Source organism: Rhyacophila brunnea, unplaced genomic scaffold (assembly GCF_057557595.1).
Source record: "Rhyacophila brunnea isolate RB1 unplaced genomic scaffold, BYU_Rbru_1.0 scaffold_79, whole genome shotgun sequence".
Taxonomy (NCBI): Eukaryota; Metazoa; Arthropoda; class Insecta; order Trichoptera; family Rhyacophilidae; genus Rhyacophila; species Rhyacophila brunnea.
The window spans coordinates 962,569-1,034,657 of NW_028233349.1; positions in this window are offsets into that span (position 1 = coordinate 962,569).

Sequence of the window (72,089 nt, forward strand, 5' to 3'; positions counted from 1 at the left end):
TTGTTATCTTTATATCACAAATTACCCGGTAAAAATTTGCGCTTTTCGATTTTCAAACAGAAAGAATTAATGGTATAGTAACGTTTGGATAGATATATATTCGGATATGCAATACAGTGATGCAGTTGGTTTAGAAACGCTTATATAACAAACATGTGATCTAACTGCAAAGAATTGTGGATTCATATAAATTTACTCAAAACGGGAAATAGCCGCAAGAATCCGGTCTGTCAAAACTAGAAAGTATATCCAGGAAAAGACAGATAACCGATAAATAAATTGAAGATTTCTGTAAGACGCCAGAAAATAGCGATTATATTAGATAAAAACTACATTTTTCAGCAAGAACATGGATAAGTGGTGGTGGTATCGTAATCAAACTGTGACGGAAAGTAGATAGAATACCGTTCCCTTTCAAAATAAAATACCATAGTAAATAGATCTAATATTTGGAAAATTAAAATTGTAACAGATAATATGAAAACTACATGTGGAGGGGAATTGGTAATCAAAAATTTCTAAAAGTCATAAATGAAATTCCTAAAAAGAAGATATGCACGAGTAAATAATAAATAAAGTTAATTCGTCAGGAATTCAAAATATAGGATTTTGGAATAATTCTAAGCATTGGATTACGCACAAACATCAAGATCTATGAAGACATTTGAAATAATAAATATTGAGATAGAAGATGAATTGAAAAAGAAGGTGAAGATGACGTTATATAATTAAGTATCAGCCAAGTCTATTCCAATGAGCATTCTAAAGTTTTGTCCGAACAGCATTAAAAAGCAAAATTAAATTAACCTATAAATAACAATTTGTTTTATATCATCCATATCTGAAATATTTCGGGATTTTTCTCTGATTCACAAATAAAATACACATAGCGACATGTCAAAAGATTTCAGTCGGGTGTCTTTGATTATTATCACCTATAAACATATCAATTTGTGCTTCTTAATATCCCCATTTTTTTTTTCATTGATATATAAACAGTAAACAGCTTGAATTCTGAAACGCAAAAAGTTTTTGTATTATGAATCTATATGTTCATTCTTTCCCAATTTATAGATCAATTAAAAATCCAAATTTCTTTTATCTGGATTTAGAATAATATTCTGATCACATATATTCTAAAAAATTATAGTTTTATTAATCTTGAGTGCACCATAGATTATACTTTTTGTCTATATCAATAATAGACTAGCATGGTTTTTTTTACTACTTAAGACAATTATATTTCATTACAGAATTTATTATTTTCACAGCACTTAAAAAATTACCCTAGTAAAACCTAAAAAAGCTGATTAAATCGTTTCTTTCTGTGCTGCCTATTTGCAATCAATTCTTTATGCATATATTTAAAGTAAAGCGAAGCGATTCTATCCTTTAACAAGAATATTTATGCATAATTACCATCAGATATCACATATTTTTTTTTTAAAATAATTTTATTTATCGGAAAACCTAATTCTAAAAACTTAAAGTGACACACTTAAGAGAAATGTTTTCTTGATGCAAAACACATAATCCAATTTCTTTTTTTTTTATATTGACGCAAATAGAAAACCTTTATTTTTCACATATTATCGGTAATTATAGTTTTATATATTAATTAGACACTCTGTACAGGAAATAATGGAAAAAGAATTCGCAGAGATCAAAGTAGATACAAGAATTAAAACAGATATCAAGCTATCGAATGACAGACCTGATATTTTTGTATATGACAAAAAGAAGAACTGCATCACTCTGATAGAAATTGGCGTGACAAGTATTGACAACATAAACATAGTTGAAAACGAAAAATTGAGAAAATATGACCTGCTAGCATCTGAACTATCATTAATATACAAATGCAAGACAAAAATTATTCCATATGTTATAACATGGGACGGCGTGGTGACACGATATCATAGAAGGTACCTGAAGGAACTAGATGTCACCAACCAGGTTGAGGCATATATTCAAACATTGGGATTGAGAAAAACCCTTGAATTAATAGGTCTCGAAAGAAGGAGGGGTATTGAAGAAGACTTTGGAGAGGAGAAGATAGCCGAAAGTATAAATACGCTGTGTGTACAGAGAATCACGCAAGCTGTGCCTGAGAACAAAAACTAAAATTACGACTATAAATATAGCCCTTAAATAAAAATCAATATATATTAATTTATGTTTTAAAGGAAATAATTAACTTAAGTCGGATTATAATAAATAAAATCGTCAAATAGTTTTAGAAACTCAAAATAAGCAAAATATAACAGAAAAAAAACTAAAAAATGTTTAAATTTTCTATGGCTGTGCAGATCAATATAAATCAAAAAACAGCATAAAACTTTATCTAGTGAACTTAAAACCATCAAATAATATTTATAAATAATAAAGAACCATCCTATAGAAAACATGTATCTAAGCATTTAACTAAAACGCTTTTAGCATCATGTGTGGTAATATTTTTTTGGTGCATTATTCAAAATCAAAATTATTGTATTTTCTTAATGTTTTCACCTATAGAATATATATTCAAGTTGCAAACCATTTCTATAGCATTACAAGAAAGAATGTATAAAGAAGAATGTAGTTTGTGACAATTGATTATATTTTACACCAGTTGATTAAAATATTATAACTTGCTTATGGTTTTCCCATAATGGCATATTTTTATATTTGTTAAAAGAAAAAAATGAATTAGATTAGATAGCCTTTGATGTATTCTGTATTTTATAACACTCTTTATAAATTTAGATTAGTAATTGCATGCGCAATAAAATATTTGATAATTCTGAAAGATTATGTAGACAGAGAACACTTATTTTATATGATATGGTATGAAGCTATTTTCGAAATATCATATCAATGAATACATTTTCGTACACAAATAGCAGTAAACATTTTTTCCTACACATTCAGACAATTTACTTAATGTTTTTTTTATACATTTGATTATATGCAGACTCTATTTTTTAAAACATTTAACTAAATAATAAATTTTATTAACATTCAATATTAAAGCTATTTAATATAGCAAAAGGCGCCAAAAAACACAAAATTATTCGCATACTATGCGTTTTTTATAATATATGTGCCTCGTTATATTTAAAATTTGCTTTTTTACATAAAAATCATTAACAGCAACATTAAACAGCAAAAATGACATGTCTAAAATTAAGATAATAGAACAGAATAACATAATTGAATTTTGTATTTTTAACATATACGTGTCTAATTATTGTTAATTCAAGGTTTTAATTGCAGCAAATCGCTTCTTTCGGAATTTACCACAGAATATTACTGACTTTCTAAGCATAAAGTTATATATAGTTGAAAATACTACAAATTTCATAAATTTTCTTTAACTTATATTCTAATTTTAGACACACAAAGAATTCAAATATTGCCAAAATCAAATTTACACTAGAATTTGTATAGAAGAACTTTTTATCGAATGTAAACTATTTATTTTTAAAATTAAGAAAATAAATTATTAAGAATTTTCATATATTTATGTGAATAAATTTATTCTCAAAACAGATGCTGGAGTACATAGATATTGTTTAATAACCAAAAATATGATACATAATGAAATTTAAATAGATCTGGTTTTAAATATCATAAATTCGAATTAAAACATGAAACTATAATCCAATCATTTTTAAAAAAAAATTTACTGCTATGGTAAATTCGTTATTATAAATATTGGATATTTTACAAAGAAATATTTACTTTAAAACCAAAATAAAATCCCTTAACTGGTCTCTAAAAAATGCAATGTATATATCTTCTAATATAAGTTTTTGATCTTAAAGACATACTTTATATTTTTCTATATGTTAGGCGCATTTTCATAATAAAAATATAAATGTGTATATTTTTTGATTTAAATGTTTACCTGGATTACAAGACTATTATATGCAATCATAGTAGCAGTATGAAACTTTTAATAATGGGATAAAACTAGCCTTTTCTTTGTGTTTATAAACTCAACATAAATGTACGCAAGATGGGAAAGGAATCAAATATCAATGATCCAACTATAAATATATAATATAAAATAAAAAAGAGTCAATGGGTATAATTATATCGAAAATTACATATAACATCAAATTTTATATTTCAAATAATAAATTAAGCTGTATAATTACAAAAACCAAATAAATAATGTCATTAAAATACTAACTAAGTCTTTATGTATTTGTGAAGTCCCTGAAAAAGGTTTGTTTTATATTTATTTAAAAAAAAACCAACATGATTAAAAAAGTTTGTTCAAGTCATTTTTGTTGCCGATAAGACAAAATTTAAAAAAAATACGCTGAGTTATGTCGAAAATAATAATTTATAAGATTCTCAAAAAACTAAATAATTTAATTTATGTTTTTAATATAAAAAATTACCTATAAATTTATTTTAAAGGCTAATTTAGCTTAAGTTATTACATAAAAAAATACAAAGAATTAAACCAATGTTGTTACCATTTTTTTGTTTCTTTATGTATTTTTACAAAATGAGAATTTTAGATCTATGTCAAGTTATGGTTAAAAGAAGATTCTTCTGATGAATTGAATTATTTATTACTAATTTATACGCTACAAAATTTTATATATCATAATAATTCACATATATTTAATAAAAGAAAACCAATAATTTATAATGTTTATATAATGCTACAATCACTTTAATGTATAAGTGTCTGATTGTTCCAATTAAGAACACACCATGATTAAGATAAATAATTTCCTAAATATATCACTCAAGGAATTGATAAAAAGTGAATTTTATAATATTTCTATGCATGAATATGCATTTAAAATATAATATAAACAATAAAATAAAGTTAACGAAGGATCGGATCGATACTATTCTATTTACAATCATAATAATTTATGTGATTTTGTGCAATAATTAAAATCTTAGCAAATCTTGGTATTTTTTAATGTAATTCAATCTTATCATTAAGTAAAAAATCCAGATTTTTTTTAATTGCATAAATATACATCTGCTAAACAGCTACTCTTTTTCCTACATGATTAATGGATAATCAAGTTTTATGTGCATAATTCAGCGAATTCAGGATGCTTAAATATGTTTCTAATGGTAGCGTATTTTCATATTCGGAAATGAAAATTAGTATGAAAATTATATTTTATTTCTATCACATAAAATTTTATACTATCTTTAGTGCAGTCTCATATTACCAAGATCACACGAATCATGATTAGAAACCCCAAAGCATACAGAGACACTAAGCTTTTTGAAATTTAATGTTCTTATCTACACTTTTTACATATAAAGGTTCGCACGTTAGAGAATCAAAATTTTTGGAGGAAATCAAAGATCATTTTTTGTCATTTTAAAGATAGAAGATATTAAAAAAAATATTTTAACAAAATTTCTATAAGTATTTTGTACAAACATTTCATAAAATAGGTAAAAAAAGCATATTTAATTCGAAAAAAAAATTTATGCCGCGGAAACAATTCATAAACCTATAAAATATACCATGCACCTGTGCTTAAATACACCCTTTATTGCAAAAAAATTTAAAGTAATTGTATTTATATGTAAAAATAATCAGAGTGTAGTATAATATTACAAATTTGATGAATTTTGATTTTTTAAAACCAATTGGCATGACACAGGCATATAAGCATACAGTTAAAATATATAAAAAAATATATTGTTTCCTAGTATAAGTATTCTTTTAATATAAAAAACTTGTATGGATAAGTTCTAATATTAAATTTAATAACAAATTTTCAATCTCAAAAGTTGATTTTGCATTTTAAATATATCAATTGATATTTAAAGGTATTATCTATATTTAAATAGAATAACAAGTTGCAATTCTAGGAAATGCTTAAAAGATTATGCTATGTATTTTAATATATTTTTAAATCGTAAATTTTTTTTTGCACAATTTTGACACCATAGTAACATTTTATATGCTTTGTGTGCATGCTAGTTATATAAATAGCAAGAAATATATCTCATATTATATTTTAGAGATAGAGTTTATGCAAAAATTTTTATTTAAATATTGAAACCTTTTCATCTTAATTACTTCTGTTTTTTTTTGCAGCTAGGTGGTATCATCACTGGTTAAAAAATATTTTAAATAAAAAAATGCAAAAAAACAAAGCATTTGCTTACAGCTTTCTTGCAAAACGTTTATTTCTCACAGGACAGTTCTAGTATTGCAATTTATAGATAGAATATTTAATATCTATTTTTTTTATTGTTTATAACAGTTTATTAACCTATTTTGTTGTTTAGACGATGGTATAAATATGATTCGCATTTTTATTATAAATTCCAATCCCAGATTTTATAGACCGATTATTGTTTTGGAACAGAATTTTATAAGATGTCTAGATATTAATTACAAAATTTTATTTTAAATCATATAATCTATTTTTTATGTGTTTTATTCTATTTTTGGCATTACATAATAATCATAGAAGCAACAAAAAAGATCAAAAACCTTTACCTTATACGGTTTTAAAATATCATCTTTACTCTGTATTAGCTTAGAAAAGAAATTACTCATTACAAAAATGCATTCTATATATTAGACTTAATAAAATTTAATTCCTTCTATCAATTTATGATTCAAAATATTATATCATTTATATACGTAAATTCGCTAAGATCGTATTATAACTGAATTAAAAAAATAGTCGGAATCGAACTGAATGTTTCTGATTTCGATTTTCTGTTATCTTAAAGCAAATTAAAAATAATAGTCAAAGATTAACCGACTAAAATATAATTATTTCAACTTGATAGTAAAAGCTCTATAAAAATAGATGATTTTGATGTACTATTGGAACAAAAAAATATCATTAGTGCTTAGAATATATTATTTGAAAACCCAGAAAACTTACAAATGATTCTCATTAAATTTTTCCGAACTCTATTTCATGCAATCTAAATTTAAATGCTAGTATTTTGACATCCTATGAGATCTATATAGAAAAATATACAGATTGAGCTATAATAAAACATTCCAGTTATAATTTTATAAGACAGGAAATGTAATGAGAATCATGAAATAATTATTTGTGGCGTTTTAATGCAAAAAAAAATATATTTCTACGCTCTCCGGTTATTTTTCATCAAGTATTTTATTTACTACTTGGATTGTATAAATATGTTTGTTTAGAATATAAATTAAAACATGATTATTAGCATACAAAAGTGAAAAAGCTATTTCAGCTTTTTATGGTGAAGTCGAACATGTAATAATTTTTTTTAATAAAAAATGTATTGAAACATTTTAGCTGTTTTATTTTTGCACATGACAAAATATTAGTGATGTTCCCATCAAAATACATAAATACGTTTCTATTTAAAACATACTTGTGACACAAAATGAGTGCAAGAGATATGATACATTTATATCTAATATCATTCTATAAAAACCTGAATATGTGCACATTCAAAAAATTAAATACTAATATGGGCGGATTTGATGCTTATCTCCATATGTGTTTCTAAGCATTTGTTGCGCAAATTATTAACAATAGATCATTTTTATTCAATATTTAGGGCCACAATATACATTAAATATATTATTTTGAAATAACAGAAAACAAACTAAATATATATATATTAACCCATAAACATTTTTGAAAATAGAAAATAAACTATTAAATGTGAAAGCTGCCACTTATAACAAATGAATGGTATTGGAGTCACTATAAAATATGTCTGATTTTTTTTAATTTGTAAGCGTTGCAGATAAAAGGGCTTAAAAAAATTTTATTTGGTATACTATATTAACTAAAAATAATTTTACTCTGTAGAATGTATGAAATCTAGGCGATTAAAGCCTATGCCATCTTAATTGTCTGCAAAAAAAGGTATTTTTAATATATCGAAGCTAAAGTTTTGCGGGAATGTTATTTTTTTTTATATAGAAAACCATATAATTATAAGAATAAACGTTTTTTGCGTTTTTAAGATCATATATACTTTTTTCTATAAATGTTTTATTTAAATATTTCTTTATCCATCCTGATTATCTTTTTTTTTAAATACACTTAGATCAGTTTCTAAGAGTATCAGAAGCCTTGAAAATGAAAACTTTTTATAATTTCGGATTTTTTTGTCCCTATAATTAAGTGATTTCCCGATGCTTACATTGCTGAAAAAATAGAACGATTGAAGTAAAACCAGAGCATATAAATCTTTTCAAATTTTTTTAAAATGTGAAATTTTAACGCTGTCTAATATAAAGCGTGATTGAACAATAATCTATATTTGAGGTCAAATTCTTTGACTATAGAATTTCGACTATATAATTATTCGTAAAAACGATCTGTTTAAAGAGGAATAATTTATTATTGATATTACAGCGTTGAATATTTACTAAAAACAATGATTAAAATAGATATGAATCGGAAGTATCTATTGCTCTTTTTAGATTAAACAATTCGTAAAAAAATTCAAATATAATAAAAAACTTACGGGCATTACTTGCATTTTAACGGAAAAAATACAAATTTAAAACCTCGAATTACGTCTTTGAAGACTGAAAAAATTTGAATAATATTTATAATCTAACAATGTAGGAACCTCCTGGTTTATTTAAAAAGAGAAAAACTTATATTTGCCTGATGATTATTAAGAAATAGAATTTTTCTCAACCAAAAATACATATATAAATGAATTAAAATCTTATTACAATAATATCATATTTTTGTATTTAGATAAACAATAGAATTTCTTAGCATAATAAATAAAGTATTCTAATTAAAACCGAGCCACAGTTTATTTTGCGCTAAATAAATATATAGAAAAACTATAAATATGTTTATTTATTGAACTATTTATATTTATTGTCGAAAATAAGTACATATATAGGATAGAAATAATAATCAAACTATATGATAATATGTCATTAAAACGAATGCTTTTTGATATTAAAAAAATAAAAACATTGCAGGTTTTACAAATTTATCGATTTATAAATTTTTCTTGTAAATTATTCAATTTAATTAAAAATATTTGGCGCAGGAATTTTTAATTCAACTATAATGATTGAATTGATATAAATACAGAAAAAAATTTCAAAATTTGTTTTTTTTTTAATGAATTATCATTTGACTTAAGCATAGCCTAGGAAAAATCTGTACTTAAGATATGATATTTAAAGATTGATTATCGTCAGATATCTTTGTAGTAACGGATGATTGTTTTATAAAAAAAACAATAATATGAAATACACAAGCATAAAATTACATGGTTAACAAGAACAGGTGTGATTCTTAAAATGGATCATATAAATACTTTTAGATAATTTTTCATTTTATATTTGTTTCTGTGGATGTGTAAGATTGAAACTATATAAGATTTCTGTATTATATAACTAACAAATAAAACAATTACGTACTTTATTCAACGATAAATGCATAACATACTATTCTAGAGTTGTCTGTGAGATATCCTTCAAAATTTCTTTTTATAGGGCTGCAAATGAATCTAAAGCTCTAAGCTGATCAAATTTTCCATCACTTTTTTGCACTGCAAAACTAATATTAAATTTTATTAGATTTAGCTATAAAATATAAATTTATGATAAAAATTTCATTTTTAAGTAAATTAATGTTCTATTAGCCAAAATGATAAAATTCATAGTTTCAAACTTATATTAATATGGTGGATCAAAATTATTGCTTTATTTACCCTTTAGTCATATAAAGACGCCTAATCTTATTTTAAGATCTAATTTATACACTAAGGGATCATCACTTTTATCAGACACATCATATTTGTGTCTTAATCTATCTATATGTTCAATCAAGATATTTACATTTTTTTCTTAATCCTATTGTTTCTAGTTCGGCATTAGCATAGCATGGATTTTTAGTATTGCTGCTTTTAATTTATAATGATAATAAAATAAACATTCAACATATCACCATATAATGTTCTTGATTGTCTATGCTCGTTTAATTAATGCTATAATCAAACTTTCATACAGTTTAAAGCATTAAATTCGTATATAAAACTTATAAATCTTATATATTTTATTTATTATGCGCAACCTGCACACGTAAATTTAAATCGCAAAAAGCTTATTGTTTGCCCTATCATAACAATATTTTTTACTATACTCAAATTTTCGTATTTTTCTAATTCATAGGTGTAGTGTGAATTATTAGAAAATAAATGTTTGAGATTGAACAATTAATTATAATTGCCGATCATATTTTAATTTTGTGGATTTGTATGAATATCTTAAATCAATAGTTTTCAATAAAAAATTTTATTTAGTTGATAAATGTTGTCATATTTTTCCATCTTAAAAAACTTTAACATATGCATGATAAAGTGTTGAAACGTATTTTCTTAATTGATTATTAATTTGGTTGTGGATACTTTTAAATAACCATTATTATAGTTATGGTATAATATTTAAATTCCTTCTTGACCCCATTGATTGTGTATAGTAACATATTTTAAATATCAAAAGCTGGAGATTGGTTCTAATCTTATATTATAAATTTTTATGGCATTTTTAGTGTCGAAGTAGACAAAATCCTATTCAATAATTCTGGGCTAAATATAGTATTTGCAAATGCCAGCACATGTTCTGTCAATTAAATCTTAGATTTTCTCTTTTCCTATGCCCTATTGCCATAGATATTTTATATATTAAATATTAGATAACCGATACGTTTGATTTTCACGAAGATATTTTCAGCTAGATACCACTCGATAGTCACATAATGTCTTTAATAAACATTTCAAGATTCATTTGTAAACTTTTTATAATTAATATGATCAAATCAGTGTTCAAGCAATATTTTGTAAAAAAATAATTCTATTGTTCAAAATGGTCAAAATCTTATTCGGATGTTTTCATTTTTTATATAATAATTAAAATTAAATAAATACATTTTTGGCGATTTATTTTATTTAATAAAATAATGTTTTAATAAACAAAAATACATATTCGATTCAAATATCTCTTCAATTAAATATTAAAGCCTGATAAACCCGCAAAAAAATAATTGCATAATATGATCCTAAGTATATTTAACCATGATATATACCAAAATACAGTGATATATATTATCTGATAAATTTTTGTTATGTTTAATAATAAAAACTTAACTATATTAAGATATACTGATAGTATAGAATTTAGAAACATAAAGCATATTTGTTTTATAATAAAAATTTGTTCATTGTCTCTTTTTCAGTGTTAGAATAGAAAAAAATATTTAAGAGTGTAGGCATCTAGATTGTTTTTAAAAATTTTATTACGGATAGGGAACAACATGATTTTTTATGAAGTTCTATAGTTATAAATGTGGTTTTTACGTTAAGATTAAAGTTTACATGCATAAATATTTGACTGATTGATATTAGATTGTATGAATTTTTTTTAATAAAATAATAATAAAAAAATAAACATTTAAACTAGTTAAATTAATATCTGAAAACTTGATAAATTAATATTCAGTTTTCTTGTATCATCCATATATTATGCACGGAAATATAACATGTTTTAAACAAAAAATAGATATAAATAATTCTTCTAGATTGTAATATTAATTTTATAAACTTTCTATATATTTAGATTTAAAAAAATTCAATTCTGCAAAATCTATTCTTATTACAGCCAAGACATATATTTTTCTGTCATAAAATAAAATTTTTATTGGATGAATATCATTCGTTGTCAAGAATACATTTTATGTTTAGCAATCATTCTTTTAAATAATCAAATTAAAATCGAATCTTTGTTTTACCCGTCGAATATACGTGAATTCCCTTGAATATTATATTTTTACAAAATATGAGATGATAATTTTGGTAAAAATATTTTTTTCTATATATTATTAGTTTTATATACAGTTCGAGTTCTGAATTATCCATAGATATAAAATAAAGATTCTTTCGCATTATTAATGGCCTTTGATATCTAAAAAAAGTGATATACAATGATGCATTAAACACAAATAAAATTTGTAATAATCACAGAAATATGGCAGTATCTAAATCGATATTTGTATTTTTCATGTCGATTTTTCTGTTCTTTTACTGTAAATTCTATACTTTTACAATAATAATGTTAAGCAATAAGTGAGCAGAATCGCTGCACAGAAGTACTTATTCGCAATAATAATGCTTTGTAACTAAAAAGTGAAGAAAATACCGTTGCCTAATATAAAGTTTTGCTTTAACAGGATCGCATCAAGATTTATCTGCCAATCACAGTGTTTATAGTCTGAATGTAGTATCGCAAGATTTATACTACAAAAGTAAATTTTTATATGCTCATATTTATGATTTATGGATATGTAAATCGTTTAAAACATTATATCAACATGAAATGATATTGATTTATATAAAAACAAATCTTTGGGTATACCATATATTGATATGCGACTAAATTCTAGATAGTAAAACAAAGAATTAAGACATTTTTGCATATTATGCAGTCCATTTCGATCTTTATATCTTATTACACGATATTAAGATTTATTATATTATAATAGTGCTCCATTTTGTAAAATATTATAGCCCATCTTTGAATTTAAAATTGCATGATTTTTATATATTTTCGGTCACCATATAATGCATCGCCGTATGAATTTTATACAAAAATTGTTTTTAATATAGTGGAAGTAATTTTAGGATACAATTAAAAAAAAGTAAGTTTTTTAATCAATAAAATTACAAATTCTATCTACATTATCAAAAAGTAAGGGTTTGAAAACAAGAATAAACTATTTACATCAAAAAATCTACATTTCCAAAGTAAAGTTTTATTAGTTGATTTCTTATGAATTAATGGATGTAAAATCAATTTTTTTATCATTTCACTGCTAATTTATATTTGAATATAATTTTATTACATAAAAAATTTGTATTTATTTTATGAAAAAGAGAAGATAAAAATTCATATTATTTTTATAACGGAAAAAATATACATATTCTAAATGTTTTTTTTTCGAATCATATGAAAATTTTACGATTTTAAAAGAAGTATATTTGTGTTGAATTACTGTAATATAATATCCTATCTTATGTTTATATTGCAAAAACTGGAAAATCAAGAATACGATAAATTACTCGGATTTAATATAAAAAACTTAAAATATACTTTATATATTATACAGCTGTTATTTCTTCTATCTTAAAAATTAAAATTTTTTAGGTGACTAGATAGAAAGATTTCGTTTGTTTTCGGCATATGTGTATTTCATGTTGTATAAGAAATATATTTTTCGGGGTATAGATGGCAAATAAAAAATGAACTATTGCATCAATATATGCAAAAAGATTTTATAACTTATTAAATGTTTTTATATCCTGTCTATTGCAGTTTAACCAGTTTTACTTTTTGTATCAAATGTATTTTTTTTTCAGCTACAATAAGTTTACACACCTGATGAAGACGAAATTTCATCTTAATATATAGAGTCTAATTATACCAAAGCATACTATTTAGCTTTGAAAAGACTTACGGAATTAATATACTAAAAAACGTAGAATTCTACGATTACAGAAGCTTTATAGAAAAATTAATATTTTTCTGGATATAAGATTTTTATTAAAAAGTTGATTTTTATGCAAGTCTGCTATTTAAAATCAAATTACAGACTTTATGTTCATAAATGACATAAATATACATATAAAAAGAAGGCAAAGGCTTCAAAAAAAATCAATAATAAGCGTTGCTCAAAAAAAACAGATTTTTAAAATTTTTATATAAAGATATAGATGATATATAAATATGTTTTTTTGCCATACAAGTATGTCATCAACTAAAATAATATATTTTGTAAAAGTAATCACTATTAACATACCTTTTGTGCATTAAATTTACATTCCAGAAGCTCAATGTTTCTATGCATAGTATCGTTTTAAAATCCATGGTTTAATTTTAACCTAAAAAAATTTATATAATAATTAAATCAAAAAGTATTCCAAAACGGAAGATTGATAAGTATATCAATCTCAAAACACTATTTATAGATAAATCGGCTTTTTTATGATTTATAAAAAATATTTCTCGCGTAAGTTCATTATATTTAGACAATTTTTTATGCTTTTTTAAAATTTTTATGCAAATTCAGCCCAAAAAATAAGCAGAAATATGATTTACACGGTTCAGAACTTTGAATATACTTATATGTAAGATCTGGTGCGAAATTTTATATTTTTTGAATATTTCTTATCGATTTTATTTGAAATGTTTATATTTGTGATAAATGTAGCATTATGATTCTAAGAATTCGATGACAGAAAAAGGTATTGACCCTGCAAATTTATATTATATGAAACTACTAATTTTATAATTTCTAAAAATTATGTTATTAGAAATAAATAAAGCCACTTATCCTGAATATAAATAGTAAATATGATTGAAAGGTTCACAAGATCTCCAACTAAACATAATAAATATATTAAAATTTTCTAAACGCACATAAATTTACAGTCCAGTTTTAAAAATTTTTATTTGATTTATATTCTAAAAAACTTTACGAATTAAAAATTATTTATTCTCAAAAATTTGACATTCCTTGCATTGAATCATAAAAAAGTAAATTATAATGACAAAAAGATTTAATATGGTAAAGTAATCCATATTTTGTGTTTAAAGGAATTTATGAACAGTATTTTACATGTAGTTATATATATAGCTTAAGTATCTATCTTTTTGTGATCTTTTTCTATTTAATGTACTATCAATTTTGAATTTATATATTGTTTATAAAGGAACCTCGTTTTAAAAAATTTATATTTTTTTATGTATAAAGTAAATGTATAGACATGATAACCTTGCATTCTAAAATTATAAAAATAAAATATGATATCATCAAATTTACATATATTCTTGTATAAATTTAGGAATGGCGATATTAGTTATTTCAAATGATTCGTGCGTATGGTTAAATATAGTTTTTATTGGATAATTAATTCATCATATTAACTTTATAAATTCAATTAAAGATTTTTTTGACTCTTTTTTGTATTTTTGTGTGATTTATCTGCTTAAACTAGCTTAGAAAACCCTATAATATATATATAAACACAAAATTTATATAAATTTGCAGGGACTTCTGTCTCTTTTTTATTGCTGTTTATATATTTTATTTGTTGCATTATTGAATTTATATAATCCTATGACTTTTTAATTTTAACAGCATTTCTAAAAAATTTGTATATTTTGTTGTTATGACATGCTTTGATTATATTACTAATATTCAAACATCACAAATATTATTTTATTGCATTTCAATTTCTATAAACCCAAAAATGCGATTTTATTAGTTGATATAGCTTTTTAATAAAATAAAACTACGCCACAGGTTTAAACCTTTTTTTATTACAGCTTCTCATAAAAATACACACCTTCTTTTATAAACATTTACTAAACAATCAACGTGCTTCGCGCGTCGTCATATAATTCTTTAGCATAGTTTGAATATAACTACATTATTCTAAAATATCTAAAATTTATAAAATATATAGTCAAAGATTATATTATTTATCTTTTTGACTATACTGCTATATGTTACATTCTTAGGCCCATAGTTGTTATAGGCCAAACTTGTAATGCAATATAACTAACAACAGACGATAACATGGTATTTAATTACATGGAGTATTGGTTTTTGTTTAGTGTTAAGAAAAATCTCACACTTTATTGAGTCAAAATTTAACCAATTTTGCATTTGTAATTTTTATTTATACATGTGAATCACAAAATTATTGTTTAAAAATGTACATTCTACAAAGTCTATATGTGTACTTTTCGTAAAAAAACATGTTTTATATTTATTTAGATTCTTTTAAATATAAAAAATCGGATTATATCAATTTCTTGTTCTATTTGCATTATATTTAGCCAATATATCAACTTCAAAAAACCAAGAAATACATTAAAAGAAGAATATAAAGTGTTTAATTAGGAGAAAAGGTGTAGTATTTATGCTTAAAATTAGAATAAAAGCTGAATTTTACTTAATTTATGAACAGTATAGAAAAAAATAAACTTAGACTCACGTGTTTTTACAAAATACAAGTAAAAACCGGTTTTCTGGCGATTCTGTCATTTCATAATATAATATTGTTAAAAACATGCATACCGTTTACATAAATCAAAAAAATTTGTTTTTTGCAAATTAACTAACTGTATAAAAATCCACATGCTATTTTTATTTCCTATAAAATGCCGTAAAAATTAAACCTAAGACATATCCAGGTCAACCAATGAATACGTTGTGAATTATTTATGATGTATAGAATGTATTTAAAAGGCAAAAAATAATAAGTTCGCGAGAAAAATAAGCAAACTAACATAATTTTGATAAATAAATTACTAAAATATTTTTTATAGGTAAACCTGTAAATCGATAACACCAAAAATATAAAATTGCATAGCTAAAACTATAAAACAGATTTTTATGTATTTGAAATAATTTATTTTGTAGAAAATCGAAATTTAGTAAATTATTGGATAATTTTTTGTTTTGCATATTTAGCAAAAAATTTAGTATCATCAATATTAATTTTCAAAAAACCTTAAAAAACAATATTTTTGCTTAAAATCTCTTAACAAATTCTCATAAGAAAAGTAATTATTTAAGTGTGATTCGAGAAATACAAATATCTTTTATAATTTATCAAATAATATACAAAAAAAGATATTTAAAACCGTAATCCTTTTTTCAAGATCAATAACACAAAATATTGTATCTGTGTGTGAGAAAGAACTCTATTTGATCCATTCTAATTGCAATTTGACATGTGATTGTTTTATCGATTTTTATACGAGAAAAATATATTGCTTGATTCTAATTCATTCGATAAAGAAAGATATGATGCTAATATCACGTTATATGTTCTCTTGAATTGATATTTTACATAATAATTTAAAAGCTTTTCTGTGAAATGTTATAAGGTAATCATGTAATAATTTACGGTGATTCACTTAGATCGATAGAGTTACTAATATCTATATTTGATGTTCTGACATAAATTATATCTGAAAGCATCAGGATATAATTGGTAAAGATTCCTTGATTTTTAAGAATTAAATGTATAAGATATTTTATTACAGAATACCATTGTATAATTTAATATTGTTGTTTGATTCTTAATTGCTATATATTTTATTAGATAGAAACGTTGAACCAAAAAGCATGCATACTCGTGAAATTTTGCACATAAAAAAAGAAAGTATTACAAAAAAAATTTAACAGAACATTATGATCCATATAATTTTTTATTTGTGGTTTTTAAAAGTCTAGATAACATACATAAACGAAAAATATAGATATAAGATATAGAATTACGAGAAAAAATTGAAATCTTATTAGATTGTCGGTTAGTTTAAAATATTCAACCTAGTATTATCAATGTCTTAAGTTCAAGTCTGAAATAAACATATGAATGAATATTTATCTTACAAACACACAAATATTAATGATAGATGATTGAACAATATTGCCATTCTATATCAATCTAGAGTTAGCATGATTCACGTATTTTTTTCCAAAAAATAAATCATGATATTTGATAAGATAAAAAATAAAAAAATAATATAAGATGTCATTTATGTATAAATTTTATTAACTATATATTTTTTTTATTAGTAATTCACCAGTTTGATCATATATAAAAAAGCATTAACAGTCGCCAAATACATTAATATAAGCGATATGATGCTACGAAATTGATGTAAACGTATGTGGCAAAATATAAATTTTCGCAAAATAAAAATATATGAATCACTGAAAAACTTTGAAATAAAATAGTAAAATAAATTTATCCGAAAATTGGGAAATAAATATCTAGATGAAATATAAAATAAAAAGTAACTAATTAGCATTTTTCTATAATAATATTGCTTTATTATGTATCAATTGAACATAAGACTTCTTGGTAAAAGAAAATTTCGAATTCGAACCCCATCATATGTATTAATTAAGTTTGATATATTTTATATGATAATTTTTTTCAATGTAGATAATAGAATCTCTTAGAGACTATAAACACTGAGATATATTTCGTTTGCCTTATTCAACAAAAAAGGCTTTTACAAGGAATAAAAAAAAATAAATTTAAGGCAAAAACGTTCGATTTGGTCTTTTACGCAAAAGTCAATATTTAAATCGCGTTAGATCCCTGTCCAACTGATTTTTTATATTTAAAATAATTTTCAATGAACCTATTTTATAAATTTTGAAAATATTATCAATGAACTAATTATTAATATTGTTATCTTACTGCTAAGAGATAAATAAAAAAACCCAAAATTTAAGATTTTTAGATAACATTATAATTTTGTATAATTATTTTTTCCAAACTATAAAAAATATGTATAATGTATTTTTTACGTTTAATTATATACTCTAGTGGTAAAAATTATTAAATCTCAATATTTATCTTCAATATGTAAGTAAATTAACAAACAAATTAAAAGTAATCCTATTATAAGTCTTTAATCAAAATTAATATCAATATAAGAATAATCTTTTGAAGTTTGTATTTTGTGCATTAGCTCAAAAGATAATTTAACTAATGGAATCAAAAGGTCTAGCTGAAAATTTTAAAAAAATAACTTTTTATGTCATTATTATATAATAGAGAAAATAATACCTATAACACGCATAAAAAATTCAATACAAACACGCATCGAAAGAATTGCATTATAAATTAAAAAGTAAAAAGTAAAATAAATATTCATCGCCAAGCTTTATAAATATAGTATATCGAAATATATAACATTTCGCATAAAATTTTGAAAATTCTCTACGAACTTGATGACTTTTTTTTGTTTTTTATTGTTCGTATTGGTGCATGAATGATTATATAGCATAGGAGCTAAAAATATGAAGAATTTTTGCTTATTTTTTGATAGATTAATGCCTCTAAAAAAATATAATTTTCAAATACAAGTTGAAACGAAAAGCAAAAACCTAAAACATTAGATATATTGTTACTTTCTATAACAAAACAATTGTTTTTAGCTGATTGAAATATTTACGTTTTGACAAAATTTCTGTAGATTTATAGTTTGCATAAATGGGGTATGTAACTTCTATATATAAATTCCACCTGCGGAGACATAGAAAGCCCACAAGAATATTGCACAGCTCTAAAATGCCTCCCTGGCCTTCCCCTCTTATCTTTCTTGACCGATTCTCTTCTTCTAGCAGTGGATATTTATTAAAGTGCCTTAAAAAGTATGAATTTTTATAGATATGATAGATTAAAGTTAAATATATAACATTTAGAAAGAATTTGTTTGTAATTTACATGACGCATTGTATATCAAGATAAAGAAGTTACCCGAATAAATTATCATGACCATTTCATTATATGAATAACTAAATAAAAGGGTTATTGTGCCTTTTTGTTATATTATAAGCGTAAAAATATATATTTTATAGCCTTTTTATCTTAACATAATATCTTTTACTTATATTCTTCTGTACTATAATGTATTTTAAATTAATACGAAGCTTCATATTATTACTATAATAAATTTTTTTTTGGTTTATTTAAAATGTGTATTTTTTGTCTTAAATTGGTGTGAATTATAAATGTTAGTTGTTTTAAGATATAAAAAAGTTTAAATGTTACGCACCAATTATTACAATATTTTCGTGTATAAAAGTTTGTTTTAAATAACACTTATGTGTTTAAATATATATTGGCTTATAATATAATGAAAATATTGATGGGTTATTATATATAATACGGTTTATATTTTTATCTTAATATATATCTTGAAGATATTTATCGTTATATTTTTGATTCGTTTATTTTTAATGCTTTTAACTTTTAAAAAATTTTAAATACAATATTTATGTTTGATTTGCTACAAAACTACCAGAATTAGAATTCCATGCTTATTTTAAATTAAATAAAAACTGACCATACATATTTTACCAGTGTACTTCAAATAAAGAGGAATAAATACGGCACAAGAGGAGAGTGTATAGATAAAAAAATAGTTGAATTTCATATAACTAACATCATATGTGTGAAATCAAAACGCAATACCACGATTCCACATACTATCAAACGAGTCATGTATCACACTCGATGTAACAGAAGATAGAAACTGATAGGAATGATTAATAGATTCATGTGATGTACAACTAAATTCTAAAAATAAACCAAAGGATGATGTAAAGTACTGGCAAGATTTCTTCGGAGGCAAGAATGTTATTTAGATTTGCAAAACAAGCATTACCCATTTAAATCATTATCATCAAATTTTTGAAGACAATGATTGGTACATAGAGAACGGTCCTATATTTTAATGAGAAATAGAAGTAAGTAAAGCTCGAGTATAGATATAAAATTTAGTGATCCATAAGAAACCATAAAAAATGTTTCTGAGAAAATATTTAACCATAAAAATATGTCGTTATCTTACCAAGCAATATTATCCTATGAGCTAGAATATCACAAATTATGTAATGGCTTATATAAATTATATAAAATTTAACTATTCAATTTCAGTTTGTTTTACTTGTGTAAATTTTTTAGAGTATCACAAGCTCTTTAGAAAAGTTATTTCTGTCAGGTAGCAAATACCGGTACAAATTAAAAACTAAAAATATTGCAATTTAAAGAGAGAAAAGCATGAGCAAAATATATACCAAAATTAAATAACATCATATGGTCAGATTATTAGAAAATATATGGAGAAAGAATTTAGAGAAAAATAATAACGCTGACTATATAATCAAAGATAAAAAAAGAGCATACCAGCTAAAAATGTAGAGAGGAGAATACACGAAACCAACATAATATATAGGCTAAACTGATAGTTATTTTTATCAATTTAATGTTTCATTTCAACATCTGAATTAACTATAACATCACGGATAAAACTCAACTAGAGCTAAAGCAGAAGGAAATACAAGGTCTGTTTTTTTGTTTGAATTTTCTAATAAAACAAAAAAACTAGGCAAAAAGATAAATAAAAGCGAAATTGCTATGCAATTTATATGTTTGCAATAGCTGCATCATAAAAAAAGGTCTTTCAAAATGCTAAACTTTTTATAAGCTTTAAGACATCTTTCAAACGATATCTATGGATAATTTTAAAAGAAAATAATTATACACTCACCGATAATTACCATTTAGCTATATGCAATTACATAAAAACGATGTCGAATTTTACCGGTTATATTCAATCATAAATTATCCTGTTTTAAAATAATTATAAATTAGTCTAATTCATGAGCGCTAATTTATTAAAAAACAGTTAAAGTGATTACTATTATCCAGCAATTTATCGAAGACATTTTGAGTATTTTTTTCTTTTCTTATTTGCTATATGGAAAATGTGTAAAATTTGCAGCTATAAAGTCATGATTACAATGAGTTGAAACGGAATACATAACATAAAACTCAGTAAATTTGTAAAAAACGGATCAAAAGAGATAATTTTGTTTTTTTGTTGGTGAGTAGCATTTCCTTATTGCAAATTTAATTTATATGAGCCATATCAAATATGAATTGCCGGCTACCAGATACAGTAAAAATGGTATAAAATCACAAACTAAGATATTTTGTTGGTCTAGTGCATTTTGAATTTGATCTCGGTAAAACTTATTGTCTAAATTTAAAGACAACCGAACAATACACATGAAAACATAGAGTAGTAACCTGAAGGTATATGGGGCATATCGTAAATGATGATGCGTAACTTTTATAAAAATAGCTGATTTTTTATAAAAAAAAGCATTCAAAAGCTTGCTATAATCTTTAAATCGTAATAACATCATTTACAACGCGACGAATTGAAAAATGACAACAATAACGACTATTTGTTAAACATATTTATTTTCTAATTTTCAAGAACAGCACAAAAATTATATCTTTCGTAATAAAGTTAATGTTGTGATAATAAATCACCTAAGTTCCCTTGTAACTATTAAAAAAATGCTTGTGTAAATAAAACATTTTCAAAGCAATAGGATTATAAATAACCTCAAGTTTTACATCATATGGTAAAGGCATATGGAGAATGGTACAAAAAAAGAATATTTGAAATGTGATAAAAATGGCCTTTTATACAGCAAATTTAAATAATTCAATTTTTTAAGGTGAATAATACGCCATAAGAAAATAATTGTATATAAAGAAAATTTAAAATTATATTTAGAATTTAAAAACGAAAGATCTTAAAAAAGCAAAAACTGATGATGCATAATGTTCTATGCATGTAAGCAATAAAAATATTTACCCCTTAAGCAGATATTTATATTCAATAAACTGCTATATGAAAAATTACTTAGGGAAAATGTTCGATTTTCTAGATATATTTGGATATTTTAATGCTAAAAAATGCGATTGAATCATTTAAGAATGAATTTAAGAAATAAAGCATTTTATAATACCAAGGATTATATCATTTAATATGATTTTGTATTTGATAAAGAAGAAATGATTATGGTATTCTAAGTGAATTAAAATTACATATAAGCATACCAAAAATATGAAATGAATGTTAAGATGCACTAGACCAGGGAGGGTAAACTTTTTGGCCGTGAGGACATTTTCTTCTTACGAAGAAGTTGCGAAGCCACATTTCAAGATAATCTATACATAAAAAATATATAAATTACTTGAACATATAAAAAATGCAAATAATTTTCTAAGAACGTTTAATTTTGTTTGATAGTTGGTATTGGTTTCTTTCACAAATTGTTATATATCTGGCACAATTTCACACATTTTTTATCTTAATTATTCCGTGTGTAAATTATTGTCGATTGTTTTCTTAGTTGATTTTAATATAAGTATAGTGATAATAGGAAGACCCGCATTACGTACTTTTAAAACATTAGAATATTCAAGAAGTTTTTGTTGTAAATAAGATACTCATATGCATTTTTTTATATTATAAATGGATCTGTCTTATTTTCAAATAGTGTTTCAGCAATATATTCTTCTGCTATTTAGATAACAAAAATTAAAGCTCACCAAGTGCCTGCCTTATGTTAAAACACGAGCTGCATAATGATCTTATGTTCTATAAGATCCATTCATCTTTCATTATATTCAATGTTCAGAGACCCAAATACTTAGGAATATCTTCCCAACTCCGCTATTTCTATATATTCTGAAGTATTAGAATCTTATGAAATTGTTTATTATTTATTTCTTATATCTTTCCACAAAAATAAGATCCCTTAAAAGTTATAATTTTTTTCGAAAGACTTTATATTTTTCCTAATGTGTAACAAATTTTCATTATTTCCCAATAGCTACAAATCGAGCACATTCTGTTTATGCGACATATCACAAAAAAGCAAGTTTGTATCAGAATGTTTCATCTATTAATTGACAGGGCGGATTAATTTTACTTAAAAACGATAAAATGTGGTCTTTAAGTTCAAATACTTTGTCAACATACACCCTTTCAATTTAGAACGAGGTTATGATTGTGGGAGAGATAAATATTGAATAATATGCATTTAAAAGTAGCAAATTTGCATACTGGCATTTTTTTGTTGCGCTTGTTCTGATATAATTTATATTTCTAAAGGCGTCTTCATAAGTATAATTTATTTTATCTGTTTAGCACAGAGATTATTTTGATGTAAAATACAATATTTTAGTCGGGTCAACTTTTTTATCCAATGTAATAAATCCTTCTTCTTTTCTTTCATTGCAGGTGCTCCAATGGTACATATAATCGTAAATATTCATGCTAACATGTGATTATCTACATTTTATAGCTAGTCTTTGCATATATTTATTGCTCGTATACTACAAACTAAAGTTCCTAAGGCCAATAAAAACTTCATAATAGATAAATTTTATAGTAATATTGCTTATAAAAGTGGACCTGTGCAAATTTTTTTTTCTGTCAGTGCATCGACAGCAATGGAAAAAAAGGTACCAATATTTTGTAAAAAAAAACAAATGCTTTTTTAAGATTTACTGACAATTCATGCTGTCTTTTGGTAGTGGTACCACATAATGATGAGATGGAGCTAGCAAATGTAACTATATCAGAATTAATGCATTTCACTGTTTTATTCGTATATCCTAATATGTTCGAAATCGTTAACTAGTTTCCCTAGTCTTTCTGATAGACAAGCTGGTCAGATAATCGCCTCTGTAGAATTTTTATGATATTCAATAAAGTATTATATAGCTTAAATTGCTTTTTTTCGTCTCCTTTTAACAAAACAGCTTCTGTTTACGCACTTCTTCTACTAACGCATTGTATTTATGTTCTTTATGGGAAGCATAATGTATGTTTGCATATAGCTTCTTTAACGTAGAGTGATAGTACCAAAATAAAACAGACCATCTTATCTTTTACAGCTAAGATGAATTTCTAAGTATATAATCAACTTTATTATTATCTTTTTTGAAATTCATAGTTAAAGGTATAGTTAAATTTTTTTACAATTTTCTGGAAATAAATTATTATAGATCAATTTAAAATGATAAAGGTCATCAGGCCACAAAATTTCCCTCAAAGAATTTCGACCATCATGGCCCATGTTGCTCACACATGATTTATTCTATGATAAAATAATAAATTGGATCATATTTAATATCACCAGAACATAAAAAATGGAAATATTGATAAAAACAGTTTAAAAATCCGTGCCAATTGCATGTTATTTTTTGCTATGTTTACATTTACTGTAAAAATTTAATTGCAAGATTAAATTAGATATTCTTAAAATAGGTTTTTTATTGTTAAATGGAAAATTAAATAAAAAATCGGAATTTTTATTCGATTAGACAAATTGTAGTGCTCTTAAGGTTGGATAAAAAAATAAAGTTTTGCAACTGTATGCTGCATTGTGTAAATTTTAGATGCCTATTCTCTGTAGCAGTTTTTAATATGCATAATGTGTGTGAATTAAGATTGATTTTGGTGTTATTTACGTCATAGAATAAACAGATAAAAACATAATGGAAAATAATACCTTACCACATTTAAAAATGTTTTTCTATAAAATTGCAAAATAAAGTATGCAAAACAACCGAATTTTTCGGTTATTCAAAAAATTTCGCATCTTACTACAAAAAAGCAGAAATTATTCTTAATTATCTAGGATTTTTCTCCAAAGAAAAGAATTAAATTTTTTGTATACTTTTGGTTATAAACATATCATATAATATAAATCGCATATATATCAAATAAATACAAAATATAAATTATTCATGATGTATATAAAAAAAATTTAGAATCAATGCAGGATTTAAACTTCGAATTTAAAAAGAACAAACTGATTATTTTCTGATAAATGAAACTAAGTTATACGTAGCCAATCTGGTATTAAACAATATATTCCGGGTGTATTAATGTATAAAATTTCGTGTTTAAAGTCACTCAAACCTAATTATTATCTATAAATGTCGATCTCATAGAAATGTACGTGAATATTTTACACCAAATAATATGTAAAAGGTTGTTATAATCTATAAAAAATACATTTTTATTTTATAAGCAAATCAAAAAGAAAAGAAAGATAGTTTATGGGTAATCGTTTTTTAACTTCTATTTAAAAAAAAACATGTTATATTAATTCTCCAAACCATTTTAATTATCTTTTACGAGTATGTCATCATTTTTTACGGAAGATTGATGTCGCATCAATTTTATTAAAAATATTAAGTGTTTGACAATCATATAAAAAATATTTCACCAAAAAACAATGTTTTAAACCATTAGAAGTATTCTCATCTATTTAAAAGCATGTGTATTTTATTCACTTTTTATGGGTTTAAATCGTTAATTTATAGAATCTTATTTTTTTATTTTGATATTCTTTAATTTGCGAGGTTTGATATCCTCATTTAAAAACATTTACTATAGCTTTATATAAATTCATCAATTAATGGAAGGATAAGGACATACTTATATGTCTATGTACAGATTGAAATCAATTTAATTATGCTTATATTTGTAATCCGAAAATTTAAACATATTCGGTAAGAATCTAATATTTTTATAATTATATATAACTATATCAAGCTTTAATATAAATTATTTTTACATATTTACATTCATCGTGTCTCTTGGTGCTTAATTATTTTTCAACATAGAATATGAGAAGGCTTGTTTTGTATTATTTATAGGTTTTTCTGTTGAAATTTTTTTTGAAATGTATCATAATTTTTATATATTAGTTTTCATATCCGGTCATATATGTCCAGTTCATAAAATATTTGACACAAGCATATGATATACATAGAAAAATCTAATATCATATGACGATTGTAAACGCCATATTTACATTATAATGTCACATCTAATATGAATTTCTGCATTTTTGTCAATCTTACGAATATATAAAATGAAATTTAAGAGATCTGTGTGTAATTTAAGATGATTAGACGCTTATATTCTGTTTAGCTTATATACTTATATGAATTTCTGGGGTTTAGCGGCTAAAAAGTATATTAAATGTTTGCAAATATGCGCTATAACAAATGAATTGATGTGTTTGATTACTTATATATAAGCATACGTGTAAATCAGAATTTTGATGGATGTTTTCATACTTATTCAATACTCATCAAATATTTGACTATGTTAAGCTAATCGCATATATAGGTTTTTATAATAAAATTAAAGCACATATAATAATACAGTATCAAAAAAATTCAATGTGCGATTTATTTGTAATGCATGGGTGAATTTGTGCTTTAATGAAAAAAATAAGAATAATATATGTAAATTTTACGGGTATAGCCTGTTTATGTTTTTATGCAAATATTAGAAGGAGTTTTGCTTTGCATAATTAATTTGTATGTATTATTTTCCTAAAAACAGAGTTATAAACTGCATCTCTATATATTTCCGTTTTCACATATATTTGTCACAAGATATTTCTTTTAGATCCACAATAGAACGTCAATTATAAAACATTAAATCACTATAAAAATCAAAAATCGTGCTATATTTTCTAAGGTTTGTTTTCACATTGTCAATATTTTCAAAAATCGAAATATTACGACACACAATAAAAAATCCCAGTTCATAAGTATTTTCTTTTGTATATAACTACTTTCCAAGGGAAAGATACTAAAGAATAAAAAATCAAGTTATAGTTTAGGTCGATATTTTGAAGAATCTCTCTTTGATATCAGAGTCTGAAATCAAAAATGCATAATTCAGAAAGCCATCAAAAAATATATAAGAAATTTAGCTGTCATGTAAAATATTATAATAAAAACAAATTGGCTTCTTAAATTATTGATTTGGGAGCGTATCTTCTACAACTATCGTTTCTAGGAACCATTTTATATTTTTTTATTAACTTATTTATCTTTTATTCTTTCTAAAATTATTATATTACGATTTTTTTGGACATTTGATTAATTTAACACAATATATCTTATATTTTATAATCTTATTTAGTGTGTATTTTCATGTTTAGATGTTATAACCGCAATAAAAAACATAACACATTATATACAAGCTTCCACTCATAACTTGAACCACAAATTTTCATAAAAAAGTAAGTTATATAGTGAATTACTATTTTATGATGTTTAATCCGGAGTATCTACTTTTCTTTATAAGTTTTTCTCAACCTGAATTCATGTTAATATTCAAATGTAATCATTTTTTACGATGTTGCATGTTACTAATTTGGAATCCAATAGTTATGCCATATACATAACGGACAGATTTAATTATATAACGTCTAATTCATGGGTGAAGCCAAAATTCAAGATTAAATATCTGGAATCAAAAATTCTATTTTATTCGGAATATGTCGACGTGTTTAAATTTTTATCGGTTTTTATATATTTTCACTTACTAGTTTTTGCTTTTTAAACTCGTTTAGATTTCGAAATATTCATATTTGCGAAAATATATTATTGTATATTTACAATGCCATCTTTATATTTATATTTTATGCATTAGATTTCTTTTAATCAATTGAATATCTTTTATAAAAAACAATACTCCTGTTTTATTTTCTTTAGTTTATTAGAGAAATCACAATTCGAAACCAGGTCTTTTGTAACATTAGGTAAATTGTTTTTTACGTTTTTTTAAATTAAATGGTACATTATTTGATTTTAAATTGTGAAACCTAGGCTATGAATTACATAGAATTGATAATTGTAAAATATATATTTTCTATGGTAATTGCAGATATGATCAAATATACAATCTAAAATAACTATTTTTTCTGGGCGCTTGGACCACTATTTTATGGCATTGTATAATAACTAAGTTAATTACTTTTTGCTATTTAATCGAATATATGTAATTTATTTATATGTTACTGGTTTCCCTTGATGATAAAAGCATATAGCTAAAATGAAATTAAACCAAAGTGATATCTGGATGTCCTTATCGATTCAAAATAATTTTAAATTGATTTTTTATTATAAAAATTTCGTACACTTATTTAGCTCTTAGGTACAAAAAATTCAATATATTTTAAAATTATTTTACTTTAAATAGCCTAAGGTCTATGTAAAATATTCTAGTGGAAAGCTGTGAAATATTTGTAACAGTAATACGATCGTACATCACGTTGTTACCTATATCATAAACTGTGAAATTTAAAGACATATGTTCGTAAACTTCATATTTTTCTAAGTAGCGCCTTTATTCGATACATTTTTAGGATGTACAAAGGATATCTTAGGATTTTAATTTACAAAACGAATTTTAAATGTAAAACACAAAAGAATATGAGAATTGCCGGATAAGTATTTTTTTTTAAATTTATAAGAAAATTAGATTAAATAAAAAAAGATCTGGAAGCTTTAAATTTGAGCAAACTAATAAATAAAAATATGATCTTCATTTTTAACACGGATATTTATAGAGATTTATATTAATTTACAAACCTTTTATTCCAACTATTCTATTCGAATTAATTCAAACTTATTATCTAAAATCCAAATTATACAAAAATAATCAATTTAATAAAAAATTTTAAATTATTATTCTTAAAAGATGTAACATAAAATTGAAATAAATTATAATTTATTTAAAACCACCAGAAATTATAGTTAAATTATTTTTTTAAAAAAATTCAGATATTTAAATATTAGATGATATATTTATTATTTGAAATATTTAATTATTTTACTAAATCAACTATTAATATATTATTTTTATTAGCATGTGTTAGGTCAATATATGGCATAAAAAACAAGCATTTAAAAAAGGATATAATCTTCTGTGAAAATTTATTATTTGTATTAATTTTAGAAAAAATCTAATGGTATTCTAATCAACAATATATTTTTATTTAAATTTAATTGATTGCTACACATACTTTAAATTAGAAAGAATCGAAATGTAAATATTTTGCCCAAAAAATCATTAAAATCCTTTAAATCCGTATTTATTACCATAAACCTTAAGGTTTAAACTATATATGTATGCTATTGTGTGGTTTTAAATTATACAAAAAATCGTCGAGATGCGAATTGAAATTTTATTAAATCTAATATTAATTTATGCGCACATTATAATGCATTAAGTTTTTCTATTATTTTATTCACAATGGGACTGTAATTTTTTTATTTTTATAAATCACAGCTTGATTAAATACAAAATAAAAAAACAAAATTTTTTAGATATAATTACATTTATTTTCATCCTTATCGTTTCTTCATAAAGTTAATCTTATATTTATTTTATTTTCATGCTTTAAATATATATAAAAAAATATTTAGAAGAATTAACTTATGAAAGTATTCATTTTTATACAAATCTTTATTTGCGTGAAATTAATATTAAAATTTACCCTTATTTAAAATCACAAGTTGCTTTCGATGTTGCTTAAAGCCATTATAATTTTTTTGTTATTTATTTTTCTTACACAAAATAAGTTGTATTTCTTTCTTTATAAATAATAAACTGTGAAATTGCATTCGAAATCTAAAATTTTATGCTTAGATAGCATAAAAAAATCCATCATATTATATAACATTGTCAAAAACAAGATGATAGATATAAATTTAAATACTTATCACTTTAATCGTTCGTGGGGAAGAAAATCCAATCACCTAATTGGTTTTGTAATATATAATGCTGGTGATAAATTAGAAATTTCAATTGTGCTTATATTATTTGTAAAAGATTTCGCAAATACATTATAATGAATCATAAAAAGTGTAAGCGGCTTGAAATCGTATAAGCTTTCATATGTTTTTAGTAGATATTTTATCGATCTCTATTCTTTTACATTATTGACATAAATGGAATTTTAAATAAGTGCGGATATGATTTAAATTACACAAAATACACATATATGTTGTTAAATTAAATTTTTTATTTTTTTACCGATTTTACATCATATCGTGGCACATTTATTTTATAATTCAAATAATATAAAATAAAATTATGAATTTTACCGTTGTGGCGTAATTAAAAGCATCGGTTTACCCTTTTCTTGTTACAGCAAAATTATATGATTAATCATTAAATTTTATTTAGAACTTATTTTGGAAAATTAAAGAGACGTAATCCAGACTATGAAAAGAACATTCGTTTAAAATGCATTTCTCAAAACTTAAGAAAAAGATTTTGTGCTGTATTGTACTTTTAAAAAATTATCATCATTTCAAAATAAAAAACCCAATTAATTAAATGGATACAAAATATCATTTTACAGCTCTTAGGAATTAAGAAATTACAAAATTTCAGATAAATAAATTCTAATCCATAAATTAACATATTAAAAAGTCTTCTATTTTAATTTATTCATTTACGTGATACACTGTGATAAATAAAACAAAATAACAATATATAATATAGGCTACTTGGAAGTTTCTATTCAAATATATGGTAATCTTTATAGTGAGGGATAATTTTTAGACAAGTATATAATTTCAAAGAAATAGAGATATTAACACCTTGTGGATGCTAAAAGTTATTTTTGCACATAAAGTGCTGTATTGATCAAGCAAAGTTTTTTACAGATAAAATTACTATCTGTTATATTTTTATTACTAGCTAAAATATTGCATAAAGTTATTTGTCTTTTTTTAGTTTCGAATAGATCAAGAAATCCATTATATTTGAATTGAATGCATGGAATAAAATTTACCCCTTTATACTTTGTTTCAACCCAATAAACTTTCCAAAAGATGTGGAAATATACCATACGTCACAGTATCAATGAATTATGATGTTGTTCTGTGTTGATGCCCAGATTCTATTTTAAAACATTTAAAGTTCAAAGGTGCTATAGAGTTTTAATAATTTTAATTGTATTTAGAAAGCAAAGATATATAGATAAATATGAACGATTAAATATACATAGCTAAACTTTGCGTTAGTGGATATTTCGAAGCATGACAGACGTATTATAGTTTGATCTAGCCAGGTGTGTTGAATTAAAACATCCAAATACTGGTTTTCTGTTTACAGATAACAATAAAATTAAAACATCAATAAGTTCCAATTTACAGTTACGTTTTACTTCTTCAGCTGGTTTATAAGCTAGTAATTAGTCAATTTAACGATTAAACATAAGATGTATTTTTTTTACCTATTGTTGTTTAATATTCATTTAATTATATAGAAGAATCGATTTATATTTTTGAGTTTTATGTAATTATGTAGATTAAAAATGACTTTACTTTTACATAATTATTAATTAATATTTTGTATAAATTATAAATATTTTTACATGGCAGCTGGTTGTTATACATATCGAAGCAAAAATAAATATCCAGTATGATATCTTTTTGAATCAGTGATAAATACCTATAGATACAGCTCACCATTAAAAATTTATGTGTATAAAAGAGAATAGGATATATTCCACACACATAGAATGACCGTGAATTGTATGAAGTACCGTTTAAAAAGGCTATATATAATTTAAAGATGCAAAGAATTTAAATCAAAATTCTTGTTGAGTAAAAATTCGTTCATCATGAAGTGTAAATTTTTTTTTCCTTCTTATTTATGAAATATATGCATATTTTAAACGATCTTTGCGCCTATAAAATTTAAGATATAAAATTTTTGTTTTTGTATTTAAATTATAACAATCGATAGTGCAATAATTTGATTCTTTCTTTATGCCAGCAATATAGCTTGAATTGGCAAATGCAACCAAAAAAGGTAAAAATGCCCTCTATACTATATTTAAAATGATGACACATTATTTTTTAATGTTTATTTATTAAAAACTTCACATATGGTTTTTTGAAGAAAAAATAACGGAAGTATGATAGAAGTCTGTAAAAAAAGAAATATATATTGCTTAGGAAGAAAAAAATAATTTGTATCGTAAACAAAACAAGTATAATAACGTAAACGTGTATATGAAAATTAACTCAATTTGTCTTTTTTCTCTATAATAAAAAAGAGTCAACTAATTTATATTACGAACTTAGATCAAAGTAATTACGCATATTAAAAGTTTTATAAAATTCATGTATTATCAAAAAATTGAATTTAAACGCAGTATTATTATTTTGTATTCAAATTTAAATTATTTTGAAAAGGTTTATAAAAAAAATAAGGTATTTATGTCAAGAACATAAATTTCTAGATTTATTGCGATGATAAAGGATTTTTTAATACTGTTTCAAGCCCAGATTTTAGCATGAATATAATATGATATGATCGACACTATTTTTTTCTATTAAGATGAAACAATAAGCTCAAGAAATGTTTGCCATTTATGAAAATTTTGAAATATAGTCATATAATGAACTTATTTGGAAAAAATAAATTTTTTTATAGGAATGATTTTTAGAACTTTTGAATGGTTTATAATTATAGATTATGAAAAATATGATTTCGGAATAAATTATTTTTTTTATTAAACCAACTTGGCATATCGTCTGTACGCAATATTATGACACAAATAGCTTGCTACAAGCTAAATCGTTAAAGATGGGATTTTCGTGCTTTAGATTATGATTCTGACATAAAAAAAGCAAAGTTCAATAAAAATTCATACTCAGATAAAAGTATTTAATCAATTTATATTCTAATTCAAAATGTTTATATCAAATACATGAAATAGCGTATTTTATAAGAAAATAATACAGTTGTGTGAGGACGCTAAATTAACGAATAATATAATTATTAGGGCATAAAATGCTTTATAACACAGAACCAAGTTAAAATGACTGCATCATACCTCTAAAATTGACAAAGTATATATTTTAGCTATAGGATATTGTATTTTTTAGACATCAGGATAGTTTTTTCCCAAAGTATTTATGTAAAATAAACATTTTGCCGTATATTAACGCTAGATATATTAATAAATAATACTCTAATGTATTGTATTTTATTCCTAAATTCGATTAGAGATTGGCAACAATATGTTAACTGTTGCTTTCCATATAAAAAGAAGAATTTCATAAAGATTAAGAAAAACCGTTGCAATTAAAATTTATTTGTATTAAAAATAATGCTTAAAATTTATATGTAATGAATACTTATTCCTTTATTAAGATGATACCTTTTATCTATATTTCATTTTCTTATCTTTAAAATGCACAGATAGTAGACTTTATGTTTCTAAAATAGTATAAGATTTAATTTTTCTTGCGCTATATATTATAGAAAGACGTATATTATATAAAAACAACAAAAAAAAAAGATTTACAAGGCAACTAAACATTTGGTTCTATATATTCAGGGATTTTAGAATTTAATTTATGTTTACATATATGAAAATTTTTCGCGTTTGAATAACAACTGAGATTATGACATAAATATAAAAAAATACCTTAACACATTTTACAATGTTTATGTTAGTATAATAATATCTAAATTAAAATAATTATCATTTTATATATTTTTCTCATACACGATGCAAAAATATTATAAAAAATCTAATTTTGAAGGTATTGTGTCTATCTCATTTATATTCATCACGTATTAAACATATCTTTATAATCGTTATATGTAGCCAAAATATTAAACCACATGTATTTACACCTGTAATTAAGTGAATTGGTTTTTTAACATTATTTTAGATGTCATTTTAACACTGTTTATGTAAAAATATCTAGATGCAATTTTTATGATTAAAATTATACGGAAAACTTTGTGATTCTATATACATACATATATATACTAAAAAATCACGATTTTCACACATATTTGATCAACCTTGAACTTAAAAAATTTCCGATTTACTTAGCTTTGCGCGAGTACTGTTAAAAAATTTCACAGCTTAGACGTATAAAAAGTCACAAAATATCGTGATAACATTTTTTGCGCTTTTTTTTCTATTTTATAAATAAATTTGCGAGTTTTTATCGATAAATATGCAAATGTAAAAATAAAAATAAAAAACACTTCATTATTCTTATTCTCTTTGTTACATCCAAATCAAGTGTGTTTTTTTTTTGTTTTGCGCCAAAAAATGATCAAATATTTACTTTATTTATTTTTCATATATATTTTATATCTCTTCGTATCAAATCCGATAATTGATTTTTTATTTAAATAAAATCTGGCATGAAAATATTTAAAATGTTTTTTAATCAAAAAAGAACCGAAAGACACCCATAAATAAGAATAAACATATATCTTAGAATATTTGCTTTATGACATTTTTTTTTATAAATTTACTGTTTTTTCTACATGTTCTATACTTTTGTTTAATAATCGACCACAATCATATAAATCAGTATATTGCAAATAATATTATAATTTTAAATTTCTCAAAATTATAGAGCTACATAGTCAATGTTTCTTCATGCAACCATTTTCTTCAAGTAATGTTCTCATTTAGAAATTTATCCATACATAAAAAACCAATTTATGTTTTTGTTATAATCACCCGTACCAAAAAGAGTTTTAAGGTTTATTTTAACTACATTTTGGTGGAATATTTCACAGATTTAAACTCAAATCAAAATCTTAAAATTTAGTGGTAATTTTAAGAATGATCAATAATGGTTGTTGAGTGAACAAAAGATTCTAATTAGTTGCCCCCAAGCGCTATGATTTTTTTTGTGATAAAATTTTCGAATACATATCTTCATGAAAGATAAATCTGTAAAAAATTATTTATTTATGCTATATTTGGCTGGAATATTTGAGATTTTTTATTTTCATTATTCAAACGATTTCATAATTAGAAGAAAAAAGATTCATATTTCATAAATATATTAATTGAATCCAAGTATATGTTTGAAGGATTAAATTATTAAAATAATTTTCAAGAAGGCATACAGATCAGGATGATAAAAATAGCTATATTAATTGCAGAACTACTTCAGAATTAAAAATTACTAAAAAAAATTGTCAGCATGTAATAACTCACAAAATTATATTCTACAACTCTCCCTGCACTAAATTATATCATGAAAAGAATATTTTTTTTATATATGTATGGAAAATTAGATTCCCAGCTGAATATATTTAATTTAGATTATTAAATGGCTTTAAAATTTTTTTATTTTTCAATAACCGCATTATTATGAAATATTGAGTTTGATGAACTTTGAATAAACTAGATATATATTATATTACATTTAAGATCAAAAAAATAAGCTTTAAATATATTACAAATAAAAGGTTTACCATATTTCTAATTATCATGCTTAGATTTTAGAAATAAGTGTCATTTTGAAGGTTTCTTATTTTCAATAATATGTAAAGAGATACCATGGGTACAATTTTATTTATTTATGGGTTAATCTTCTTTTTATCGATTTTATCTATTTAGACGTGTTCAGCGTGTTGGGAATATTGCAAAACTCCTTCATGCATCTTTTGACACCTTCCTCTAATCTATCTTCATCAACTGCTCTTCTTCTCTCAAATGAGATGAGTTCGAGTGTATTGCGGAGTGTGAGAGCTTGCATGTATGCTTCTACTTCGTCCGGAATTTTTAATCAAATAATTTGAAATATTATTTTATGGATAAACTAAAAACAAACATTAAAAAATATCAAGATCCATTTTAATAAAAAATTCATTGCAATAATCAATATATTATATTTCAAATCAACTAATTGTGTTCACATTTATCTATATTTTTATATTATCAAACATATTAAGCTAATGAATCTCATAAAAAACATACCTTCATATCACTTAGCAATATAAATATATTTAAATAATTTATAGAAATTTTTATTGTAATTATGCAGATGTACCATCACTAATATTAAAAAATATAAATTTGTATTTGTTACACTTTCTATATTCTAATAATGTAGAATCTGAATCAACCCACATAAAAATAATAAGAATGGATCTTAGAACAAAAAAAATATATATAATCTTTTCTATGAGTGTATCGATAACTGTAGGTTTTACGTCTTTTTTAAAAATAATATAAAAGTTTAAATATATTTTAAACAAAATATATTAAATTTTATGGTCATAGTTTTGATATAAAAACTATTAATATTAATCTATACACATCGTAAGTCCGCGTAAATGTAGTCGTGCACCAGATCGGTGAAATAAAGTTACGAACATATAAAAGATTATAAAAATAACGTAAATAGCCAATACTATAAATAATAATAAAATGGTCTGCTATAATATCTTTTAAAGATTAAAATAATATGAATTTGTTAGATTTGATCACTATAATTTATTATTTATCATGAATAATGACAGTTATGTTCTAGATACATTATAAAAAATTTTTAAATTGATATTAGTTTAAAAGCTAACAGCAAAAATTGGTTTTTTTATGGCAAAGCAAATTTTATGTTTAAAGGGTATGAATATCTTATCAGCACATTTTCTGAAAATTTAAGCCTAAAAATAAATTTTTCAAAGCGATATCGAATTTATTTCTATAAAGATTCATTTTTAAATAAATTCGCGTTATTTATCGAATATATTACATAATATGAAAAAATAATATACATAATAATTCGAGATTCGCTAGGTATTATTTGAATTAGATAGATGTGATAAAATATGATAATTTAAAATAAAAGAAGATTTGTTTTAGTCCAAGAAAAGAAATTTATAGACTGATATAATGATATATATGATCATATATTTTAATGAATAGTTTTTTAAGATTACATTTTTTTATGCTGTTATGATGCATAAAAGGTATTGAATGATTCTAAAGTATATAAAAAATCCAGCTTATTGAGTTAAAATTTGCGATTCTCTTATTCATGAGCTATTTTTTTTTATGAATTATAAAATTTCATCTATAAATAACCTCTTTTAAGAGATAAAGATATGCATTTGTATTTTATTTGGCTTATATTATCTAATTGTCTTAAAATAAATCTGATTCGAAGGATATAGAAAAAAACATAAAGCTTTAGGTATTGAAAAATGAACTATCCACTATTTATCTATGAAACTTATAAATACAAAATCAAATTTTTTTGTTCAAAAATATTCAAACATGTATAAAAGTAATTTTATGATGTATTTTATGCTAATTATTTATATGATCAATTTTTATTTTGTTATAATAAACACATAAGCTGTAAATCAACTGTTTTTTGTAAGACAAAGTGTATTTGGATATTTTTAATAGTTACTTATCCATATTTTTTTGAATATTTTTTTATGAATGCTATTTTCTTATAGCTATATCTAGTTTTATTTATTATAGATATATAAGATAATATTCTTTCATTTCATGCCTTTGATTACACCTTCTAGTAAAAAAATTTTGTAAAAAATAGAAATTGCATATGTTCATTTTTTATGCGTAACTAATACATTGCTAGAATTTTTGTGAAATGGTATTGTCGATTTATGAATCGACATTATTTTTTTATAGCAAAATTTTTCCATTATTATGAGTAAATATATATTTGAAAATTTTTAGTAGTTCATCTCTACACATAACGAAAATTTTTATAAACCACATACCACAATTTATTATTTTATGTCGTTTCTAAAGATATTGTCAATTAACACATGTATTTCTATTTTAAATATTACAAGATGATGAAATATGCAAATTCATCGTCCTAAAAAGCATTTTTTCTTTATAATCTAAATTTATGTTATGATTAGCGTTTTTTTGAGACCACAACTTGCTTGATTCCCTGCTTGCACAGCGTCTTTTTACTTATAATTATCTCCACCTTTCCGAAGTCTTCTTCAATACTATATACCTTTCAAGACCATTTAATTCAAGATTTTTTCTCAATCTAAAGGTTTCTATATATTCCTCGATATAATTTGTGACATCTTTTTTCTTCAGGTAACAAATTTTACGATGTAATTATAACTTAGAATCTTGAAACATTAATAAAACAATTTTTTAGGCTCCAAATCTTCTTCTACAAGCTTTGTTGCATATATTATTTAAAGTTGAAAAACTTTGATCTGATATTTAGCTAATATCAGGTTTATAACTTATCAATATAAATATATCTAACATTTATTATTTTAATAATTAAAATAGACAACAAGTTATCGAATGACATACCTATAATTTTTATATATGACGAAAAGAAGAACTGCATAACTCTGTTCAAAATTGGTGTGACAAGTATTGACATTATAAACATAGTTGAAAACGAAAAATTTAGAAAATATGACCTGCTAGCATCTGAGCAATCAACAATATACAAGTTCGAGACAAAAAATATATGATATGTTATAACATGTACGGTATGGTGACACGATATAATAAAAGATACTAGAGGAAACTAGATGGCACGAACCAGTTCGAGGCATATATAAAAACCTTGGAATTGAGAAAAACCCTTGAATTAATAGGTCTAAAAAGAGGAGCGGTATTCAAGAAGACTTTGGAGACGAGAAGATAGCCTAAAGATTAAATAGGCTAGGCGCATAGAGTATCAAGCAAGCTGTGTCTGAGAAAAAAAAACCAAAATTACGACTATAAATTTAGCTTATAAAAAAATATATATTAATTTATACTGATCTAAAAATATATATTTACTTATACTGATCTAAAAATATATATTTACTTATAAAGCTATTCTATAAACTTAAATTAAAATGCATTATTTATTATTATTTATCAATTTGTATATTTTTTACCCTATTATCATCATTGCTTGTGACTCTAATTTTAATTAAAGCAATATCTTTGTGTTCGGGTAGAAATTTTCTTCCGGGTATCGCTCGATATACCAGAATTTATAAAAAATGATATAATTTCTAGCTTGGTGGGTTATAGTGTGTAAATTAGACCATAAAGTTATGATTTAAGATTTAAATACTCTTCAGTAAGAGTATATTAAAATCATAAAACGGCTATTCAATCTAACCCATCAGCAAGAATGTGTGCATACAGCTGTAAACTGTCTCACAGTAAAAAGCATGTAACCTGTGACATACAGTGTTTATGACGTCTAAAAAATACGACTGTTTTTCATGCTTAAAAGCACGTGATCTAAGAAATTTTTACGTTTATATGGATATTTCATATTTAAAATACCATTAATAGGAAAAGATATAAAATCATAGATCAATTTGCCGAAAATGTCTAAAAGTATATGGCTTAAAGATGTAAATCCACGAAGCTTCAGGACATGCATTATAAGATTTAATTGTTTAATAACACTAACTAAATGGTTATTTAAATTTTTTGTTATATATTTCGTCTATATCCGTATTTTATCGGTTTTTAAATATTATACTTAATCTTTCATATAAAGGAGAATAATTTTTCCCTATCCATATGTATAAAATACATTAAAAAAGCAAAAGAAAGATTAAAGTCATCAATCAAATTTAAAAAAATAAAAATTAACTCACTAGGTTGAAAATTGCAATATACTAAACTGATCGAATATATAAATTTTAGATTTGATATCAAAATAAATGACCATATTAGTAGATAATTTATGCTTTATATCCTTTGATTACACATAGAATAGTATTGTTTTAATATCGAAATAAAATTTTCTGGCTACAGAATTATGATGAAAGTGATTGTATGCTTACATGAGAAGCGAGTAATATAGAAATACAACAAATTGTGTGTTAAATATTGTTTACGATTAGAGGTTTATTTTTACAGTACATTTTGTGTCTTTGTATGAGTATGTGACTGATTTATCGAATAATTTTATAAAAATGTTGAAAAAATACTTAGAATGACGAGTTATCCGAAAAATTATTTTGGTTTGTATGAATATATACACAAGAGTTGTATTAATAAAGTGTAATTATTTTTTTGATAAGTTTACTAATGTAAGTCTACAGAAATTTTTATAATATGAAATATGATCATTATTCTCTTAATTGCATGAGTTTTATTATTTATGATCGGTCTTCAGCGATCAATTCGCCCTATATATATTTAAACGCAGGTTTATTTATTATTTTTTATGTTCCAATATCATTTAATGTTTTTGCAGAAATACATAGAGCCCATCGTTGTTTATGCACACACGCGAGCAGTGCATATATTACATGTCAAATAACCATTCTTTCTATTAATTCATATTTGATTGGCAGTTTTTTAAATCTCTAATTTATTAATTCACATGTATGGTATAATGGATTCAATATTAAATAAAAAGATCAATATTTTATCACATCAAGAAAGCTGATTTCTGTAAAAATTGACCTTTTATATCACGATTTTTAATAGTTCTCATGCAAGTGAAAGTTTCAGAAATTAATTTAAAGCTCATAACACAGTCTCTACGTCTAAGAATCTGCTCAAAATATTTATGCTGCTCAATAATATGTAAAGCCTACTTGAAAATCTTTCTAATAATATAGGTCTCAGCCTCGAAGTTTTTTTTAGTTCGTTGCTCAAAGGCAGCATATAACAGATGTTGTATGATCCTAGAATGCCGTTGCATTTGATTCCTTGTACCTTCAAATGGGCAAGAAAATATAATTCATTTACCCCCAATTTATGCATGTTAGAAGTCTAATTTGTTATAAATTTCGTGATGATTATCAACAAAAAATATTTATGCTATTATTTTATCAGATGAAACACAGAAAAAAATAAAATTCAGCAAATATAAATTTATCTATTTTTAGAGGCTTATAATTATCAAATATGTACAAAAAATGCAAAATCAATGGGAAACCTATTTACATGTTCAAAATTGCATGTTATATGCATAACATTATCTAAATTTACTTTGTATTTAAGTTTTATAACTTAATCTGTACTCATATGCGGAGTAGTTGTGCGCGTGCCTATTTCATGTAAATTTTGGTTTTTTTTCTCGATATCATGTAGTTCAAAAAGGAATACAATTATAGAAAGATGATTAATAAAATTTTAAAGCTTTTAGACGTGAAACTTAACCTTAAGTTACCAATAGAATGTACTCCTTTTTAAATTTACATATATTTAAAAACATTTATTATTATCTACGGCTATTTGATAATACAAATAAACCTTTTCAAAAGATAAAATTTATTACAAAATCCATTTAAAACCTATATCGATTTAAAACCAAGACTTTTCATTAAATCATATTTCCAGCTTGATGAGCTGTACAGAACCTTTATTTTTTATATACTAAATATTTTAAAGTGTACTTTTGCTAATATTAGGACAAAAATATTATCAATAACGAAATTCATGGATTTCTATTATATAAATATAACATAAACTGCAAAGATATTGAAATTTGTAAAACTAAAAATATAAAATGTTAATAAATTATATAACCTTGATTTTAGTTTCCTATATAGAATAATATAATATTTTTTACAATGATTTATAGATTTTAAAAGCCTTTATCTAATGTTAGCTCTACAAAAATCACTTCTTAGAAAACTAACAAAAATTTCAGTCACAGATAGTTAATTTATGATATTAAAGTTCTTTAAAAAAAAATGGTAGGAATTATTTTTTGTATCTATAGAAAAAATTATTTTTTTGTTAATTTAGATTAAAAGCATGTCATAAAAACAGGTTTACATTCCGATATTTTTTTATCTTTTAAGTTAAATTTTTAGTCTAAAAGTTAAGTTCTAGGTTTTAAATTACAAAAAATCCAATTTAATCACAATCGTACAGATTAATATATATAATTAAATATTTAAAATATTTTTTTATCAATTCATTTTATAATTTTCATAATTTGTCAAAATTACAAAGGATCATACGAAGAGTTTGAAGTCTTTAAATAAATTTTATATAAATATTTATGTAATAATTATATAATTTTAAAATTATACTTTAAAAAAACTTAAATGTAAAATTTTACTACTTTAACTTCAAAATCTTAGTAAAGTACTCAGATTATATAAAAAAACCTGAAAATTATATTAAAAGCAAATAATCTATATATAAAAATACCTAACGTGTTTTGAATCTCTATTTTACGTTAAATTTTAATTGCTTATAATGTCTTATATTATATATCTGAAATATATTTTCGATTTCGGGTATTTAAAAAGTAACCGAAAAGATAGATAAAAGATTATAGTATTAAATAAGTTAGTAGTATAAGTGATAAAAAAATAATCCAGTATCTAATAATAGCAAAAAAGCTTATGAAAATACTTCGTATGATATGTAAATTCTCTAAACTTTGCCTTTAAATTGAGAAACACAAAAAAACCTTGTTATTATGCAATTTTTTTTAATAAACTTGAAAAGCTAGTTGCGACATAAAACATGGCAAACATGATTGTAAATGTATTCTAAAAAATCATCTTACATAATATAATTAAAATGCCAATAATATTCTTATAAATAAAAGCAACCACATTTATGATTTTTTATTTCTCTTTAATGTTCATTGGATTTGTTTTGAATTTTTGAAGCTGATGTAGCACATTAAATTTAGATCAATATGTTATTGTATGATTCATTTAAAAATTTTTGGATACAGATTCTCTAATAGTAAAATTTATACCGATCACATATATTTCTTTTAATAACACGTATGTATTTGCATATTTATATTTTATTGTGATTGTAAAAGTCGAAATTTTTATTTTTTGAATATATTTAAATACCATAGTGAAAAGAGATAAATTCTGTAAAATCGCAGATATTTGTATAATTTCAATAATCGTCAGTTAAATCATACCAGGGAAGGTTAAGTTTTTAATGTTAAAAAATAATATGGAGAGACGTTAAAGATTACATAAAATCAAATTAATATATAAAACAATTTATAATATTTTTTCATTATATTTTTCAAAAATAAATCACAAAACACCACATAACAAAGAATCAACTATTAGGATTATAAAATTAACAAGCCAAATATTTTTTTCGCAATTTTTAACTTTATTAGTGCAAAAAATGAAAATTATTCTGATCTTAAAAGAATTTTCTACTGAATATATGTTTTAACACAAGTGAGTTATTACCAATATTTTCTTTTACTAATATTAAAAATATGTCACAAAGGCATGAAATTCAAATTTAATTCAAAAATTAAGATATTCATCCTACGGATATGGAGTTTTACTTGAAAATATATATGCTAAGCTTTTTTTATGAACAAATTGACATCTACGTATTTGTTTTAAATAAAATTTGAGAAAAATTTTATAAATGAATTCAATCTCTCTTTTTATATGAAAATGATGTGAAAACGTTTTGTTTCGAGTACATTATATGTATCATAAGTAAGATTTTAAACGCATAGCATATGTATTTTAAATCTTTGAAACTTAATAATCAACCTTATTTCACTGTATAATACAACCAGAAAAAAAGTATCATTTGGTTATCATTTACAAATGTTTACAAAGAATCATATCATAACCTAGTATTGCGGCGAAAAATAATAATTACTTACTTTTAATTAATAATTTCTTTGCGTAATCTCCGTTTCCCACACATTTCATTGCTCACGGGAAGGACTTACATACTGGGCATAGTTCTACTTAAAAAAGCTATATTAGATAATTGTAAAATTCTGCTATTTTTCATATATATTTTTTTAAATCGCGATGTTGTCTATTCTCATAAATTTGTATGTATTGTTAAATAATTCATTTTTTGTTTTTTTTTAATTAAAGCTAATTTATTCTAAATATTTTTAAAATTTACCGAAAATATTTCTGTATAATATTTAAATAATAAAAAATTATGTTTTTTTTAGTAAATTTAATACAGCGATTATTTCACAAACGTTATACTTTTTATCGATGCATATAAGAAATATATACTTAATTCCTTATAATCATTTCCCAAATTTATAATATCCGTGTTAGACTATATTGAAAGAATTCAAGTGAATCTGTCTATGTATTATAGAATCAAAAAAATACGCATAATTACATCTAAAAATGTCACATAAGAATACAGCCTTCTAATTTAGTTCACATAAAAGCAAATTTATAATAAAAAACACTATTTAAAGTGTTAAATTATAATTATCGACCGAGAGTTTGTTTATAAAAAAGTTTTTCAAAATAATACAAAAATTTCGATCTTAAGTTTACATTTGTTACATTATGTAGTTTACAAGATAAATCTAGTCTCTTTTACTTTTTTAGGCTAAAATTTGCCATGGTATACGCATAATATTTTTTTAATAAATTAGCTGTCTATATGAACGCGTTTTGATTATAAGTTTAAAATAGATACGGGGTATATTTTTTGTTTTTATCAATTTACTTATACATTCTGCATAAAAAAAACGAAAGAATACACATAAAACCACGAACATTTTCATGTTACATAAGATGAATAAAACCACGTAAATTTAATGGTATACATTTTTATATTCAAGCACACAACACCAGAAGTTCAAATATATATTATAAAATAATGAAAAATTTTATGATCAAATAATATTAATTTTTTTATGACTATAACGGTAAAACAAATAGACTGAAAATCTTAGATTAATAAAAAGCCAACCAAATTATTTAGTGTATCTCTTTAAAAGCAGAAAGATGTATTATATAATTTTTTGCATAAAAATTGGGGTTTTTGCATGGATATAAGTTCTACGGTTTAATAGGAAAAAACTTGACTATTGGTTCTTAACGCTTTGTGGAATAACCATAATTTCTAAAATATAGTTATAATTATATCAACAGTGAAAATTTTTTCTAATATACCAGCAAAAATAAAAAATGGTGCTATAAATTATATATTAGTACCCGAAATCGTTTAAATTTAAACCTTTCTATTTTATAAGCCTTCTTAAAAAGATTTCGATGCATAGATTATTTCACATTCAAAATCCACAGCAAATATAAGTTAGATTAAGCAACGAATAAGCAGACGTTACCGTAACATTAAAAGAAGAAATTATAAACCTGACTGGATTTTTTAAGCGATTAGACTATGATTAAAGCAAAATTACTCAATATCAAGAAATAGAGTTTAGCGATAATTCTGCATTCGAAACATTTGTAGAGTCAGTAAAAAATGTGTCTGAGGATTACCATCGGGTTTTATTATCAAGGACTAAAACTACATACAAAAATCAAATTTGAAAAGTATCAGAAAAGGATTCTTAATATACAGACAAATGAGAATACAAAGAAATATAATCATATAAAGACTCCAACATTATAAAAACACGGATAAATTATATCTGTATATCTAGATTATTTACTCCATGAACGAATATTCAGTCACATAAAAGCAAGCTACAGTAAGGTTTTTTAATCCACAAAGACGATATAAAAAACAAAACGGTGAAATCAAAAGATATTATAATTCAGATTATAATACAAGTTAGGCTGTGTTTTTCAACTGATCTTATTAAAATATGATTTATATTAAATTTAATATCATTTCAATTTAAATACCATAAACATATGTTGTTTTTATTCTAAGCTTGTATAAATTTAATTGTAATCAATTAAATCGACTGGTCTGATTTTCTGTGGATCCAATATGTCTATGTGACGGATCATCATGATGACTATTTTTTTTTGCATATAGCTTTAAGACTAATAGAAATGATAAGTTCTCAGTGTTAAAACAATGATAAAAAACATTATTATCCTAAATTTTGGCATTTAAGAACTTATGAATTCACATTAAATTATATAACATATGAAATATATTCTCAAAAAAGATAACCAAAACCAGGTGACCCATAAGAATAGACAAATTGGCATAAACGCGTGCCAAATTTAAAGTAAAGAATTAGTTAGTTAATCCAAATTTATGAAAAATAAATAGACGCGAAGATTTAGTGCTGCTTTTTATATATAAGTGCATAAAAAATAATGATACGAAAGGTATTGAATAAAATCATACATATAGCAAAAGAACATGTATGAGTATATTTTTTTGCAAATGATTATGTTTAATCTACTTTAAAAAGCCTTATTGACATATAATATAATATAATACAAAACAAACAAATTAATTAATTAAAGGATTCAATTTTTATATGCCATATTGTTTACTTTATTTATGCATATTCTAATATGGGTTATAAAATATGACTTAGAAAGTGTAATAGGCTATTCAAGATACCACATTACACAATAATGTGTCGATCGGAAATTTCACATTAATAAAAAAAATAAAACTTTATTCAAAAGTAAAAATAAATAGAAATACAATCTTTTATGTCAATTATGCCCGCTTGATGTAGATACAGCCTCTTGACAGTCTTATCGTGTAAAGTAATGTATATATTTTCGAAAATAATAAATCTACTTAGATGAAAGGTAGTGTTGTCTATTCATATACGATAAAGTATATTTAACACTAAGAATTGAATATGTAAAACGTAATTAAATATATATTGATCTTTCCTCGATATTCATGAAGCCCATAAACGTATTGCAAAATTTTGTTTATAAAAATTAATTGATGGAATTACTTAGGTATTAAGATATAAAAAGACCAAAAAATATATATTTTATGTGTTATAGAGCTCAGTATCATTTAAAATGTATTTATCATATAATCAACGTGATTTTAAGGCCTTAAATCAAATTAAAAAAGATTAATCGACATTATTTTGATTCATTTATTTTATAAATATCATCAATATTTTATCCAAAGTATTTCGATTTTTTTATATACTCTTGCATCTGCCATTTTAAGGAAATTATTTCATAAAGCATATTTGATTTATATAAACAATTACTGTAAAAAAAGTATAAAAATGGAATGCTATTTTTTTAAATTTGTTTTTAAATCATAGAGAGCACAATGTTATGAGTTCGATACAATAAAATTTGATATAAATTAGACGCTTGAAAACTAAAATTTTTTATTAGCATCAATAATACGTTAAGAAGATAATAGGCAACATGCACTACATGAAATAATATGAGAATTATAGCAGTTAAAGTCTAAAAAGTAATTTAAAGATAAGTTCGGCTAATAAAAGATATGTTCAGAAAAATATTGCAAGTTTTTAGATCAAATGTGTATATTGCATGCTGTAAAAATATAAATATACAGCCTAAATTATACATTAAATTCAAATTTTATATAATTTATGCCTTTTTTGTTGACCAATTATATGATGACTAAGAAAAATCTCGATTGTATGTTTGGTCTATCAGATAGAACAAAAAAAACGTTACAGTCTAAATACATATCTAGCTTTAGAAAAATCACTTATATTATAAGACTATTTTTATTTAAACTAAAAAATAGATCTGGAGCTTTCAAATAATAGAGTGGTCATTTTGGTCGCATATTATATAAATATTATGGATATAAAAATTTGTTACCTTTTAAATGCCTACATAGCTTCGTTCACGTTATATTCTTACCTATAGAAGCGCAAAAAATTAAAATTAAATCTTCATAGTGGATAAGAATATTAATTGACATATGGATGGATATAATCACATGATATTCATCACATAAAAGTATATCAAATATATGTTAAACGATTTAAGAATAATAGAAAATCAAAATTAAACATACTTACACATCTATTATCAAAATGATTTTATAAAGTGTATTATATGAATTTTTTTATGTGAAGACTAGATTTATAATATCTAAAATTTACCTACATGAACATTTGATTTTGTATTTATTTTAACGATAAAAATATAAATTTAGATATATTGTATAATCATAATTATATATACAATTATAATATCTAAATTAAATTATTGCAAGTTAACTCTAGCGGGATCTTAATCACACACTGTCTAATATTATATCTCATTATCTATTTAACAGAAACAGACTGTACAAGCGAAAGTATAATTTTTATTAAAAAAAACTTACTGTAGACATAATCACGATAGCCCAAATTATATTTTTTAACTTGTAAATGAATCATATTATTTATAATAATAGCGCATTTATATATATGAGTTGAACTTCAAATTTTCAACAACAAAAAATCAAACTCATGAATTTCTGGTTTTTGATATATATTATACACATGATGTATCTTCTATTGATTCACAGTACTTTTATATATATTTTTTGTTTTTCTTTAAAATTTGTAAATTATTTATGTATAAATCCGGTCCTAATTGCCGCGTAAATAAGAATTCTTTTTACCCCCATCAAACCGTTTAAATCCATAATCTTAATTTATTGCATAATTTCAAAGCTATAAATATGAAATAAAACCTATATATGACGCATTTGTGTCATTATATAATTTTTGAAAGAATATAAGATAGATAAATGTCTTTACCTAAAATTAATTCGACATAATAAAACAAAACCAGCATTTAAATAGCATAAAACATAAAGACGAATGGCAAATATTGTTAATTTATTAAGAACAGTTTTATTTAACAAACTGTAATTTTATAAATTAGAAAAAGAAAATTGCATTGAAATAATATAAAATTATAATCCTCACTACCTTATAATTTTACTGAATTTGTAATTTTATTACTATAAAAATGACATTATCATTGCAGACACCTGAACTCATCTCTTTCGAGAGAAAAGAGCAGTTGATGAAGATAGATCAGGGGAAGGTTCCAAATAATGTATCAAGGAGTTTTGCAAAGTTCACAATGAACTGACTACGTCTTAATATATTTAAATGATAAAAATAAAACTATTCCACAAATACAAAATAATTTATTAAAATTTAGCCCATAAATAAATAAATAAAATTTAAGTTTTGTGAACTACACACAGAGATTCAGGTATGTAAGAGAGTCTTAAGCACAAAAAAATAAAGAATTTGCAAATATCGAGCACATTTGCTTGTAGGAAAAGAATCCAGAAAATATTCAAAGAGTATATCAAAAGAAATTTATATCCATCTATTTGTCTGATTGCAATAAATTAGATATAATATTAGAAGCCTTTAAATTAAAAAAATGCACACAAATATTCTAAAAATATCATTTTTAAATTAAAGGCCTAAAATATATAAATATATGACTAAATTATCTTATTTGTAAACCAGTCAAATATTTACATTTATTTATATAATTTTTACTTATAAATTATAATCTAAAATCTTTGTTTGTTCTAATTTTTTTTATAAAAGTTCATAATTCACAATAAATATACGTCGAGTTATTATTGGTTTTATAATATCATGTCGTATTATGATCACAAAGTACTACAATCATCATACTATCGCAGCTAAAAAGCATTAATATGCAGTAGAATCTATATTCCACCTGTTAGAATATATATAGAAAAATGGCTTGCATTAATACGGCTAACTGAGCATTGGATAACAAATGATAAATGCCCCTATATTCATAAACAACAAAGGAATGTAAAATTTGATATTTTTTTATGTTCTGAAGATAAAAATTTAAAATTTAAGGATTAAAAAAAGCCGAATTTAGGATCTATAGATCTTCATATAATTGTAATTTTTTTGATCGTTTGCAAAAATGTACTCTATGGAAATAGATAATGATGGTTGATTTATGTTCAAAACCTAAATTAGAATTTAGAATGCATTCTTATATATGATATATGAAGTGAAAAGATTAAGCCTAGCAAATGTACTTTTGCATACTTGTTGGGAATATTTACGCAAAGTTTATTACAAATATAAGTATTTGCAATTTTAGAGTATACCTATATTTATAGCTTTTTTTACTAGGCTTAAATGTAAATGTTAGAGATTCACGATCCCTGAAATATTTTATATTAATCCAAATTTTTAAAAATAAAAATATTTAAAAACAAAATATGAAATTAAATTTAACAGTTAAGGATGATTCAACTGTTAGTGTACAGCCACACGTAAGATTTTATAAATTTAATATCATGTATTAGTATAGAAAATATGAAATTTAATCTGTCTTTTTATATATGCTTTAAGGTTTAAACTTTAAAGTTTGTTTTGATTATTAAAATGTGCTTTTTATATTAAAGAATATTGCTGGTCATATAAATAATTATATATCTAACATAAAAAAATATTTTAAAATATTTAGTTATGCTGAATCATATACACTGTCATTTTAGAACTGTTTAAAATGACGAAGGAAACCTTTTCTACTTAGATAGTTGTGAAGAAAAATCTATTAGAAACACCTATCCAGGAAGTTACTACAAAGGCATAAATTAATTACAGATATAAATTGTTAACTAAGAATATTATATAAAACCAAGAGATCTTTTTGATAAAATGATATATATTATAAAATATAAATTAAGAATAAAATACATACTGTTATAGATATTAATAGATCTTCATGTGGTATTCAAACTAAGGAAGGCAGTCTAATATAATCTAGTTGTGATTAATATTTGGCTAGGTTTTAAGTGAATTATAAACAGATTTTGCAAAATCAAATATGGTTTTTTAACTTTACATATTCTAGTATAAAAAATATTCATAAAATTTTTTTCGGGAATGTATAAACATATAACTTTACAAATTCTAATAAGAAATTAAAACCACAGTGTAAAAGTATACCAAATTTATCACCAATAAATATAGACAGATTATAAACAGAAATCATATAATTTGAAATTTTTTGCTGAATTCAGTTCATAACAATATTTCCGATAATAAATATATTATTCCAAAAGAATTTATTATAAAATTTTATTTAATGCAAACATACATTTGCTTCCATGATTTCAAATAAATAAAATGTTTCGTATCGAAATAATTTGATTTATTGCAGTATTATTTAAAATTCAAAGTTTTGTAGTTTATATAGCTTCTAAAAACTCGTACGAACTTAATTTGTTACTTTGCATTCTATAAAATTAAGTATTTTATAACTATTAAAAATATAATTACCATCTACTAAATATATTGATACTTTATATAGCTTGACGATTAAATATCCCAAAAACTCAACAGCTGCAGTAACTAAAAACATGTGAATACAAAGAAAAGATTTAAGACTATATTAACTACAAAATTAGCTTTATTCTTATATAAAAATCTGTTTATACCAGCACATACATATAATGTGATCGATAACCTTTTTAAAAAAATATATAAGCACTTTGAGATTTTCTCGTATTTATTTAAGAATTTATACGATTAGTATAGTTTGATCTTAACTTCTAGATTTTTACTGCAGAAATTCATTCAATGTTAAATGGAGATTGTATTTCTAGTCCTCTTGAAAACTAAGTAGATTCTATTGTTCTATTATATTATTATCAACTTATATTTTTTTTACATATTCGAAGATTTGTTTGATCTATGTTCCATATTAATATATTACCTTATATATTTACAGTTATTTCTTTTTTTGCCACATAAAACATAAAACATATAATCATCTTAATATCTTCTATTTCTATTTATTTTGAAATATTTCTCATTTATCTTAATTCATGCTAAAATAGTATCTTTTTTTGAGTTTTTCGCACTAATTCTATTAAATTACAGAATAATAATTATTCATTTCTAATGCGTAAATGAACTCATGAAATTTCTGAGGTAAAATTAAACTCTTTCAATTGATTCAGAGAGTTAATTTTTTTAGACAATCATAATAATATGTTTATAGTATCACAATACATATTTAAATACGAGCTAACTCGTTTTTTATGGCTTGCAACCATATCCAAAAACCATAGTATTTATTTAGATATTTCTATGTGAAAATATGAGTGCTATGGAGTATAGTAACTATATTTATTTGTGCTGATAACTATGTACATGATTTCGATATTTTAGTCGAATAGTATAGATAATGAATAAATTTAGTCTTTATATTTTGGTGAAAGATTCTTTCTTTAAATTATAAATATATAATCTAGGCCCACAATGGCTTTCTAATCTTTTTATGCTTATCACTCTTTCTATGTATATTAATTTGATAATCTTGAGTGGCAATATATTTTGAAATCTTGTGTCAACATTTAATATAAATAGAATATTTATATATTTCTTGTATTGGAACACGATATATTTAAATTTACGGTGTCATCTTATCGATATTAAAATAAAAGTATCACTGTTGCAGTTTACTCAATTTAATCCTACAGGTTATACTTATTGTCATAGATACTTCAAAGAGCAGTTATAGACATAGTATTTTGTACCTTTATTATATAAAGATAGCATACCTGGTTATAATGCGATGGCTGAAATTTCCTAATAAATAGACAACAAGATTGATATGTAACTTTATGATTATATACCAAATGCCAAGACACTCTTAAACCATATTCAATCTATATTTATATTGCAGTTTTAAACACTAGAAAAATTTTATTTCTTCAAATTGCATTTTTTATAAAAGAATATTTGAATATGATCGATTTTTATATTTGTTTATGTTTATAGTATTAATTTATGACACTTGAACTCATCTCATTTGAGTGAAGAATAGCAATTGGCGAAGATAGATCAGATGAAGGTGTCAAAATATGCATCAAGGAGTTGTGAAATATTTCCGATGAGCTTACCACGTCTAAATAGATATTATTGATAAAAAGGAAATCAACCCATAAATAAATATATCAATGTTAGTTATTATATTTTATACTTTAAAAACGAATATAAAAAATATGTGTCCGAAATATAGGGAGAATTCATAAAAGTGATTTATTAGAATAAAACATGTTTATTACGGGGAAATGTGTATAAAATGCAGACTTTAGTAAAAATAAGTAAAAAGTCTATAATTAATCTTTCATATAATTTTCATAAATTCAAAATATTTTAAGAAACGTTTAATACCACATTTTTTAGAATATGACAGAATAATTTAGTAAATTGCATTTATTTACTATATATCATTTTATTCTGAAGACACAAGTTACTTAATCTATTAAATCGAATTCGACTCAACATAACTTTTTTTATATCTCCTTATATTCCTTGGTTTTGATAAATTGCCCTTATTACGAATCCCGATATGGTGACATACAAATGTGTTTCTATTACACTTATTAATGTAAGCATCCACCAGTATGCGTAATTTAATATGCTCTTTGATGATTCTCTTATATGAATTTGGTTGTGATTTCTCTTTTTCAATATATAATATAGATAGACTCAGATGGGTTTTATATGTTTTTCGAAATCGTCATCTCATTTGTTCTACTTCTCTTTAGGTAGACCGCTATAATAGACTGTTTTAGCTATCCATATTCTTTGTGTGTGTTTCCACGTTCGTCGTCATCATCAAAGTTTTAAAATGGGGTAGAGGTAATTGATAAAAGGATTGCATATGAACTGAGCACACGATATTTCTAGAACTAATTTTTTTACGTTTTTTAGTGGTATATTATTTCATATTTGAATTCAATAATTTTATAAAGAGAAATAAGTTTAAGAAGATCAACGAAGGCTAGACTGCAAAACAATACTTTATATAATATGCATCTTCATATGGAACATAATTTTCCCTACATTTCAATTGTAAATAATATAAGTCAAGAAATTTATTTTTTTAATATTTCTCGAATTTTATGTTCTGATTAAGAAGTATATAGAGCTTGGATTAAAATCAATTTATATTTATTAAATAACAGCTTTTAAAAATACAATATAAAATATCCCAATTTTTTATTTTTTTTAACATCATCTTAATACCAAAACAAGATCAATTTAACATACGAAATAGGAGCCAGATATTTATATTACATAAAATTTTTCTAAAAGTAAATTTTTATATGCTGCTAATGGTGAAGGAATGTATAAAATGTCGTCTAATATGTTGGAAAATATTTACCTAACGAAGACTGATGTGCAAATTATATATGTTGAAAAAACTTTCACAAGTTTAAAAAATATACATCCTTTGAATTGCTATCTCTATACTATCAAACAACTTTAAAATTTTAAGCTTTATAAATTTTTTTGGAGAACAAAATGCGTTTCTAGCTTAATTTTTAGAGCCTTTTACATATAACGAACTGCGTTGACGCCGATGGGATATAAATCATAAATTTTTTTTTTCGGAAACTGATAGAGATCTGATATTTTCTTATAAATTTTAATTTCATTTACTATCGATCATGGGATCGAAGCAAAAAGATTCAACTTTTTTTCCAAATAAAATCGTACACTTTTCATTGATATAATAACATTTAAAACCATAATCTGATCTTTTAGATATAAAAAAATTACGAAATCAACACACAAGAAAAATCAATAGATCTCAGGTGATACTGTTGTATTTATTTGTCTTTAGTATTTTTATTTTATCGACATTTCCTTGCTGTCAATTAAAGAAACATGTAAGCACTTTTTGCCAAACAAAATTATTAACAGGTGCTCATTTTATACACATATAAGATATGACAATAATAAAATTTTATTTTGGTCATGGCATAAAGATCATATTTCTCTCTATGTAAAGTCCAAGCAACCTAAGAAGCACAGGCTTAATTTTATTCTTTGTATTGCACTCTTTGTTATAGATTTAATGCAATTACAGGGACAGATATCTTACAGATGCACAAAGAAGAATATATGTAATATATATGACTGATTTAAATACTTATATATGATGCTTAAATTATCTGTTCTCCCCATTTTGAATTAACAACAGCTTTTGCACTTCTTTTCAAAATTAGAGGTTCGTTTCAAAAAAGGGATTCCCTATAAAACTATTTTTTAATTTTTTATTATATGAATAATATTCCGCACATAAATGGGAACTTTAAAATCCAAGAAAATGCTGCTTTTATAAATAATAACTATGATTTACGATAGTAAAAGCACCTAACGTTTGCTATATTTGATCAAATCAAACATTTACATATAATATATTTTTTTTAGCGCTTACGCTTAGGCACAGAATATCTCAGATTCAAAATACAAGTTTACAAATATAGGCAATATAAGCTATGAATAAATAAAAAAAAAACATATAAATTAAATTATAAATTTTAGAACTGAATGCTAATCGAATATTTGATGAAATTGATAGAAACGATATTTAAGAATGACTTTTAGAGTATTAACGAATTTTTAAGAACAAAAGAAATATATTTAAGTAACAATATTTTTTTTAACAACTGAATTGAATAAAAATCAAGTATGTGAAAATCAAATTGGCTGAACGTGAGTTTATTTATTGTTGATAGAATTCGTATGTAAGAATTTTTATAAGTCTATATACAATGAAGTTTAAATTATCAATATTTTTATTGAAGAGGTTTATTATATACGCATTATATAAATTTAAAAAAAAAAATATGTGTTTTTATCATTATAAGATGTTTTTGAGTATATATTATTAATTATGTTCATCTCAAATAGAATTATGAAGATGCAATCGGTTAAAATTATTAAAATATCGTTGAAACCAGATTAGAGTTTAATAGTGCCGCAAAAAGCTGTTTGTCATAAGTTTTTAGATAAATATATGTTTGAGAAAAAACCGGGAAAATGTTAGTTTAAAAGGATATAAAGATTGCCATTAATATAGCTTCTTCAAATATAAATATTATGTTAAATCTACTAAATGGTAATGAGAATAGATTTTTTATATATATTTAATATTTCAAATCGTCATAACAGCAATTCTCAGAAACAAACAATCACCCCGATTTAAGAAATAGTATGAAAAATAAAAATGCTAGAATTTTCACATATTTTTGACATTTTTGTATATAATTCATATAATCAGATATTTTTTCACAAATGTTGTACAAAATTTATAAATGATATTAATTTTATTTTGAATTTTAAGATAATTTATATTTGCACATACAAATAAATCAAGAATATTGTATGAGTAAGATAATTTATGTGTATGTCAAAAATAATTGAATAGTTATATGTATGATAGAGGTTTTACGTTTTTTAAAAGTTAATATAATCAACTCATAAATTTACTTAATCTTTTATAGATATATCAAAAGATATTTTGTCAATTGATTAGCTTTTTTTTGCAGCAAATTGCATAAAAAGTGAGAAGCCGTGAACTGTGGAATTATATTTTTTTGGTAAGTTATGCTCTTTGATTTTAAATTATATTTTTCAAATCTTTCATTTGTTGCTTGAAATTCTATACATTCAGTCTTTTACTCAATCGGTAGTTTAGTCATATAATATTATTTCTAAATTTAGAAGAAATTTACATTTTTACACTGAAATTTGCTATGCGATATAAATTATCTTCAATATTTATATTTTACTAGAATATTTCGTATATAGCCGGATGTCTTTTTATAGCAGAAAAAAACATGCAAAAACAAAAGTTATTCATTTAATTTTTTATATGCTAAGTTGATGTTAAATTTTTTTTTAATTATTTAAATATGCATTAGAAAATGCTATTTAAAAGATCTTTTGCGAATTTGAAAATATATTTACATTAATGTGTTTATAAAGTTTTTATAACTCTATATTGTGTCATAGGCGGCTTGAGTTCATTACATAGAACATATAACAAAGAGTTTTTACATCAATTACTTTCTATTTCCATTATATTTCTTTTTTAATAAATCCGGAATTACAAACATCTACGATTTCTTGACAAATGCTTTTAATTAGAATTCTGCTTTACTGTTATGCTATAATTACCATTTTGGAGCTATTAGCGTTTTGTACACAGAAATTTTTTTTTATGTAACATACTATTATTAACTGCTAAAATATGGATTTGGATGCATTTTATGCCAAAAGTTATATTATATTAATTTAAATTTTATAAAAAATCATACACAATAGTAAAGAAATACCAATTATGTTAATGCCGTTTAGGATCTCATAAACTTTTAGAGACAGAATACACTGCAGGCTCAGCAGCAAAATTTGTTGTGTGAAATATTTAATATTAATTAATTAGACAGCTGCTTTCCTTATCGTTCATTTTTGATGTATATACATCAAATTGTGTATAGTTACCATACAAAGTACGTATCAAAAGATATAAGGCGTTCGTTGGTGTATTTAGGTTAAATTAAGAAATAAAAAAAATATATATCAAAATTTGCTTTTACCCTAAAAAACACAGATAGTTTTCATGTAAGCTACGACTTACATGAAAGCATGAAATTGAGTGTGTAATCAAGATTAATAGGTATTGCTAGTAAGAGATGTATTGGTGAACACTTCGAAGAGAAAAAAATAGCCTTTAGTATAAATATGCAGTTCAAACCGTAAATCAAGCAAGTTGAGAATGAAAGAAAAACACATATGATCAATATGAATTTTATCACATAGATTAAATAAATATAAATGCATGGTTTACGAACGAAATGAATTTTATAATTGATGGGTTCATTAAATCTTTATTTTTTCTATATTTAGTCTTAAGAAGTTATGAATTCTTCCATAGAACGGATAACATATATATTTTTGACAATTATATTCAAATTCTACATAAAATCTTCAGTTTCTCTTCCCAGACAAAGAAAAGAAAACGCCTTCCCTATCCATATTGTCGGCTTGATAATTCTGCTCTTGTTAATATAACACATTCAAAAAAAATTCTTTTATCAATTATCAAATATATATAAAAAAAGAAAATGCTTCGATTCAAAGTTCAAACTTATAGAATCAATTGCAAAAAATTCAAATAATCAAACACTATGAGGTCAATATAAATGCACATTTCTTTAAATTCGATAGAGAATTCTATTTTGATTCAATATTTAGTATTTTCAGTTCTTTTATATATCAAAATTGCACTAGATTCTTTTTAATGTTTTATTTTAGAAATGCTGAAGATGCAAAATTGCGCAAATAATTGCATAACACCCGAAATTTATTATTCTATTTAATTTGGAATTTTCATGTTGTTAAAAGCCATTTTCGTGCACGAATAAAAAATAAAAAATAAATTTTGCATCTAAATACAAACAAAAGAAGACAGATTCAGCAGAATTTGGGTATTCCTGTTATTAAAAAATTTTGCTATTATTATTTTTAAAATTCTACACACAGTTTAGAGCATTATTTTATATATATATGCTAAAATGCTAAGATATGATTCTATTTATAATTAATGCATAAACGAATGAATTTTTAAGATGGATAGTTACAAACTGAATTACATGTATTTATAAAGAAAAAAAATATGCACACCAAAAAAGTTTCTTTATAAGATGCTAAAGAAGAGAGTTTTCTATATGCAAATTCAAAAAAATTTCTAAATAATAAGACTAGTACATAATGTTGCATAAATCAAATAAAAAACAGGTTTTATATGTGCTAAAATCTTTTATGATAGAAAATATATAAAATATCAAATTTTTTCTGTAAAAGATTATGAAGATCATATCTTGTTCGATACTTTAGAATAATCATCTTAGGTTTTTTTACTTCTTAAATACCAATTTAAGCTATCAAAAGATTTTAAGAACAGAATTTATTTGATCTTTACAGTACAAAAAATTATTTAGAAAATATTTAATAGAGTATTGTATCACAAAGCATAAGGGGATAGAAAAAATAGCACCTTAGAAAGCGATATCGGTTTCTAATTTAAAGTATTCTTGCGTACTTATACAATTCAATATATGTTTACATCACTCAAAAATTCAATAAACATTTAATTTGCCATTTTTTATTTTGAGGTACATTGAAAATACCTATTTTATTTATATAGACATACTTCTTTGCATATTAATAGTGTGAATATCATGGAAATTCTCGCTGATTGGTTCTAAAAGAGTTTTAAATAAGCTAGAAATCGTAAATATTAAATATAATCATTTATATTATATATTGGCAAGTCATGCTAAAGATTGTATGTTAGGTTTCCATTAGGAGCACAAAATGCAAAATTCAATTTTTTTCCCGATATATAACCAAAATTGCAAAAAGAATAATTAGTTCTTCATAATTCATAATTACATTATTTTTTACAGTTAAACATGCAAAACTTTAGTTATTTTATTACACTAATATAACATTCATAGTCTACTTGCTCGTTAGATAAAATTTCAACATAAAAGAAAGCCAAAATAATATATGAAATTATCTATTTTATATTAAACACTACTTGATATGCATTAGCATTTCAGATTCGTTAATTTGACAATTTCTTGCATAAACTCGGGTAATTCATTATAAGAAGCAGAATATGCCATAAAAATATGTATTCGTTTGCTTCGTAGCCATTTAGCAGCAAAAGTTATTTTTTTCCACAATAAAAGTAGTAGTTAGTATTATTACATGGTTAATCTATTTTAATTGCAGTCGCAAATAAAAAAAATATGCACATAAAACTCTTAAAGAACAAAACATTCTGGTTCTTCAATGTGAAAAAAATCATCAACATTATATAAATTTTTTTTTTTGATTTCGATCGTATTTTTTGATTATATGCCTAATTTTTTACATATTTGTTACTTTTCATAACACAATTTAGTTCTGAAGTTTTATTTACATCAACTCTATTTTTCTAGCATTCAACACTCTGTGCAATTTCTATGTAAGACATCTTTTTTTTATCAATTAATTCATAGAATTTTATATTTAAGAAGATCGTGTCTTTTATAAGTATTATTTTCTTATACATGAAATTTTAGATTTTTATCAAAGGCTTGTATAATGAATATAGCATATGACTCACATTTTTAATGTGATTTTATTATGATAAAAATGTTATGTGATGGTTTTTAGAATAATTATTTCATATAGGTAACAACGGGATATGCGATCTACAAACATGCGTTGATTAACACGCAACAAAATGCATCGTAAAAAGAAATAATTTTACAAATCATAATAACATAAAAAACATATATAAATACCTAAATTTGTCAGTTACATAAAAATTTTGCATATCTATGAATTTTTTGTTAAATATAATTTTAACCTATTTATAAAATGTAAACAGTGCGAATGCCTAATATTACGATCATTACGGCTTCGATGTTGTATATAAAATATTAAACAATCTTTCTATTTAGAAAAGATGCCGAATAGGTAACACTATTCACAGTTTTTAGAGCTGGAATTCATTCACGAGCCTTGATAATGTTTATTATTATTTTTTTAAACTAATGTTTCATATATTTGTGAACTAAGATATTAAGAAAAACAATTTTAAAAATATTTATATATAGCATTTAGAAGATAAGAAACGTCATAAAATGCATCTTTAAAATACTTTTAGAGCTTTAAAAATATTTATAGATGCCAGTATGGCATTCAAGATGTAAACAAAAAATTTATATTTGATTTAAAATGAACACTTAGGTTATTTAATATTCAATCAACAAAACCATCTTTTTATAATTCAAAATTAAAAGAATTTCTACTAATTTTATGTATACGTATTTTTATGAATATGATATTTTGTGGGACCCAAAAACAACAAAGCGTATCTATTATTATGTATATATGCAAACTTTGCATTTTTGTCCATATAAATAATATTGCAATTTGTTTTAGGTTTTCAATGGTGTTTTTATGACAGAAAAGCTAGAAGAAATAACTTTTAAAATTTCTTAGGATAATTCATACAAATATTTTATCGATTTTCATGTGATTATTATGTTACAATATATTATTAAGCTTGGCTGTTTTCTGAGGTTTTGTGCCATTTTTCCCTAATCTAAATATAGAAAAAAAAACAATTCTTTGATTAGGTTTTTTTTAGTGATGAAATGAAAAACTGAAATAGAATTATGAAGCAGTCGAAATACAAATAAAATCGAAGCGTATTACTTGAATCTATTAGTTTGTTTCTACACGCAAAATTATTCATTAAATATCACAAAAAACGCCGTTTGTTATACTTGAATTCAAGTAATTTTAGTCAGTATACATCTATTCAACAAAAAAAAATTATAAAATTCTACATGCAACTTTTATCCGTAAAAATTGTACCCAAAAAAATACTAACATTTAACATTTTATTTAACAACGATCATTTTTTAAAAGACGTTAATTAAAACAATCGAACATGAATTCCTAGATTATAATGATAATATCTCGATATATGTAATATCGTTATAGAATTTTATCTGGCGATATTATGTTTACGGCATATTATAAACACAAAGAAAGAGAATAGCCGATCGCATATTCTGAAATATATTAAGAATTCATGAGATGTTTATCGAAATAAATACACAACTAATTAGAATTTGTTAATATTTGGTTTTTTAAAGGTCTTTATACTACAAAAACTTAATTTTTTTCTTTATAAAATGAAGTAATTATCGGTTTAAATGGATATTTAATTTTTATACAATTAGACGCATTATCATTTTTATTTCTTGTTTGTAACTAACTCAATGTTTTTTTTGTCAAAATTAGACGCTAGATACATTTATTCTTTTTAAAAACTGTATATGTGTTATACGATGCTTAGATATTTATGCGTAAAGTCAAATATCTCAGCTTGAAAAGCTAAGAATGTAGCCCTATAAATAAAAAATGTGCTTTGTTTTGCAAAATGAAGTTATTCATTTTATCAAATTCTATGTGATATTTGAAATTTTAAATTTTACTACATAAATTTACTACTTTCGTAACTAAAATTGTTTGTTTTTTTTAGTACACAATCGCTATCAACATTTCGTGTAAACAGAAAGATGATTTATTTGTTGCGTATTTACATAGATCATATAATTTATTTTCTTCGCACGCTTGGCCCATAAACTTTGATCGATACTATTCGATAATCAATAACTCTTTTGAGTATATATGAGTATAAAAATAAAATAATGTGATATTTTATTTTTTTTTGAATATAAACAAAAAAATATTATGAAAAAAAAATAATAGTACATGGTCAACTAAATTTTGAAACAACTAATAATTTTATAGGTAATACATTTTGTAACCGCAAAATTACAGTTTTCTCAGAACTTCTTTATTCTGAGGCATCTTAGCCACATTTGAAAATATATCTAGTTGCTCAATGCTTAGTTGTTCAAGTGTTTTATATATTGTGAATGTTTGTGCATGTGTTTTTACTAGCTTGTAATATGTTGTTCTTTGAATATAAATGTAAAATATGTATATACAAATATGAGAAGCCAAAATTTGTATTATATATGTTTTATACATGGTTGGAATCTGCCCACTTTTGAAATCGATGCCAAATATATTTGCGGATCAATTTATACAGGTCGATATTAAAAATTATATTTGTAAATCTAACAATGCAATAAAAATGCAAATCAAACAAGGTAAACATCTTTATTTATGTAATATAAAAATCAAACCAGAAAATTCAATACCAAAACTCCAGATTTGATCTTTAAACGCAAAAATTTTGCCGTATATATATTATATTGGAAAAATATGAATAATGATGTATGCCTGTACGAATGATTTTAAAAAGGGTGAAAGATCTTACCAGATAAATTTAGCTAAATTTTAGTATTTTGAATGAATCTTACAATATCTGGAAATTTTTAAATCTTGATTTATCAACTTATATGCGATAAAGACGCGTTTATATATAATAGAGGTTATGGTTTTTACATAAATTTTTTTGATCATTAGTTGCTGGATTTTTATCACTATTATTTGTAATTTTATTATCTATAAGACTAAAAAATCAGTGCTTTTTTAGGCAGAATTTGATGTGTCTTGATATAAATAATATTTTAAAATATGCAAATTGTATTTTTTAAACTCATCAAAAAAATTATAATAAGTTGGTTTTTGCTATAAATTCAAACGAACTGTGCATTTATTTAACCTTATTTACTTTCTATTAGTTAAATTTCGTATTTTATAGCTCTAGCTATAGAATACTATCTTTGAAGCATCAGATTTTATATAAAAGAATGACGTATCAACTCGGAGAAAATAGTGCCATTCATATATATTATTTTTTTTCTAGATAAAATGTATTTTTAATATAACATGTACTAACTATATACAAATTTGTAGCCTTAGATGTTTCTTTGAACATAAGGTGAAAGTATAGAATTTTATCGTATAAATTTGATAATGCAGGGGTGGTACAATATTAGTTGCTCAAATATGCAGATGATCTAGTCGTTTCTAAATAATATTCAAACCTACAGATTATTTTATGTTTTTTGTATAGTTCTTGATGTGGATACATATGAAATACAACAAGTAACGTGCAAAATAGATATATTTGCATATATTTAGCCTTTCTATTTCTAAATTTATACATAAAACAAATTTTTAAATAGTATCCAAGAATTGTGATAAATATTGACATTTTTATTTTAATAAATACACCTAATCAATTTTATTACCTTCTTAATGTATTTTTAGTAAGATTCGATTGAAAGGCAATGATTATATTACAAAATGCTTCCGATACTCATTAAAACATACTAAATTTTGTTACATCACCAAAATTTTTTTTAAAAATTTTCAAAAATTAAGATTAACAAAGGATAATATTTTTTGTTGTAAAAAATATATTTTATTCACGATTAAACCTTTATGCTTTATGCTTTTTTCCTTTTTTTATCATTTCATATATTTAATGTATTCGTAAAAATTTTCGGTGAAGCTTTATTTTCACAGATATTTTTTATGAATTTTTGGGCTACTTTACTATAATAACTACGATATGAAACCTTATTAATAAAGGATATCGCATAAATAATATATCCAAATCAGCGTTTGATGCATAATAAAATTTATCGCTGAATTCTTTTTGGGTTATATTTAATATAGCCATTCTATATGATAAATGATTTTCTTCGATTAACCCAAGGGTTTTTTTTATCGAAGAATACATTTTATAGTTAGAGTTTAATGTATTTTCAATCTTCTATCTGTAAAAAATATCTAAGAGTATATTAAAAGCAAAAATGTTTATAATCATATGCACATTATCAACAAAGTTTTTTTTATTGATTATCAGAGCTTCAAACAACAAGAAAACGCAAAAATTATGTAAAAAAATTATAAGAACCAAAAAGTAGTAAAAAAAGTCAAAAAACATAATAGCATAAATTATAAGAATATTTTTTGATATTCGGCCCAAATTAAAGTAAAACGCTTCCTTATTGATACCTTTTGTGATACAGCTTATTTTATAATTTGTATACGAAACTAAAATTTTGAATCACTGTATGAAGTTGTTTTATACCTTACACGCCATATATATAAATATAATATATTTACTAAAACATTTACTCTAAAATGACTTTCATAATGGTATAGTATCTTTATAAGCGCAATTCAGTTTTCATTGTATATTATTACATAAAAAGTTAACTTTCATCAAACTTTTTCAACGAATAAGGTATGATCAATAAATACATTTCGAAGAATTATCCAGACGCTGATGTATAAAAAAAGTTTGTTTTTTTATGTCTTTTTTTATTTTCTTTACAAAATAATATTTAAATACATAAATTGCTATCTCCTAATTTATTTTTTATCATTCTAGATTCAATTCAAAAGTTTCTGTTTACGCTATTACTGAAAATTTTCCATGATACTTTAGAAAGGACTATAAATCATCATTGATATTTGCGGTATTATTATTATAGAAACATATATTTAAGTTAACAGATCTTTGATTGTACTCATAAGCTATTCATTCACGACAAAATAGAACAATTATAAGAAACTTATATCCATTGAACGTTTTTTATATACTTTATTATAAACAATATATCTAGTATACTTTTTGGTATTGTTTTTAAAGGTTACTATTAGTTATAATACTTCAACTATTAAGTTATTTGCAAAAATACGTTTTTAAAACTATTTAATATACATTTTCGTATCCTATTGATTTTTTTGCCTGTAAGATAAATATTCATAGATATATCAACATTCAATCTAGTTCCTAGAAAACTGATATAAGGAATATTCTTATAGTATTTTTTCTCTGACTTCATCTTGATTTCAATATTATTCAGCAATATTTTTATGATTTATGCCACAAAACGAGATTCTAATAACCGTATATCTGTTATATATCATTATTAAATAAAATTACAACAATTTTTAATTCTATATTATCATACATACAATACTACATCTTGGATTTTATTTTTTAAGATTCGTTAATTTTATATCATTCGAGTTAAAAGATTAGAAACAAATAATTTCTTCAATGTGTGATAATGTAATGATTTTTTTGTATTAACAACTACAAAACAATTTTATTTTGTTTTTAATATCTTCTTTTTTGCATAACAAAATTTATTTTTTTACATTATATTAAATTATACATTTTATTCAATTTAGCGCCTGAATATATAAAATTTATGTTTGAATAATGGTACAAAAAGAAGCAGCGCAATACAGAAAGCCCTTAAATACACAAAAAATTTAAAAAAATTGGCATCATCACTTGCAGTTACAGAATCAAGATATATCTCAAACAGTGTAATAAAAAATTTAATTATTAATCTATTAATCTAAGTAAAATAGTATAATTAATTCATTATAAACATCAAATTTAAAATGATGCACACCAAAATAATATACGAATAATTTTTATACTGACCAATGTTTCTTTTTTCAAATTAAAACCCCTTAAAAAATGAAACTTATTATGCAATTATCAAGTTTTATAAGCTTGTAAAATATAAGGATTCTTACATACAAGGTTTTACGTGTACATTTTATCGTGAAATTTTTTTATGCTTTAGTTTTATTTTCATATTTTAGTTTATTGAACACAAAAAATAAACATCACTTGGATCATTATTTTTAAACATCATATCATGAAATTGATTACATAGCGTTGTAATAATCAAATAATCGCATCTAAAAGAAAAAAAATTACATTCGAATTCTTATATACTTTGTTAGAATCAATATAGAAAAATGGCTTTTATCTATGAAGCTAGATACTGAGCATATAAGTATTCATATAAATGTCGCCTACATCAATCAAAATAAAAAAAAAACAGGAAAAAATGAGATTTTTTGGTGTATTACAGACTTAAAAAAATAATTTAAGTAATTAGAAGCTAGATTTATTATTTAATGATTTTAATTAAAAATGTTTTTTCAATATTTTATGCATAAATTAACTCGGTAGAAAATAGTATTTGTGATTCGATCGTGTGTATAAAAAGTTTATACATTAGAATATCATAGCAAATCTATGATATACAGATTCAAAATATCAAACTCATTGCATATACTATTGTATACTTGTTTAAACTAAATACGAAAATTTTATACAAATATAAGTATACGCGCTTTTCATGGGAAACATTATTTATAGCTTTTTTTCATTGCTAAAATGGCAAGTTTATAATTCACAATGTTGATAATATTTTTTTATTGTAAAAATTATAAAAAATACTAAGAAAGAAATCGAACATGAAAGTATAGTGCACTTCAGAAGTAAAATAATTTTTTATAAATTTCATATACTATGAACATGAATAAACATACTAAATCTAATTTTAAATTAAAGGTTGCTAAAATCACATCTATTAGTTTTTTTACAACACTATTTCCAATAAATTTGACTGTTTGAAGATATACTTACTGTTAGCGTGCAAAAAAAAGTTGAATTTAAAGATGAAACAGCTGTCTTAGTATAAAAATATTTTAAATGAAGTTTTTTAGTTTATAAAGATTGTTGAATAACTGATATGCTCTTGTTTAGTATTTATCTTTATGAATTTTCTTTGTTTATATTGCAAAGTTGCTCTCTAAAATTATTAAAAAAACTAGATCACTAGCAAAAATTGTTTTATTACATTTAAAGTTGCTTATGAGCACACACTGACAGTTTGCGAGCTGATTATCATTTGATGAAAAACTTTATTCATCTAGGGGATGGGTGATGAGAATTTGTTAGAATCTCGCTTATAGATAGCAATGCAAAAGGTATGAACATTATTATAATGAAAAATTAGAAGTTTAAATTGTATATAAAACTAATTGATCTTTTTTTATAACCTGATATATATAAAAAATATATAAATTATCACAAAACCGTATTGTTTTAGATATTTATTGATCTTCAGTTATTTGCATATAGGGGAAGGCAGTCTAATATATTCTATGCATATAAAGTATTTTCCTAGTTTATAAGAAAACTTCAAAACAGATTTTCAATATCACATACGGTTTGTTAATCATACGAATTCTAGTATAAAAAAGATTTACAATTTTGTTGGGTATTTAGAAATATAAAACTTAAAAAAGTTATAAAAAAACTAAAAACGCAGTGTAAAAAAGTGCATATACTTTAAAAATACTAAATTTATCTCTAATAAATACAGATAGATTATAAGCAAAATTAATAAATATATTATTTTCTTTTTCAATTTTCTGACCATAATTTTAGTCTATCAAGTCACAATTCCCATAAGACATTATCATAAAATTTGATATAGTAAAATTTACACATTTGCTCAATAATTTTGAATAAAAAATCTGTCTTTATTTCGAAAAATTACGTTCAAATTGTATCTTTATCTACGAATTCATAGTTTTGTCGTTATATATTTTCTAACACTCATAAAAACTATATTATTAGCAATCCTATAGAATAAAGGTAATTAGAACCTTTATAAAATTATTATTGCCATTTATATCATTCATCGATACTCACAGATAGCTTGAATAAATAAATTTATATAGGAAAGAAAGATGCTGTTACTAGAATTAAGTGAATTCATATAACAAATTCATAACTATATAAATTTTATAACTAACCGTATTCATACATTACTATCTTTTTCACATCTACAAAAATTAAAATGCGATTTTTATCATTTGTTTTAAAGTGTATCCGTGTTTTGAGGTCATCTTTTGTTTAATATAGAATTAAGACGATAATTAAAGTTTGATCTTTATTTATGGTGTTTTAAAGTATGCATTCTGCAACATTATATATTAAAGATGTATTTATAGACCTTTTCGAAACTAAGTGGACTTTATTAGCTTGGTATATTATGTTAACCTGTTATATTTTTTTTTACATATTAGAAGATTCTTTTGAGCTATGTTCCATGAAAATATATTACCTTAATTATTTGCGATGTTTTAAATATATTTTATTTCCTACAACATTTTTCATCGTAATATCTTCTATGATTAGTGATTTTAAAAATTTCTTCGTATCCTTAATTCATGCCAGAATCTTTTTAACTTTTGAATTTTCGTTATAATTATAAATATATTTTTAAAAAATAAATTTCTTACTTAAAATGCGTAAATTGATTTCATGTAAGTGTGAGAGTGAAAACGACGCTGTGATTTATATCACAGGGTTAATTTTTTTAATGAGAATTGCAATAAGTTTATAGTTTCATGATACACAATTGAAATATGAGCCAAATTCGTTTTTGAAGCTTTCAAATAAATTTAAACAACCATAGTATTATATTTTGATATTTCTACGTGAAAATATTTTTACTTTGAGCTGAAAACTATGCAAATGATACAACATTTTTAGTTGAGTAAGTTTAGATATTTTTATAAATTTAGTTTTTAAATTTTTGCGGGAAGATTCTTTCTTTAAATGGTAAAATATAAAATCTGGGCCTTCTTTGGCTTTCTATACTTTCTATGCCCAAAATGCTTTCTACGGTATAATAGATTCTTAATCTTGGTCGAAATATATTTATTGTATTACAACAACATAATTTTGATTCTACGGTTATATTTTACGATATTAAAATAAAAACATCACAGTTGCTGTTTACTGAATTCTATACTTCAATTAATTTATCTTGCCATCGATACTTCAAAGAGCAGTTATAATGTAGTATTACATACATTTCTATAGAAAATAAGATAACCTGGTTATAATCAGATAGCACAAAGTCGTCTTTAAAATAGAAAACAAGATGTATCTTTTATTTGGTAATATCAGCACGCTAAGATAATTCCAATATATTCCTAATCTATATTTTTAGATTGATATTTGCAAGAATCTAAATATTATTCCTCTACATTGCATTTTTGATGTAATAATAGCTAAATATCATAGATTCTATGTGTGTTTATAGATTTAATTTATGTCATACACTAAAAGGTAAATCTTATGCTACTCTATTTTTTTTTTGGAAATTTAATGTCTTCTATATTAAGAAACTGCGAAATAAAATAAAATTAGCCTTGGTGATGTGGAAAAATAGATATACACTTTATTTCTTTGATACAAAAATCTAAATATGCAAATTCATATACATCCAAGATTTTGGAAGATGTTCTAATGAGCAGAAATAGTACAATTACTTATGTATATACACGAGCATTAATTAAAACTAAACAAAACATATTAAATAGTTTTATTGCAAAGATTTTATAATATAGGGGTATTTTTTTATGTTGAACTGATAATAGTTTAAATTATAAATAAAATTTTTATGTTTTTTCAAGCCCCCTTCTTACGGTAATTTTCGACCTAATTCACTTAATAACATCCAATGGAAACAATACCTGCAGAAGCAAAAGAACCTAGCTTTCATTATTCTGTTTTTTGATATCTTTGATTTTTAATTTCTCCGTATTTTTATAACAAGAAAAAACACATAGATTTTAAAATTTAGCAATGAATATTCATTATTTTTATGAAATTCTTCTTATTTTTATTAAATCATAGGTTATAAAGTTTAAAAATATTGGAAAAATTAAATTTGTATTATATTATTATTTTTTTATTTAAAATATGTATTCTATTTTGTAAAAAAATATAAACAATTTTTATTTACACATTTAATTAGAAATTAAGAACACAAAAACATACTTTTTGCCATCGTATCTTACATTAGAAAACTATACAATGATATAAGTTCATTTTTAAGCATTGAATATGCCTTTTAATCATAAAAATCTTGTTTTGCATCTTTGCTGATTTATAATTCTAAAATACAAACTAAAATAATGTTTGTGAATCGTTTAGAATAAATAATTTTTACATGTTTTATTTTTCTAATTCTAGTACTACCAATATAAATTCATATATGAGAAAGTCTCCGATAAAAATACAACGCGAAGCTTTTGTTACGTTTAAATATTGTTTTAAGCGTACAAATAGGATATAAAAATATGGAAATAATAAACTGCAGCGATTTGATGTTACTCTAAAATTATATAGCAAGTAATCTTAATGTTTTTTTTATTGTTATCAGCTATACTTTATACCTAAATATTACGAAAATGTTATATATATTGATGCGATTCGTCAAAACTATGATCTATCATTATCATGTCAAAGATTAATATATGTATTTTTTTTAACTTTTACTTCGAATCATATGTGTTGAAACAATACTAGATTTTATATAAATATTTAAAAATAGTCAAATTATTTTTTTCGATGACTGTGCCAGTATAAAACAGATATTTTTGTATAAAGGACTTTTTTGAAGCCTTGAAAAAAATATAAAGATTATATTTCACTCACGAATTTATATGACAAATTTATTTTTATATCTAAGTTATTTAGATGCAAACCACAAAAATGCATTTTATAAATAAAACAAATTCTTAACGCTTTGTAAAAAGTAAAAATATATTACTATTTTTTAATTATTTATATGTTTTTTTGCTGCATAAATATTGTCTTGAGATAAAAATGTATTGTTTTGTTCTACTTACACATCTCGTAAAAAAGAAAAAATATAAACATACTTTTAAAATACTAAATTAGGAAAATAAACTAAAACTTGAAAATTTTAATTTGCATTGAGACGAATTCTCCAAATAACAAAAAAAAAGAAAAAATATAGTTTAATATACGTAAAAAACCTTTTTTTATATTGAAGAAAGTTAGAATCATATAAATATTGGTAATATTTTAAATTTTTAATTCCATATTTGATTGTGCCCTTCTTTTGAAAAAATGCCATGAACAACACAGTGTATTTATTTAAATGATGTCGTATTATCTTTGATATACATTAATATACGATATTTTATGAGGTTGAATGTTTCTATAATATGTTTCTAAATTAAAAATTTGATTAAAGAATTCAACCGAACTTAATACACTAAAAATAGGATAATTTGTACACAAAAAAACATGTATTGCCACTGTTATCGTTAAAAAGACATGGCATGGTATTTCAAAAAGCATTTTGTAGTATTTAAAATGTTTTCAGTAAGCATTATATTTTTATGTTCTAATACTAAATATTTCAACATATTTATGGTATATATATTGCACTATGATAAACAGATTATATCGAATACATCTTTTTGCTTTTAAATCAGTGAAAAAAATTCTTATATTAGTAAAAATGATATTTTTATTTTTTTGAAGGCCTTAATTATTATTCGGTTTATTTTATTTTTTTACCATAAGGGAAGTAATATATAATACATACCATAGTGGATTTCGCTAGTTTATAGGCAAATCAGAGCGCATATTAAGATAAAAACTGGCAATTGATGGTATAATAAACTGTTTAAACCCAATAAATCGGATTTATAAATGTTACAAACCTAAAAAATATAAATATCGTTTGAAATTTCAATTTTTATTTAAATAAAATTTTGATAAATCAAATCAGCAATTTTTATTGTATTAAACGGCTTTAACATACATCAAAAGTGCCATTGAAATGGGCATAAATATATACTATTACTGAAGAATGCCAATTTAGATTAGCTATTTGGCACATAAATACATTTGAAAAGCATATAGAAATTAAAAAAGTGTTTTTTTTTGCTGCACAATAATACAATGCCAAATTTTTTTGATCTGATCATATTATTAGATCTAAAACTTGTAATTTTGATTTTTAGGCTTTTTTTCGTGATGTACTCTATAATCTGTTTTGTGGGGTGTATTTTATACTCTTAATTTAATAAAAGGTGCTAGAAAATGAACTATTTGGCTTCGTATATCATTTCTGAAGAATCATAAGCAATTTTTTTTGTAACCGTTCATTATATAATATATTCACATGTTTTGTATGATATTGGCAATTATTGCCGAATCATATAGATAATTATTTGGCAGTAATTATATTTTTTGTTATATAAAGTGTAGTCAGAAATCAAATTATAAAAAATATAATGCTTTCGGTTGTTAATCGAGATCTGTTACATATAAGATAGTAATAAGGCTCATTTGTGGGATC